Source organism: Eucyclogobius newberryi, unplaced genomic scaffold, assembly GCF_026437365.1.
Source record: "Eucyclogobius newberryi isolate DKJ021-1_F unplaced genomic scaffold, fEucNew1.0.hap1 SCAF_20, whole genome shotgun sequence".
Lineage (NCBI taxonomy): Eukaryota > Metazoa > Chordata > Actinopteri > Gobiiformes > Gobiidae > Eucyclogobius > Eucyclogobius newberryi.
In genome coordinates, this window is record NW_027315835.1 from 6133300 (window position 1) to 6200861 (window position 67562).

Here is a 67562-nt window from a genome sequence, read left to right on the forward strand (position 1 = left end):
GGAGGAGTTTGTCAAAGTTTGACGTGAACAAAATGGCTAACACAGCGTGTTTTCATTTTCAAAGGAAGATGGTGGCCATAGGGTAAGTCTGGGGGCGTGGCCACAATGACTTTTTTTGTTTGTCCTCACGAGAGGAATGCGTGTCCCGAATTTCGTAGCTTTACGCCAAAGTTGACCTCGGGGCGTCTCCCATAGGCGCAATGTATTTTGACTTTTGTCGGTGGCGCTGTCGCGCCATTTTTTAACGAAAAAAAAAATGGCCCAGAAAAAATAAAAATTTTCGCCGATTCTGAATTTTGGGCAAAGTTTGGTGAGTTTTTAAGCATGTTCAGGGGGTAAAATTAGAGTTCAAAGCGCTGAAGAAGAACAAGAAAAATAATAAAAATAATTAAAGCCGCAAGCGGCATCCAACGGCCCTCGCGGGCCGCCGGCCTTCCGACTCTGCTCTCTGCATTTTACAGAGTTGGCGCTAACGCAATTGTCTAAGAACTAAGACAGTGACACATTGGACATGTACAATGCTGTGCTTAACCAGTGCAAATGAACACAAATGTCGGTCAAATGTGCAGCTCCAGCGCACAGAGACCGTGACACTTGGAATAAAAATATGGATAACTTTTGATGCTCCGCTTGTGTAGATTATTCTCCCCAAATATCAACTTGATCGGGTAATCGCCCTAGGAGGAGTTCGTTAAAGTGTGAAGTGTAAAAATGTGGTCATTTTAGAGATTTTGCGGTTTCCCCATAGGGATAACATGGGATGTTTCTGTCATCGCTACGGCTACGCTTTACCAAATATGACTTTGGCTCCCATACTTTTATTTTGGGGATGGCAAATGAGAATTGTGTGCAAAATGTCATGTCATTTGGAAAAACTCTTGTTTGTAGGCCACTCTGAAGGCCAAATAGTCCAAATTCTGCGAAAAGTTTGCGGCTCCGTCGCACAGAGACCGTAAATGTTATCCATAAAATTTGAATAACTTTAGATGCCCCACTTGTCTAGAGGACGTACACCGATTTTGAGATCGGTGGGCCAAACGCACTAGGAGGAGGAGTTAAAGTGTGAAGCGTGAAAATGTGGTCATTTTAGAGATTTCGCTGTTTTTCCATTTGTGACATATATTTGCGGGTCCGCCACACAGAGACCGTAGCACTTAGAATCAAAATATGGATAACTTTTGATGCCCCGCTTGTGTAGATGATATTCTCCAAATATGAACTTGATCGGACAATCGCCCTAGGAGGAGTTTGTTAAAGTGTGAAGCGTAAAAATGTGGTGATTTGAGCAATTCTACGAAGGATAACATGGGATGTTTCTGTCATCGCTACGGTTACGCCGTACAAAATATGACTTTGGCTCTCATACTTGTATGATCAGGATGGCAAATTAGAATTTAGTGCAAAATGTCATGTCATTTGGAAAAACTCTATTGTTTATAGGCCACTCTGAAGGCCAAATAGTCCGAATTCTGGGAAACGTTTGCGGCTCCGTCGCACAGAGACCGTAAAAGTTATCCTTAAAATTTGGATAACTTTAGATCCACCACTTGTCTAGAGGACGTACACCGATTTTGAGGTTGTTGGGCAAAACGCACTAGGAGGAGTTCGTTAAAGTGTAAAACATAAAAATGTGGTAATTTGAGAGATTTAGCGGTTTTCCCATGGGGATAACATGGGAGGTTTATGTCATCGCTACGACTACGCCGTAAAAATTAAGGCATTTGTCTGATTGGCTTTTTTGATCGGGACGCCAAAATAGAATTTTGGGTAAAGTTTAGAACATTTTGGTAAAACAAATTTTTGACCTTCAATGTTAATTTAAAGGTCACTCTGTAGGGGGCGCTATCGCGCCCATTTAAATTTTGTCATCATAAACTGGTCCAAACTAGAAAGTTGAACAACTGATTCAAATTTGGTCCTAATCGGACTTGTTTTGATCAAATGGGAGCAATTTTTAGACCTGCAATATTCCAAAAGAAGTTGTCCAACTTTGCGGCTGCGCCGCACACAGACCGTTAAAGGTATCTCAAAAAATTGAATAACTTTAGATGCCCCACTTGTCCAGAGGACGTCCGCCGATTTTGAAGTCGGTGGGCAAAACGCCCTAGGAGGAGTTCGTCAAAGTTTGACGTAAACAAAATGGCTAACTCAGCTTGTTTTCATTTTCAAAGGAAGATGGCGGCCATAGGGTAAGTTTGGGGGCATGGCCACAATGATTTTTTTTGTTTATCCTCACGAGAGGAATGCGTGTCCCGAATTTCGTAGCTTTACGCCAAAGTTGACCTCGGGGCGTCTCCCATAGGCGCAATGTATTTTGACTTTTGTCGGTGGCGCTGTCGCGCCATTTTTTAACGAAAAAAAAAATGGCCCAGAAAAAATAAAAATTTCCGCCGATTCTGAATTTTGGGCAAAGTTTGGTGAGTTTTTGAGCATGTTCAGGGGGTCAAATTAGAGATCAAAGCGCTGAAGAAGAACAAGAAAAATAATAATAATAATATTTTTAGCAAAAACAATATAGCCGTTTTTACTATAACAACAAATGATACATCGTTTGAAAGCTCTAAGCCTTCCCGATGCCGCCATGGGGTGGAATCATCATTACGAGCGCTTACGCGCTCGTCACTCCCTATTCCGTCGGGATGCCCCGCCCACTCCCCATAGACTTCCATTGATTTGAGCAGATACAAGCATGGCCCATGCCTGCGGCATGGATTCTCGCATACGGGACGATGCCAGGAGGGTTTTTGGAGGAATGCAGCGCTTCGCGCTGCTGTTGTCAACAATTAGTGAATGGGCTACGCCCATTCACTAATTGTTGACTATTTCTGTCATAGCAGGAGTAAGTATGCATGATCCATGCCTTCGGCATGGGCTAGTTCACTGTACTTGCCAGGGGCGACGGGGTACCAAACATGCGGGCTGCGCCCGCATGTTTGGTCAGACAGTTGCAACGCTGCCTTCGGCAGCGTTGCGGGAGCAATAGGCCCTCCGCCCTGCTGGGGCTCGGGCCTAATTATATATTATAATAATCATATTAACAATCATAATAATCATAAAAAGCAATACATTCTAATAAAATACAACATAGACCATGATCCTTTGCTCCATTTCAGTGCAGACAACATGAGGAATGAACAGTTTTTAATCACTTTTATGTCTTAGGTCTTTGGAATTTGACAGTGATGATTCGCTTGTCGAGGCATTTTAAAAGGAAACAGTGTTATTTCTACAGTTCTTTTCTCCTCTGAACATTGTGATAATGTCGAACCCTGAGGTTTGCATATCAAGGGAGAAAACTTTATAAGTAACTGTGGCGATAGAGCTCCCCCTGCAGCCCTCTGGTTAAAATCAGTCAGAAAACAGACTCAAAGGCTTATTTTCTTTGTTTTTTTTCTTTCTATCTTTATCAAAATAAGTATAATCACATTGTAACATTTCACTTTGCCACAATGTAAAAAAAAAAGAGGCAGGGTTTCTCAGGAGAGTTTGTCTTCAGGTGGTTGATTCTTCTGGTTGTGGTCGATTCTCCTGATTGTGGTCGATTCTCCTGGTTGTGGTCGATTCTCCTGATTGTGGTCGATTCTCCTGATTGTGGTCGATTCTCCTGGTTGTGGTCGATTCTCCTAATTGTGGTCGATTCTTCTGATTGTGGTCGATTCTCCTGGTTGTGGTCGATTCTTCTGGTTGTGGTCGATTCTTCTGGTTGTGGTCGATTCTCCTGTAAAAATTACACAGTGCACCTTTAAGAGTTCTGTGGTTGCCATGGTCGTGGTTACACTGAGCAGTTTTTACAGTGTGCAGCTCGTGCGGTTCAAGGGAATGAAGTTAAAGACTGTTTAAAGCGGTTTGTTTTCCCTCGTATCCATGGCGATATGGCAAGGCCCTCTGAAACGCTGTTGACTTTGTACACAACAACAACAGAGCGGTCTCAGGAGCAGAATGACTTGGATTCTGTTGTCGCTTTAAACCCGTTGTAACGGCACTGGTTTTAGGGACTGATTTGACTGTTTATTGTTGTATACGTTTATTATGCACTGTAAGTTATGTGCTTTTATTGTTTTATTCTGTGTTTTAATTGTTTTTTGTAAAGTACTGCGTGACTTGTGTCTGTGAAAAGTGCTCTACAAATAAAATGTACTTACTTTTATTCATCCCAAGGTCTAAAAATAAGAAAGCGACAGAATAAAAATGGATAAAATACTATAGATCTGTCATCTAAACCTCCCAGTATGAACAAACTATTTAAATTTAACTCAAAATTTAAATAGAACCTGACCAAACCTGATGAGCTTTTCTATTATTATGGTCGTGAGCTGCTCAGTGTTCTTATCGTGACGTGACATCGATCGATTTAAGAGCCTGGACTTGCTTCTAAGGTCGTTAAGGGAAAATGCAAATGGAAAAACAGATATCGTAAGCACAAGTCACTTTCTTCTTCTTCTTGAAAAACTGTCTTTTTCTCAGGCTAAATATATCCGTAAAGTCCCTCTGAGTCGGACCGGTTTCCTTGGAGATGCCTGGTTGGTTCAGCAGCAGGAGCAGATCATGTGTGTGGGGATTTTGACATTTCTCTGAAGCCTGCGGTGCTGCGTGAGTCACGTGTGGAGGAGAGACCCAGACGTGGGACAAAAGACCAACCCACGAATGAAACGCGGAGAGTTCAGGCTCCAGCGACGGAACGCCACGAGCGCCACGACCGCGAGCGCCACGACCATGAAATTTCATCTAATTTAAGCCATAAAAACACCTGGAAATGACAAAATGTTGAAGAGCAGCTAAAATGTTACTCAAATAAGAATAACTTTATAACCTTCGAGCAAAATTAAACAACACAAGTAAAAGTACAAAGTGGAGTCCAAAAAATTACTCAAGAAAGACTAAAACAGTATCATCAACTATCAGTGATACTTGATACTGAACCAAAACTTTTACTCAAGTTTTACAATAACCAAGAGTACATTTACTATATGTATATGTACAATAAAGTAAAAGTATAAAACAACACAAGATGGTGCTGCAGATGGATGCCCTGGTGTTTCTGTGCTTCATTATCATTATTATTATTATTATTATTTCTTTTTTTATTGTTATATTTTTAATTAATTTTTTTTTTCATTTAATTATTATTATTAGTTTACTTATGAAAAAAAAATAAAGAAAATACAATAAAATAAAATGAAGGGAAATGAAATGAAAACAATTTAATGAATTGAAAATAATATAAATATAAAAGAATATTTAATTTGACTTTAATCGTTATGGCGACGGTTTCCATTTCACAATCTGAAATCCATAGATAATAAAGCATTTCCTGATCTGGTGAGAAAGAGTGACATTTAGAGGTTTGCGCTGACAGTTTTACACGTTAAGTATAAAAGTACATTTGCCGTGTATCACAACACTTCTAACCATCGAGTACTGCGTTTCCTCTGGTCCGTCATAAAGTACAGTAGCAGTCTCTTCACTCATTGTTCCAGCGCTGCCGACCTCTTTGTCCGCCCGAACACTTCCTGTTTATGTCTGCTCCGAGTGCGAATAAAGCTCTGATTGAATCCACAGCTGCAGCCTCGTTTCCTCCTCTCCTACATCCTAGGTCCTGCATCCTTCCTTCCTCGTGCCCTTCAGCCACTCTCAGCCACTCTCAGCCACTCTCAGCCGCTCGGTGCCACGTCAGATCAGATCGCATCCTCATTCTTTGCGCTTTTGCGGTTAAACGTTGTTCATCGCCCCAAACAGCTGCAGATTATGGATGTATTTTTACCGAGCGGCGTTGAGGTCGTGTACAGTTTCTCCACGAGCGATTCTCCCCACAACGTACCAGCGATGTATGCGATTTCAACTAGGACTGCGCAGAAATAACAAAATATCGATATGTCGCGATACTGAATGTGGTGATACAGTATCGATATCGTGGGCTGTCGTATCGATACTTCGCCATGAGGTGTTTTAAGTAGTATTTTCCCCTTTTCTCTCTCGTTGCATGTCTACAGCGTTTGACTTTTGTCTACTGTTTTCTCTCATTGTTCCTTTTAACATTTATTTGATATACTTTATGTTTAAAATTTTTACACGTAATAATTTAGCGCTTTTATTTTGTGATGACCACTTTTTGTTGCTTGTTTTTTCACTGTTTTGAGGATTAAAATGAGTGTATTTCCTTTTAAGTTTGTGCAGGTCGTGATTTAACAAAGAAAATGTTAAAAGAAATAGTGATGTATTGTAGAATATCTGCAGCAATATATATCGATTATCGCCTGTATCGCAGTATCGTGACGTCATGGTATCGTTAGCCGTGTATCGTGTGGAGGGACCCAGCGATTCAAACATATCACGTTGGGTTAGGACCGTAAAGTTTATCTGTCTCTAAAGCATTATGAGCATCAGGACTCTTAATAATAACTTAAGGCATAAATGACCCGCAAAACCTCACGTCTGGAGGAATGTGTTTCATGCCCCGTGTCAAAGTGCTCATTATCCACAGGGAAACGCTAGTACATGGAGAGATCGGGTTGCACATAGTAGTGTAGTACTGTTTGTATACTCATAAATATTGAACTGTGCTTTGGATTCATAAAGCACTGTGAATTATTCTCAACATTAATGATGCATCTGGGGCATAAAACACCCGCAATGGAAACAAGAGATGGATACTTTAGGAACGTTTTGGCAGCGAAAATAAATTTGTATTCTCAAAGATACAACTTAGATGACACAAACTGAACTAAATATGAAAGACTGAGCTGAAAAAATTATTTAAATTTAGACAAATGGAAGAAATAACGTTTAAAATGCCTTTGAAAATGGACATATTTACCGGGCATTGGGACTGAAAATAATATATATATATTTTTTTTAACTACATTTTTTTTAATATAAATATATCAAATATCAAATGTAAAAAAAAAAGTGTAATTATGGGCTGATTACTATATGATGAAACATTCTCATTCAGTTACATTAGTCTGTTGTTTTAGCTTATTTTATATTTTTCTGAACTATTTCAATAAACTAAACATTTATAATCAAAACATTCACAAAATCTCACGATCAAACGTTTTGTTGTTTTGTAGAAGAACCTTTTTAATTCATTAATAAAAATTCAGTCGACAAAGTTCATACAGTAGCCCGTTTGTGAAATCCTGTCTCCCGATTGGCCGATCCCGCTGTCAGTTTGGGTTTCTTCTCCTCCTTATTGGCTCCTTGTCCGTTAGTCCCCGCCTCCTCACGCGGGGCTCGCTGCCGCTGACAAACAGATGTCAGTTGGCCGAAAAACTCCGCAAAACATCGCACTTTTGTACAACTTTGAGCCACTTTTACGTCGCTAAACCCGCGTTGTTTGGAGCGCCGAGCTGCGGCAGGAGCTTAAACATGGTGCTGAAGTCTGAAGACGGCGTCGGTGAGTTAAAAACGAGCTGCAAATGTGATTAAAAAAGCTGAAAACGCGCGTAATGTCAATGTAACTGAAATGCCTGGTTAGCAACAGCTGTGCTAAACATGCTAAACTTTAACAATACGTGCGAGGACAACATATAAAACACAATTATTAAGACAATTTAATGCTCTGTAGAAGGATTAAAAGTTATTAAAATACAGCCTAAACTCACATAACATTAATAACCTTGCAACAATAATATAAATGTGTTGTAAGAACTAATTCAAGTGGAAACTAGAACATTGTCAGTTATATTTAAGTTAAGATAAAAGTCACAAAAGCTTAAAAAATGACCTAGAAATTCCAAGAAAAAGGCTTTTGTAAAAAACTTTTTATATTAGCCATTGTAACTTTTAATTATTACGTTTTCATATACATATAGACGAAATGTAATTTGAGCGTCACAAAAGTATAATTTTGTGATAAACGCTGTAGTATATCAGTACTTAAATTAAAACTTGGATCAATCGTGACTAATCGACTCCAAACCAGTGTCATTTTATTGTTATCACGTTTCGGACCAAACGGACACGAAAAGACCTTTTTAAAACAATAACAGCCACAATATTACATCAAACTGTCCAAAAAGAATAACACATTTCTGGTTTTAACAAATAATACACTCTATTCGTAGATATTCTCTGTCTAAAAGCTTTCAGTTGCCACTTTACAACATTCATTTTGAGAGTTTTTCCGTCAAAATTGCTGTGTTTCTGTCATAATCTCGCAAACAATGTAAATAACAATAGTAAATATGTTTCAAACTGGGCTTGATTTTTCATATTTCTTTCCGTTTCGCTGACATTTCGTGCTTTGTGTCGCTTGTCAGTCGTTTGTTGTGTGATTACGTTTGGTTTTTGAGGTCAGAAATGCCTCGCGGAAAATGTTTCCCGCCGTCTAAATGTCGTTTTTTATGATTATGATGATTATTGCAGTGTATTTCTGCACCGTACTGCGCGGGCTAAAGGGGATTTCACAGTTCTCAGTTCTAACTCGTGACTTAAAGTGGAAAATGCGTTTGACACTTTGACAAACGTTGGGTTAAAGTCATAAACACGCGCTGTTTAATGTTAGAAATGTGTTCCAGAGCGGTCAGAATCAGAACCAGGACCGAGTTTTGACAAGAACAAGACGTTTAACCGCACGACTTTGGTGAATATTTGTACGATCTTGGTTTGGACTGGTTAAAACGTACGAGAAAAATTGATCAAACTGTAAATAAATCGGACCTTTGCTTAACTTAAACCAGGACCAAACAGAAGTAACACACTTTATTCTTAAATATTCTCTGTCTAGAATCCTTCAATCACCACATTTCAACTTTTATTTAGTTCATAATTTATTGAAAAGTCTCAAATGTACAAGAGGAATAATCGTTTGAAAGATAAATGTTCTGATGATGCTGTTGTTGGAGGTTATTCATTTAAACGTAGACTAAAAAAAACAAGCCTCAATATAATACCAGACCAAATGTGAGGAATAAAACAGGAATTAAACTTTAAAATGCTAATTGTAATCGCTAACGTCGCTGCAGAATATAAAAAGGAAGTATCAGAAGAAGAGTCTGCTTGACTTGTCGGAAACTCATAAAATTCATTCAAATCCATTTACCGTATTGTCCGGAGTATAAGTCGAACCAGCCAAAAAATGCATAATAGAGAAGAAAAAAAACGGTGCGACTTATAGTCCGGAAAATACGGTAAAATTATTTTCATGTTCTGGGTTAAGTTCGATTCTCACTCTTCCACAAACGACGTCGAGCCTATAACGCGGACAAGCACGGCCGCACGATACCTCCCAATATGGTATTAAGATCACAGCACGAGCGAAAAGTACTACGGCGCTCGCACGGCGATATCCCATTAAGATCACTCTTTTCATACCTGAATATTACCTGTAGGAGCTTGGTCAATTGAATTAAAACGGGATAGTGACAATTGACGTTCAACACAACATAAATTGTCACTATCCCGTTTGTGTGTGAGAAAATAGGTCCCACGCGGTGCAGCACGCGGATGTTTTTTCATTCTGGTGGTATCCTTGCACTGCAGAATTACCACAAAGAAACAACTTTTTTGACTCTCTAAACATCAATGCAACAAAATAAAGTCGCTTTCTTATATTTTTAATTGTCGTATAAAAAAAATGGTGACATTAGATGAGTTTTGGCCCAGTGTTTGCTGGGTAATTTCCTAGTGTGATGTCATCAATTACAAACAGGGAGTAAAATTTTAAACCTAGAAAATGAGCTATTCTGTGATTAAAAAAAAATCGGTGATTTTTAGCAACATTTCAATGAGTCGTCCGACCTGTAGGGGGCGCTTTAATCGATTAGACGTGAACACCCCTAGTGGCGATATATGGATACAGCAGCCCATGATGTGGCACGGATGGTAATAATCTCTGCTCTTTGTATTGATTATATTGATTATCGTCCGTCTTGTGGTTGAGCCGCTGCAGGATCAACAGTTCAGACGCAGCTGGAGGGCGCCGAATGATATATTTAGACAAACGAGATCGCGGACAAGCGTTAAGACCATCGTGATCCGTTCCCATCTTAATTTAATCAAACTTCGTTCTGTGCAGTTTCGCATCTGATTTTTCCTTTCTCCCACGTTGTCCTCTCGCCGCTCGCCGGACCCCGGAGGCGGTTCGGGCGTCTGGGCGTCGTCCTCGGGCGCTGAACGCTCTGAACACAAGGCCCGTGTTCAGAGCGGAGCCTCGTGGACGGGGCCGAAATGTTCAGCCCCGAGGCTCCGAGTCAGCCGCTTCCTCTGCTGTTTGTGTTTGTGCTGAGGATGTAGCAAGAGACACTCTAAACCTGGCTCTAAAGCGCCCCCTCCAGGCCGGACCACTCATTGAACTAAAATGTAGTTAAGATGAATATATTTTGAGTGAGTGTCCCTGCTGTGATGTCACTTCCTGTCATTTTCTACAAATTTTTCAACGTTTTCTCCACAAATACCTGCTCGATAAGTGTGAAACTATAATTTATTTGTACGACAGGTATAAACACACCAGATAAAGTCAACATTAGAAAATCATAAAAACCTATCATACGTCACTTTAATGTCTTTTATAAACTCACACATTATAACTTACAGGACACACAAAAGGCTAAATTGATGTTTTGCTGAGCCCTTTGCTGTTCTAACGTGGAATTCAGTTAGTTTGTTTTTACATAATAAAGTCAGTTTAGATCAAAATTTCCATTTAAAATTAAGTAAGAGAATGTTCTACTTGTGGTAAAAATGCATAACAAAATCAAAATGGAAGCTAAAAAACAGAAGGGGGAAAATGTCTATGCTATAGTATCGAAACTAGAGACTCATTTGAACATGTATCGATACCACAAGACTCCCAAATGTAACTTTACTTGAACAGTTTTAGAGCCATCTTGAGCTTTATCAGAACTAGCTTTAAAGTCGCGCCGCTGCATGTTCAGGGACCCTCACACCGGACGGCCAGCACGGGGCGATGCAGCTCGATCGCTTCATTTTAAACCAGTGTCTGTGGCGCGGACCTCCCGAACAGTTTAAAGCTGTCGCGTTTTATGAGCTGTGGAAAGCTTGAAGCGCCAGACGCACTTTTGAAGATGACATAAAGAAGTAGAATAAAGTGTAATAAACTGGGCCTGATGTGTAGAAGTGTAATAAAAGTGTAATAAACTCAATAAAATAAAAGTAAATGGCTTATAATGATGGAAAACAGGCTGATACGTGCCTAATTAGAAGTATATTATTTTGTGCCGGCTAAACGCTGTGCTCTTGCTGTCCACTAGGGGGAGCTGTACATGTGGGAGGAGCTGTACATGTGGGAGGAGCTGTACATGTGGGAGGAGCTGGGACGTCCAGATTGAGGCAGAGAGAGAGAGAGAGGGAGGGTTTCCCCAGAGCTCATGGGCCACATTTAGACACAGGACAGTCCCGTCTGAGGCTCCGAGAGAGACCGGGGAATACCACTGACCTGGACTGGACTACTACTACTACTACTACTACTACCACTGCTACTGCTACTACTACTGCAGGAAGTACTACCACTGGAGAACTGCTGGATGAATGGTCATTTCGCCAAAGGTCTGTTTATTGTCATTGTTTGGCAGATTCTTACGTCTTTTAGTTATTGGTTCATTTGTCTCATACCGTCGTCGTGGAGACCAGGTTATCGGTGGCGTATCGGTCTTAAATCGCCAGCTTGGGCCGATATTTGGTTGGGACAGACTTTAGGGAAGGAAATTGTGCTTTGTTTTAGATTTACGTGTGAAAAGAGTGTTAAGAGTGTTCAAACCGTGCTGTGGATTATGACACGGGTTATTATCATGATTTATGTTTTTGCTCATAATTTAAATCCCGGGAGTTTCAAAAATTGGGACACTTCTTTGGAAATAGCGCACGGAAAACCTCCTTAAATCATTAATTGTGAATTATTATGTTAGTATTTATTTATTTAGTTTTTATTATTGTTTTATTATTTTTTTGTTTTCAGGCTAACCCAAATAAATTGTCCCGACCCACCATTTTCAAGTGGGTAGGTAAATTCTTTTTTTTTTTTACTTTGAAGGCAAAAAACAAATCTAAAATGAATTGTATGTTTGGTGTAACCCTACCAAACTTTTTCAAGTGGGTAGGTAGGAAGGTAAAAAAATTTTTTTTACTTTAAAGCATAAAAAATTCCAAATTTGTATATAGAATTTAATGATAATTTGCCTATGAAATTAAGTTAATATTATCATTTATCAAAAGAGATGCTACCGTAAATGTACAAAAAAAAATGAATAAGTCCAGCCAATAAACTATTTTTGTACAGGACAAATTATTTTATTTTTTGGCCATTTTCACAGTAAATTAACTTTACATCCACGGAACAATAAAACAAAATACACTGCAAATACACATGGGTGTATGTAAAAATAGAACTTTTTGAACATTTTAAAGAACGGAATAATAGGTCTCCTGGAATGAGACCATGGGGTTCAATAAACAGGAAATTTGTCTTTCGAGGATTTCTCTTTGGAGTTGGGTTTTGTCTACATGATTCACTCGCATATGTAGGCAATACAACTTTGTAAATTCTGCATATTTCAGCCCACTGTCAAATCCCGTTGCGATCAGTATTTCTTGGTTCAAGTCACTTCATTTGGATGTTCGGATGCTCGGTTGGAACTCAGTGTCAGAGAATAACGATCAATATCGTCTTTTTCACCAACCAAGTCCACAAGCACATTACGCCACTTATCAGTCTTTCTTAACACCATCAATTTATTTTGAATTCTAACTCTTTTCACTCGCTTCGTCCGGTCTGACACTGACACACTGAACACACATGTTGCCGTCGCCATTTCTTTTATTCTGCCAGTGACATGCAGGGACCACCAGGGGTCAGGCTTCAACAGACAATGAGTTGAACGTTCTCCGCTCGTGTTAAGTTTCATTTTCATTTCTTTTCCGGCTTCGTAATATTTTTAGTGAGTTCCAGTGATACAAAATGATTCACAACGACGTTTGTTTTTTTTTAAACGGTCGGTGAGTCAGCGAAATATAATAAAAATAAAAGAATTTGGCATAATTTTGACAAAATGCTGGGGGGGGGTTCAGGCGGCTATAATTATGACGGCTCGGTCGGGTTACGGCAAACAGACATATTATTTTCCTCTGCCTCATTTGTATTATTTTATTATCATGTATTAGAAAAGTGTCTTTGCTCCAGGTTTTGAGGTGGAAACATCACACATGAAGGCAGTTCATTGTATTTTATTATTACAACATTTTTGTAATTGAAAAGTGTCATTGAAATCACGGTAATAAAGTTGATTAATTGCACAGCCCTAATTAAAGTATTTTTTTTAACACGTCGACATCCATCACGTTTGCCATTTCAACTACTGTATTTTGTCGATTATTACGTATCGTTCCAAAAATATGGGCGGAGTTTAAGGGGTCATCGGCGGCAGATTCAAATATGACGCTATTTGTTACTGAAATTCGATGCATGGAGACGGAGAAGAAACGATCTTTTACCGTGACTCGTATGACGTAGCGGGCGTCAGTTCGATCACGCTCCGACCGCTCGTCGTTGTCGTCGACGTCATCGGGATGGACGCTCTTCCACCTGCGAACGAACGGCGACGTCGGAGAAGCCTCGCCACCTAAACCTAGCATTTCCTCGAACCCGCACCGGAGTTTGACGGATGCGGGACGATGGCGGGGTCAAAGCGCAGACGTTTATTCTTCGTTTCACGTGAACGGATTGTGCGATAACCCTTTGAACTCGGGGCATTGTGAAACCACCGACTCCACAAAGTCGGGACAAACAACTGTATTTTGGTCCATTGTATTGTTCTTTTTTTTTTTATAGCAAAGACTCAGCAGTTTTTGAAAGGATTTCCACATCGTTTATTAATTTTTTTTCTGTTCTTTTTGGCTTTTAACGTTTTGATTTATCTTGAATAGTTGTATTATTATGATAAAACACAAAATAAAAAGCACTTACAGTATATTAAAAAGACATAACATAGACAGAATACTTTTTTAAACCAATTTATGTAGTAAATGTGTAAGTTTTTTAAATAATCAACAGTTCATATGATAAACTGCACAAAATAAATGTATTACACCAACATCAAGGTTCTCAATCACAAATAAATGACATTTAGTCTAAATTTAGTCGGATTTTGTCTCTTAAGTTTTAATTTCGACAAAGTTTCACTGATACATTACTGCATCAGCAGATTTGTCATCGTGTCAAAAATGTTCTTTCAAATTTTGACATAATATCGATATCGCAGCACACTTTGTGGAATTGACAAGACAAACTTTCTGTGATCCGACGGTGTGTAGTGCGCCGACAACACCAGGAAAGTACTTTAAACTGTGTATTTGTCTTGAAAAATCCATAATTCATTCACGCATTCTATTTTGGTCGAAGTAAATCATTTCTAATCCCAAAAATAAAAACGATTCAACTTAGGAACCATCGACTGGCCCTCACAAAAAATGGATGACACAAAAACGCATTGACAATCAAAATTGGACAGAAATTATAATGGATATTACAAAAATTGAAACAAAATCACGTTCAGACTTAAATTTAAAATGAGCGGATTTGATATTTTTTGGGGTCATTTGTGTGTTCTAGTTTTCTTTGTTTTACTTTCTCTGGTCCTGTTCTGTTTTTAATGTTCTTTAAAGTCTTTGAAAAATGTAAAAAAAAAATATGAAAAAACCCCTGAAAAAAAGAAACCATCAACTGACGCAGTGTTTTTCAATATTTGTTTGATTCATTACACAGGCTTTTCTGGTTTAAAAAAATATTCCACTACAATTTTATCAAATAAAAAACATTTTAGTGAAAAATTTTGTCAGTTTTTTTTTAAATTTTGGCCAATGGTGATTGTTTTTGTTTCCTTTTTTATCTCTGGGATGTTACAAAATCACAAGTTGTTCAATTATATCCATAAATCAGATGTTCTTTGACTTTGTTATTGACACAAGAGAGTTGAGCAAAAAAATGTGCGATTTAAGTGTGTTTTGAGTGGAGTGTTGTTGCCGTGGCGATCCTTCTGTCGGCAGCACGTTTACAATTGATGTTATAAAAGGTTTTGACGTCGTTTTGGACCAAATAACGGCTTGAATCGAGGACAAAGTCAAAAGTGTGATGCGATTTTCTTGACGTATCGTGTGTTAAAAGTGTCATTCAAGAGTTTGTGCAAAAAGTGTCATTTTTGTTGCGTTGACGCGTGTATGTAGGAGCGGAGAAGCTTTAAACAGGCCAGCTGTTAAAGTAGAAGTAACGTAGAGACTATTTTAGCGCTGAAATGATCAAAATGCGGCTTATAAATTAAATAAAATGGATGATATAGCGATTGTTGTTTTTGAATATGGAGTGTATTTTCTATCACCAAAATGATTAAAATGAGCCCAAAGAGTTCGAAACGTCTATTTTAATGTCTTAAACAAGAGTATGAAGTAATATTTCTGCCCTCTTGTGTTTTAATGACTTGTTTTGTGCCTTATATGAATCTGGACTGAGACATTTTAAGCACCTTCTTGATTCTGTGTCAAGACTTACATGTATTTAATGTTAGTTTTGTGTTTTTACCGAAGTACTTTCTGTTGCTCTTGGCATTGAAATCCATCATCTGTGACTGAACGGCGTCGCTTCATTCAGTTTGTGGTTTGTAGCTTATCGTCGGTCTGCAGACGCACTCCGCCCCGGTCCAGGAGACTCTGTCGTGTTTCTGGAGCGACCAAACTCGGATATGGCACGAGAGCTGTCGTAAAATCCACCGACGAATTATGCTAAATGTCCTTTTTCTCCCCCTTTAACCCTGTTCTCGCCCTGTTCTCACATTGTTCCTCGTCACAAACTCAGCTGGAGTCACGTTTAGCTTCATTCACAGTTTGATGAATCCCGGTGATAAAGTCCTCTCCCCTCCGAGCCTCAGAAACACTCCGTTCTGAATCTCCTCGATCTGTGATGTCATGTTCTACCTGTGACGCAGCTCTGAGACTCTTCTGCTGGTTTTAACTCCATAAATTATCTCCAGATTCATTCTGAGGCGTTTCTCCCGTCTAATCACGATCTGTCCAACTGCATGGCCTTCTCAGTCTTCAGTTGTTTGTCATTAACCTGTGTAATTCCCTCTGCAGCCAGTAGAGGGCGCAAAAACTCACTCAGTGCAGTGGGAAACGGCAGATTCAGATGTCATTTAATTTTGTTCTAAAACATGAGATGCCAAACTAAAGGTCCTCAAGAGCATGTTTAAATATAACGATACAAATAATGCATAGTTTTTGTCCTTTAACAATGTTTTAATTATAGTCTGACCGTTTGCTATGTAAGAGTCTGACCGTTAGCTGCAGTCTGACCGTTTGCTGTGGTAAGAGTCTGACCGTTAGCTGCAGTCTGACCGTTTGCTGTGGTAAGAGTCTGACCGTTAGCTGCAGTCTGACCGTTTGCTGTGGTAAGAGTCTGACCGTTAGCTGCAGTCTGACCGTTAGCCACAGTCTGACCGTTAGCCGCGGTAAGATTCTGGGGCCAAACTGAAATTACACACTGCAGAGTTTTAGCTGGAATTATGGTTCAGAAATGAATGTGTAACGACAAAGAAAGTCGATTTTTCTCTTTCCAAACTGGTGAACGTTATGGCAAATTAGTGGGTGTGTCGCTATGGAGACGGAGTGTTATTGTAAATGTATTTTTATGTTTCTGAGGCTTCACAACATCATCAAAGAATCAGTCCCGAAGCTTCACAAAATCAAGGCTTAGTGAGGACGACTTTGAGTTCATTCGGTTCTAGTTGCAGTAGTAGTAGTATTCTGTATATATAAAGTAGTAGTAGTTGTGTTTTTGTGTCCTCCAGTTCCTGCTGACCTGAGTCCAGAGGAGAAGGAGGAGCTGGAGACCATCCGCAGACGTAAACAGGAGCTGCTGCAGGACATTCAGGTAATATTCAAATCATGTGAAACTTTATTCATGTGAAACAAGAACAACAGTAACAGCTGACTTTGCTTTGATCTTATGAATGAAAGTGTCACGTTTATAGACGGCACCGAATTACCGTATTGTCCGGACTATAAGTGGCACCTTTCTTTTGGTCTTCTTCTTTTGGCCGGGGAGCAACTCATACTTGTATTTATACTTATACTCCGGCGCGTCTTATATGTGATATTATTTGTTATTTTCACACTTGCAACCACATTTCATATTCCACTGCAACTTATATATGTTTTTTTCTTCTCTATTATGCATTTTTTGTAGGTGCGACTTATATGTGATATTATTTGTTATTTTCACACTTTCATACTCCAGTGAGACTTATATATGTTTTTTTCTTCTCTATAATGCATTTTTTGGCTGGTGCGACTTATACTCTGGTGCGACTTATAGTCCAGAAAATACGGTATTTGTCGCTGTCAAATTTAAAGAGTCGGTCTCTAACTTCCAGCTCTATTTTCTAAACTGTTAAGTAAGCATTTGTTTTTGATCAGACATGAGTTTATCTGTTTGTTTGTTTGTTTACCTGCTTTACATGTTTGAGGCACTTCCTGTTGTCTTCCTGTTGTCTTCCTGTTGTTGCGTGGTGGTTTTTTTGACGCTGCTCTGGCGTTTTTGAGTGCGTTTCAGGCCCTGGTTTTGTGGTAGTCCGTGATGTTTCGGAGGCTAACGCTAACCCTGCCGTCGGCGCTAACGCAAGGGACGGTCCCAGACTTTAGAAACGCAGGCGCTCTGCAAAGACGGAGCGCGTTTGTTTTCCTTTCATTTCGTTCTTTCGGGCCTCTCTCCGTCCTTGACCCACGTCCCACGTCGAGGCCGGATCTGGGTCAGGGCTGAGCGGAGGAGAGGGGGGGGGGCCCTCTTTGGTCCGACGTGACCCCAGAACAGGTGCTCGGGCCTGGGCAGGATTTGAGCGGTGGGAGGGTCTGCCCCACATACCTCCAGGGTTGAATCATGCGGTCCCTGTCGGAGGGTTCAGTAGGAAAGGCCAAAAGGCTGTGTTTGTACGACCACGAATAACTTCAAAGTCGAGGGCAGATGGAGTTAAACTAATTTAAATGTTTTGGTTTTGAGTTCTTCTCTGACCTCTAATGTTCCAGATCCGGACGTCACTAGTGTCGGACACATAAACGGCACAGAAATATAAAAGTGTGTTCATTCTGTTTCATTCTGTGTCATGTGTGTGCTCGTTTTTCCAGAGGCTGAAGGATGAGATCGCCGAGGTGACGAGCGAGATTGAAAACCTGGGTCAGTCTGAAGAACGGTGAGGAATGACCTCTGACACATGTCTGTGTAAAGGACTTTAAACATGGACTAAAACATCTCATATCTGTGGTAAACACAAGTTCAAATCAAATAATAATACAATTATAGTAATTGTAATGTTGTTATTTATAATTACAAACATATTTTATATAATGGATCACGCAGATGCTTTATACATTATAATACAATATGCAAAATGTACTTTTCATCCCTGTTCTAACATTGTCCCTCATCTAAAACACACCTTTATTTAGCTTCATTCACTTGTCAGTGTAATACCTCGTTTGTCCAGCAGTCGTCCATCGTAGAAAAAGATGCAGTTGTATCATCTGGACTCACAAGAGTCATTCTCAATCTGAGAATTGAGTCTGGGAACTCAGATATTTATCCTACTCTGAGTAGGCCCCGCCCTGATACTAGTAGTATCAGATAGTAGATAGTATCTATACTAGATAGTATCTGGTTTCACTTGAAAAATACCCTCTTTGTATCCTAACAGCCCTGTAATGGGCTATTGGCCTCCTATTGTAACCTGGCTTCCGCTCCCTCCTCACTGAGTACCTGATTAGCATCAGAATGCCCCGAGCGTCGAACACTCCAGGGATTAAAGACACTATTATATTATATACGACCAGAAGGTTGAATCTTAAACCATTTCGGTTTCAGGACGGATTCTCTTTGACAAATATTGCCTCTTTCAAACCATCTTTTCTCCTGCTTAGATTCTTCACCTCATTGTCTTCATTCAATTGTTTTTTAGCTTCATTCAGTTGTGTTTAGCTTCATTTTGTTGTATTTAGCTTCATTCAGTTGTTTTTAGCTTCACTTATGCTAGTTTAATTCATCCCGTTTACAGGCTCGTCTTCTCTGAGCCTCACAAAAACACTCGCTCACAGATTTCTCACATTCGTGCGGTCGAAGGTGAACGATGTGCCGTTTTTAAGCCTCTACGACACGCGTCCTCGGTGTACGACTCATGTTCTTACACAAGCGTTCCGACGTGACGAGACCGACCGTGACGGCGTTGTGTGATGAAGAGCGCTCGTGACGGCTCGTGGTGAAGCTGCACTCGACCTTCAGCGACGGTGGCGTTACATAACGTGCTCCGCCTCGTGTGTTTCAGGAAGAGCATGCAGAGGAACAAGCAGATGGCAGTGGGCCGCAAGAAGTTCAACATGGACCCCAAGAAGGTGACGGCTCACGACTGCGGGCCCTCGCCGTTATAATGAGCACAAACTTAAAGTGACGTGTGACGGGTTTTTACCATGTTCTAATTCTGACTTTATCTGGTGTGTTTATACTTGTTGTATGTATAAATGATAGTTTTACTAAAATCGAGCAGGTATTTGTGGAGGAAACGTTGAAAAATCTGTAGAAAATGACAGGAAGTGACATCACACCAGGGACACTCATTTCGGACAAAGTTTATGCAGAATTTACACAAAAGAAACAACTTTTTTGACTCTAAACATGAATTCAACAAAATAAAGTCGCTCTCACACATTTTTATTTGTCAAATAAAGTAATTGTGACATTAGATGAGTTTTGGCCCAGTGTTTTGCTGGGTAATTTCCTACTGTGATGTCATCGATTACAAACAGGAAGTGAAATTCTAAAACTAAAAAATGTGCAATTCTGTGATAAATAGAATTTTTTTAGCAAAATTCAAAATATATTTATCGTATTGCATTTTAGTTAGCATGTTTTGCGCTAACTTTTACATTATTAAAGTTAGCGTGTTTTGCGCTAACACTTTAAACAATACATTTGCTTCGTCTGATGTACTTCCTTTGTCAATAAAGAAAAAAAATATAGACGGTAGCTATAGAAGATATTTGTGTAAATCTATATATTTCCACGCGCGATAAAACCCAAACTAATCCTGTTTTTTGCCTTGTTCAGGGGATCTGTTTTTTGATTGACAGCGGCTTGTTGAAAAACACCAGTGATGACATCGCCCGGTTTCTCTACAAAGGGGAGGGGCTAAACAAGACCGCCATCGGGGATTATCTGGGAGAGAGGCGAGTGCTACTGCCTCCTCTTCATCATCTTCATCCTCTGCTCCTCTGAACCTCTCCTCTTCATCCTCTGACCCTCTCCTCTTCATCCTCTGCTCCTCTGACCCTCTCCTCTTCATCCTCTGACCCTCTCCTCTTCATCCTCTGCTCCTCTGACCCTCTCCTCTTCATCCTCTTCATCCTCTCCTCCTCTGACCCTCTCCTCCTCTTCATCCTCTGCTCCTCTGACCCTCTCCTCTTCATCCTCTGACCCTCTCCTCTTCATCCTCTGCTCCTCTGACCCTCTCCTCTTCATCCTCTTCATCCTCTCCTCCTCTGACCCTCTCCTCCTCTTCATCCTCTGCTCCTCTGACCCTCTCCTCTTCATCCTCTTCATCCCCTGCTCCTCTGACCCTCTCCTCTTCATCCTCTGCTCCTCTGACCCTCTCCTCTTCATCCCCTGCTCCTCTGACCCTCTCCTCTTCATCCTCTGCTCCTCTGACCCTCTGCTCCTCTGACCCTCTCCTCTTCATCCTCTTCATCCCCTGCTCCTCTGACCCTCTCCTCTTCATCCTCTTCATCCCCTGCTCCTCTGACCCTCTCCTCCTCTTCATCCTCTGACCCTCTCCTCCTCTTCATCCTCTGCTCCTCTGACCCTCTCCTCCTCTTCATCCTCTGCTCCTCTGACCCTCTCCTCTTCATCCTCTGCTCCTGACCCTCTCCTCTTCATCCTCTGCTCCTCTGACCCTCTCCTCTTCATCCTCTGCTCCTCTGACCCTCTGCTCCTCTGACCCTCTCCTCTTCATCCTCTTCATCCCCTGCTCCTCTGACCCTCTCCTCTTCATCCTCTGCTCCTGACCCTCTCCTCTTCATCCTCTTCATCCCCTGCTCCTCTGACCCTCTCCTCTTCATCCTCTGACCCTCTCCTCTTCATCCTCTGCTCCTGACCCTCTCCTCTTCATCCTCTGCTCCTCTGACCCTCTCCTCTTCATCCTCTGCTCCTCTGACCCTCTCCTCTTCATCCTCTGCTCCTCTGACCCTCTCCTCTTCATCCTCTGCTCCTCTGACCCTCTCCTCTTCATCCTCTTCATCCCCTGCTCCTCTGACCCTCTCCTCTTCATCCTCTGCTCCTCTGACCCTCTCCTCTTCATCCCCTGCTCCTGACCCTCTCCTCTTCATCCTCTGACCCTCTCCTCTTCATCCTCTGCTCCTCTGACCCTCTCCTCTTCATCCTCTGCTCCTCTGACCCTCTCCTCTTCATCCCCTGCTCCTCTGACCCTCTCCTCTTCATCCTCTGCTCCTCTGACCCTCTCCTCTTCATCCCCTGCTCCTCTCCTCTTCATCCTCTTCATCCCCTGCTCCTGACCCTCTCCTCTTCATCCTCTGACCCTCTCCTCTTCATCCTCTGCTCCTCTGACCCTCTCCTCTTCATCCTCTGCTCCTCTGACCCTCTCCTCTTCATCCTCTGACCCTCTCCTCTTCATCCTCTGCTCCTCTGACCCTCTCCTCTTCATCCTCTGCTCCTCTGACCCTCTTCTCTTCATCCTCTGCTCCTCTGACCCTCTCCTCTTCATCCTCTGACCCTCTCCTCTTCATCCTCTGCTCCTCTGACCCTCTCCTCTTCATCCTCTGCTCCTCTGACCCTCTTCTCTTCATCCTCTCCTCCTCTGACCCTCTCCTCCTCTTCATCCTCTGCTCCTCTGACCCTCTCCTCTTCATCCTCTGACCCTCTCCTCTTCATCCTCTGCTCCTCTGACCCTCTCCTCTTCATCCTCTTCATCCTCTCCTCCTCTGACCCTCTCCTCCTCTTCATCCTCTGCTCCTCTGACCCTCTCCTCTTCATCCTCTTCATCCCCTGCTCCTCTGACCCTCTCCTCTTCATCCTCTGCTCCTCTGACCCTCTCCTCTTCATCCCCTGCTCCTCTGACCCTCTCCTCTTCATCCTCTGCTCCTCTGACCCTCTGCTCCTCTGACCCTCTCCTCTTCATCCTCTTCATCCCCTGCTCCTCTGACCCTCTCCTCTTCATCCTCTTCATCCCCTGCTCCTCTGACCCTCTCCTCCTCTTCATCCTCTGACCCTCTCCTCCTCTTCATCCTCTGCTCCTCTGACCCTCTCCTCCTCTTCATCCTCTGCTCCTCTGACCCTCTCCTCTTCATCCTCTGCTCCTGACCCTCTCCTTCATCCTCTGCTCCTCTGACCCTCTCCTCTTCATCCTCTGCTCCTCTGACCCTCTGCTCCTCTGACCCTCTCCTCTTCATCCTCTTCATCCCCTGCTCCTCTGACCCTCTCCTCTTCATCCTCTGCTCCTGACCCTCTCCTCTTCATCCTCTTCATCCCCTGCTCCTCTGACCCTCTCCTCTTCATCCTCTGACCCTCTCCTCTTCATCCTCTGCTCCTGACCCTCTCCTCTTCATCCTCTGCTCCTCTGACCCTCTCCTCTTCATCCTCTGCTCCTCTGACCCTCTCCTCTTCATCCTCTGCTCCTCTGACCCTCTCCTCTTCATCCTCTGCTCCTCTGACCCTCTCCTCTTCATCCTCTTCATCCCCTGCTCCTCTGACCCTCTCCTCTTCATCCTCTGCTCCTCTGACCCTCTCCTCTTCATCCCCTGCTCCTGACCCTCTCCTCTTCATCCTCTGACCCTCTCCTCTTCATCCTCTGCTCCTCTGACCCTCTCCTCTTCATCCTCTGCTCCTCTGACCCTCTCCTCTTCATCCCCTGCTCCTCTGACCCTCTCCTCTTCATCCTCTGCTCCTCTGACCCTCTCCTCTTCATCCCCTGCTCCTCTCCTCTTCATCCTCTTCATCCCCTGCTCCTGACCCTCTCCTCTTCATCCTCTGACCCTCTCCTCTTCATCCTCTGCTCCTCTGACCCTCTCCTCTGCTCCTCTGACCCTCTCCTCTTCATCCTCTGACCCTCTCCTCTTCATCCTCTGCTCCTCTGACCCTCTCCTCTTCATCCTCTGCTCCTCTGACCCTCTCCTCTTCATCCTCTGCTCCTCTGACCCTCTCCTCTTCATCCTCTGCTCCACTGACCCTCTCCTCCTCTTCTTCTGCTCCTCCAGAGACGACTTGAACCTCTTGGTGCTGAAGTCTTTCGTGGCTTTACACGAGTTCTCGGACTTGAACCTGGTCCAGGCTCTGAGGCAGTTCCTCTGGAGCTTCAGACTTCCTGGAGAGGCTCAGAAGATCGACCGCATGATGGAGGCCTTCGCTCGGAGATACTGCGGCTGCAACGCCGGCGTGTTCCAGAGCACCGGTGAGTGTTCCAGAGGTGTTCCAGAGCGCCGTGAGTGTTCCAGAGCACTGTGAACACTCACAGTGCTCTGGAACACTCCAGAGCACTGCGAGTGTTCCAGAGCACCGGTGAGTGTTCCAGAGCGAGTGAGTGAGTGGTAGCGCGAGGCTGAGCACGCCGGTTGCAGCAGAAACGCCACGACGTTTGGCCCTCTTCTGCTTCCAGACACGTGTTACGTGCTGTCGTTCGCCGTCATCATGCTCAACACCAGTTTGCACAACCCCAACGTCAAAGACAAGCCGTCCGTGCAGAGGTTCACGTCCATGAACCGAGGGATCAACGACGGCGGCGACCTGCCCTACGACCTGCTGCGGGTCAGACGCACCATTCACGCAACCACACCCGCTTTCACAGGGGGGAACTAAAGGCTTTAGTGCAGTTAGCGCAGCGTATATTATGATGCACGGATTGACTTTTCCCGGTTCTAACGTTGTTCCCTCGTCAAAAACAAACAGGAGTTGCATTTAGCTTCATTTACACTCGTTTCATTCATCTGGTCTTCGAGCTCCTCTTCGCCGCTCTGAGCCTCACAAAAACACTCAGGTTTAAGTTTCCACCGATTTGTGACGTCAAAGGTAGAAATGCCATTTTTAAGTCCATGAATCCTGTTTGTTAAACCGGCGTTGTGTGCGTCGCTCATTTGTTGTACTAAAAGCTTCAAATGTCGTTTTTCAGTACAGTTCATGGCATTGAGTTGTAAAACGTAACATGTCAACAAGAACAAGAGCAGGTTTTAAGGCCGAGAACGAAACAAATGAAACAGATTGTGTCGTTTAAGAAATGTAAACAGTTGATTATATTTGACACGTTTCTAAAGCTCCGAAGTGTAACTCTTCTGGCACAAAGGTCGTCCGAGGTAAGAATGAATCAGAAAGTGGATCATCTCCTGCTGCGAACAAGACCAAATCCATACACATGTCATTACCGGCTAAATTTAGGATATTCCTCCAGATTAATACGGTTTAAATGGATTTTTTCATGACCCAGAATCAGTTTCCGAGCAACAGTTTAGAGCCCAGAACTGGAGGGGATTTACATCTGATTCATTAAGTTATAACACAATCTGGGCTTTTGACAAATCTGATCTATTATGGCTTTGTAGTAAGTAAAGGTGACGGTACAAAAATCCTGAAAAATATCACTTTTCAATCTTTTATTTGAAAAAAGTGTGAAAAAGTCGGTGCATTTGTCTGTTTTTTGTCCCCGTTTTCACACAAAGTTTAAACACTACTTTGATCTAATGCTGTTTTTAGTTTGTCACAGATTTAGAAACTATAATGGCCACAAATGTATTAAATCGTCACATAATCTAAACACGTCTTTTATTCTCGTTTTGTGCAGAATCTGTACAAAAGCATCAAGAACGAGCCGTTTAAAAAAATAAAATAATGATAATAATAAAGATAATAATTAAAATAAATAAATAAAATAAAGATAATAATGATTTTAAATAAATAAAAGAAAGCTCCACAGGAAGGTCAGATTTTCAAGTTTTCATTTTTTTTTTTTCAATTTTTAGTTTTTCACAAATTTAGAAACTATAATGGCCACAAATTAAATCGTCACATAATCTAAACGTGTCTTTTATTCTCATTTTGTGCAGAATCTGTACGAAAGCATCAAGAACGAGCCATTTAAAATCCCCGAGGACGACGGCAACGACCTGACGCACACGTTTTTCAACCCCGACCGAGAAGGCTGGCTCCTCAAACTCGGTACGGAAAGATCCACTTCACACCATCAGGGAAACGTTTTTATTTATAATATCATGTCATAAAAAGAGACATAAGTTTTACTTTGCGTCGTAGCTGACATTATATATACTGTTTTTGTATTTTTTACTAATTACCAGTGGTAGAAAGTAACAGTACAGCACTTAAGTAACATGTTTCTGTAGTTAAAGTCCATATTAAAGGTTCTGCTGTTTTTATCATTCTGACTTAGTTTAATGGAGTAGAACCTGTGGTCAATATTTTTCATAGTTTTACTTCTGTTAAGTTCCAGTTTGTGAAAAATGCGAGTTTAAAATGACAGGAAGTGGAGCTGAATCCCTCTGTGATGTCATCAGTGTGCGACACAGAGACAGTCTAAACCCTGGTTGGACTAAATAAAGGTGTTTTATGGTCTTATTGTGTCAGATCAGAACTGTTGTCATTTATGTGGAGTTTGGCTCTTGTTTACAGTCTGGTTGCTATGGTAACAGCTGTGGAATCACCTCTACTTATGTCCAAACAGGAAGTACAATTATAAACTTTACACAAATGGTCAAACTGGGACGAGCAAAGTGTTTAGTCAAATCTGAAATATGATAATGTGTTTTAGTGAAATGTGAAGTTTAATGTGTTGTTTAAACTTTAAAGTAGTTTTTACGGTAGATAACTTTTAAACAAACTAAAATATCCACTGTAAAAATTGAAGACATTTATTTGAATTGACCTTTGCCGACAGAAAGATGCAAAAAAAAACACGTATAACGATTCTCAAAATCTGTGAAATTTTACTCAAACAGGTTTTACTTCAGTAGATTTTCTAATGTGAAACTTTTACTCGAGTCACTTTGAAATTAAAAATCTTGAGTTCATCATTTTTGTGCTAAACTTAAATATTGTCCATCATTTTGGTTGAAAACGTTTGAATTTTAAAAAACTCCAAAAACTCATATTTTTTTCCGTTTATTGAACAATTCCTCTACAACATTGAAGCTTTAACCCACTATTTGGAGAAAAACGTTGCATTTTCTTGTACAAAGCGTCTTCATAACGTGTTCTTCTGTGTTTGTTTCCCGCCTCATCTGCAGGAGGTAAGTTTATTGATTATTCTTAAACTCATAACCGCTCGGCCTTTAACCTGACGTTTGTTTGCTTTGCGTCTCCAACTTCTGCTTCGTTTGTGACACTGTTGAGCTTAACTAGCTGCTAATGAGCGTGGGCGTGGCTTTAACATCATTTAGACTTGGCTGGCTAAAAACGCAGATTAACCCGCTTCGTTTATCGCAAGCGTTTTTAACTTCTGGAGAGTTTATCGCCAGGAGGTCGAGTGAAAACCTGGAAGCGACGCTGGTTCATCCTCACGGACAACTGCCTCTACTACTTCGAGTACACGACGGTGAGTTCAGGGGCTTTGGGTCGTTGTCTTTTAAAAACGCGGTGGTTTTGAATGTTTGTGGTGCGTTTTGTGTCAGGACAAGGAGCCCAGAGGAATCATCCCGCTGGAAAACCTCAGCATCAGAGAAGTGGACGACTCCAAGAAACCGGTAAATGACACAGTTTCAGAGCTGAACCCGGGCAAAATAAGGGCTAAATCGGGTCTAAAATGAGACTAGACTGGTTATCAGAATCATTTAAGAGCTAAACCTGGGCAAAATAAGGGCTAAATCAGGTTTAAAATGACATTGAAGCAGGACTAAACTCCCTCCCTTGTCATGACCCGTACAACTGCATGGCTTCATTAGCAAGTCGAAGAGCAAACCAGTATTTATGCATTTTTCCTCTCAAATGTGTAATTCCCTCTGCCGCCAGTAGGTGGAGCCCTAAACTAAAGTTCCTCGTGTGTGTAAAGCCAGAGACATGGAACTGCTTTTGCTTTTTTATTAAACTGTTAAAGGACAATAACAACACCAATAACGCAGAGTCCTTTAAATTAGATGGAAAAAAGGCCAAACAAAGTCAAAATGAGTGTTTTCCCTGTGTCAGAACTGTTTCGAGCTGTTCATCCCGGAGCACAAGGACCAGGTGATCAAAGCCTGTAAGACGGAGGCGGACGGACGAGTGGTGGAGGGAAACCACACCTTCTACAGGATCTCAGCGCCGACGCCCGAAGAGAAAGACCAGTGGATCGACTGCATCAAGTACGACGCGGCCCCCCCAGAGCTCAGAGGAGCAGTGCAGCGTTCACATGGCAACGGCCGCAACAAAACCCTTCTCATCCTGCTCATCCCCCTACTTCTCATTCTCCTCCTTATCATCCTCCATCTTTTGCATGAGATTCTTGTAGTAGTTTAGCCGTTCAGACTTGGTTTAAAGTCTAATCCTGATTTGAAAACATGAATTGCAAATCTAATCTCAGAACTCTGTTATCAACAACAAGAACAATATAAAAGAGGTTTCCACAGCGACAACAACAGCCTCAAAAAATACTGTAGTTAAACTGTACTTTTAATGATCCTGAATTAGAGCTTCCCCAGATCAGAATGAGCCAGTTCAAGCGCGGGCCGATTCCAGTTCAGACGCGGGCCGAATCCGGTTTGAATCCGGTTCAGACGCGGGCCGAATCCGGTCTGAATCCGGTTTAAACGCGGGCCAAATCCGGTGGCTCATCAGAGATTATTTTGTAAAGCAGATCAACCATTTTATCCGCCGTAAACCCGGAAGAAGAGTCTAACATGTGGCTAAAGCGCACACTGGGACAATAGCGTTGTCGGCAGGATCTGTGCGCGCTAGAAACGACCCACACGTTAAAAGTTGTTCAGTTTGACAGAACCTGGAGCTTCTGCTGGTAACGACCGGTTCTGTTTCCTCCTCAGAGCCGCCATCAGCAAAGACCCGTTCTACGAGATGCTCGCGGCGCGGAAGAAGAAGGTGTCGGCTCATAAAGGATCGTAAACCGCGCCGCAAACGAGCGCCGCGGTTTGAAACGAGAGCTTTCCGAGACTGAAAACACACGAGTCGTTTCACTTCTGGTCAGAATCGTGTCCAAACTGTTGAACTGTTTATACGAAAAAGATATTTATACAGACGTTTGGACAGAGTTGATGTTTTCTTTGTTGTTTCTGTACTTTTGTTGTCCCTCTGTTAAAGCACTGTTTAAAACTTTATTTATCCAGATTTGTAGTAATTTATTTGAGTTTATTAAACGTTTGATATATTTACAAACTGGTCCATTCTTAATTGTTTTCATACTTTTGACGACAACAAGAAGAAAATGATGTAAAAGTTATTTTCTTTATTGCAAACAACATAAGTTACATAAAAAAAAGAATCTTAAAAGGCTGAATGTGCGTTTGATAATTAATACTATTGTGAACATAAATGAGTTTTACACCAGTCGAGCAGCAGTTTGTGAAAAATGTGTTTGAAATGACAGAAATAAATCAAACAAACTCAAAGTGTGACACCCATTTACAACAAACATTTTTCTGACTTTTTAACAACCAGGAAGTACAGTTCTAAACCTGCAAATGTCATGTTTTAGTGAAAGTTGTCGTCCGCCTCGTCGCAGGCACTTTAAACTCTCATAGTTCCACCTCTTGCACTTTAAACTCTCATAGTTCCACCTCTTGCACTTTAAACTCTCATAGTTCCACCTCTTGCACTTTAAACTCTCATAGTTCCACCTCTTGCACTTTAAACTCTCATAGTTCCACCTCTTGCACTTTAAACTCTCATAGTTCCACCTCTTGCACTTTAAACTCTCATAGTTCCACCTCTTGCACTTTAAACTCTCATAGTTCCACCTCTTGCACTTTAAACTCTCATAGTTCCACCTCTTGCACTTTAAACTCTCATAGTTCCACCTCTTGCACTTTAAACTCTCATAGTTCCACCTCTTGCACTTTAAACTCTCATAGTTCCACCTCTTGCACTTTAAACTCTCATAGTTCCACCTCTTGCACTTTAAACTCTCATAGTTCCACCTCTTGCACTTTAAACTCTCATAGTTCCACCTCTTGCACTTTAAACTCTCATAGTTCCACTTCTTGCACTTTAAACTCTCATAGTTCCACCTCTTGCACTTTAAACTCTCATAGTTCCACTTCTTGCCCTCGTTTTGGTTTAAAATCATTCACATCTTGAAATGTTGTTAACACTTTTTAGGTTCGACATTTTGATCCGACAAGAAAAAATAACAGCAAACAAAACCAGAACTTTAACACGGAATCAAAATGAGCTTCTGTATCATCTGCATAGGCCTGGTTCAAAAGGACTAAACCAGGACTAAACCAGGTCTAAAGCGGGCCTAAACCGGGTCTAAACCGGGTCTAAAGCGGGCCTAAACCAGGACTAAACCAGGACTAAACCAGGTCTAAAGCGGGCCTAAACCAGGTCTAAACCGGGTCTAAAGCGGGCCTAAACCGGGACTAAAGGGAGTCTAAAGCAGGGCTAAACCAGGTCCAAAGCGGGCCAAAAGGGAGTCTAAAGCGGGGCTAAACCGGGTCCAAAGCGGGCCAAAAGGGAGTCTAAAGCGGGGCTAAACCGGGTCCAAAGCGGGCCAAAAGGGAGTCTAAAGCGGGGCTAAACCGGGTCCAAACCAGGCCTAAACCGGGCTTAAACCTGGCCTAAAGGGAGTATAAAGCGGGCCTAAACCAGGTCCAAAGCGGGTCTAAACCAGGCCTAAACTGGGACTAAAGCTCATCTGATCCTGATCCCAGAGTGATCTTCTGTCACTCTAAACTTTGAGGTCTAAATGTTCCTTCTGGCGACAGTTAAACCAGGTCTTTGTTGTTTTAAAAGTAAAAACCCACAAATAAAAATCTCTTCACAAACACAATCCCACACGTTACACGATTAAGGCCTTTTCAAGTTGATCTTTCTTACACAAATTCAGCCAAAACCTTTGAAATGTTTGGCGTCGACAATAGAAATGATGAGGACGAGTCTCTGCGCGTCAAATGTTCCCTTAAAACATCGAGACTCTGAGAAACCGGCAGCGTCTGCAACGAGAGCGACACGTTAAAGTTATAATCAGACTTATTACACGCCACAGGAAAAGTTACGAAGGGGAAAAATCTACAAATATTTTTAATGTGGCTGCAACTAACGATTATTTCAGTGGTCGACAAGTTTAAATATACTTTTAACTGAATAAAAGTTTGAAAATGCCCTGCGACAAGTTGGCCACTGTCCAGGGTGTACTCCGCCTAAGGCCCGAAGTCACTGGGATAGGCTCCAGTCACCCGCGACCCCGAAAGGGAACAAGCGGTAGAAAATGGATGGATGGATGGGAAGTTTGAAAATGACACCTGAAGGATTCTAGATTAGACTATTTACACAGAAAGATAATTGTTTATTTTTTATTTTTTGTATTGACTGTAAAAAACTAATATTTTTGGTTCATTGTGCGCTAATGATGGTTTTCTGTTAAAATATTTAGTTTGAAGTTGTTAGTCACTATGGCAACAGTCCTTTCTCTTCATGCTGAACCCGTGGACACGTTTACACTTTGGCCACTAGAGGGAGACACGGACTGTAAATGACAGCGCAAGAGCATCGGTTTTCACACAGATTACAGACATTTAGAAGTGTATTCATAAAACTTTTGAATAAGTAAATGAAGCATGTGTTTGTACAAAAATACACTTAATAATAAAGTTGAGGATTATTCAGGGTTTTATAAAGCGACTTTCAGACATTTTGTGTTTCATGTTTAACACTTTAAAGGACTTTGTTCATTTGCAGCTTTGTGCTCGAAAAATGTTTCTCCAGCTGTTTCTGAGGAGAACGTTTCATTAGAACTTTGATAAACACTCAACATATTAGTACTTTAAAGGACACATATTATACTAAATTAACCCTGTTCTCACACACTCGCATTGTTCTCGTCACGTTCCCGTATCGTATTGTCCACGCATCGTTCCCACATCGTTCACGCATCGTTCCCACATCGTTCACGCATCGTTCCCGCATCGTTCACGCATCGTTCCCGCATCGTTCACGCATCGTTCACGCATCGTTCCCGCATCGTTCACGCATCGTTCTCGCATCGTTCCCGCATCGTTCCCGCATCGTTCCCGCATCGTTCCCGCATTGTTCCCGCATCGTTCTCGCATCGTCCACGCATCGTTCCCGCATCGTTCACGCATCGTTCCCGCATCGTTCACGCATCGTTCACGCATCGTTCCCACATCGTTCCCGCATCGTTCCCGCATCGTTCACGCATCGTTCACGCATCGTTCCCGCATCGTTCACGCATCGTTCTCGCATCGTTCCCGCATCGTTCACGCATCGTTCCCGCATCGTTCCCGCATCGTTCCCGCATCGTTCCCGCATTGTTCCCGCATCGTTCTCGCATCGTTCACGCATCGTTCCCACATCGTTCACGCATCGTTCCCGCATCGTTCACGCATCGTTCCCGCATCGTTCCCGCATCGTTCTCGCATCGTTCATGCATCGTTCCCACATCGTTCACGCATCGTTCCCTTCCCATTTTGTTCCCGCATCGTCCTCACATCGTTCCGTTCCCGCAACGTTCTCTCGCCCTGTTCCTCGTCACAAACTCAGCTGGAGTCACGTTCAGCTTCATTCACAGTTTGATGAATCCCGGTGATAAAGTCCTCTCCCCTCCGAGCCTCAGAAACACTCCGTTCTGAATCTCCTCCATCTGTGATGTCATATTCTACCTGTGACTGAGACTTTTCTGCTGTTTTTAACTCCATAAATCACCTCCAGACTCGTTCTCGAGCGTTTCTCCCGTCTAAACACGATCAGAACAACTGCGCGGCTCAAACCAGGAATAGAGAGATCTTAAACGTTGTGTAATTCCCTCTTTATTTCGGTCACATATGTTGAAACTTTAGTACAACATTCGCCGTAAAAAGACGGTTTCCACCTCAGCTTCTTTTAAAACCTTTACTATTCCACCTGGCTCTGTTTTGCATATCACTTTTAGAACTGTATCTTTTTCTCACGCTTCCCTCTGGCGCGGTTAAAAAAAACAAACGTCCCGAGCTAAAAAAATAGTCGCCGACCTTTGTTCAGCGCGTTTTGAATCTCTTTATCACATCTTTTGTTGTCCACGATACAAACAACATCCTTTCTTTTCCTTTTGGCAAAAAGACAAAAGTCAAATGTCAGAGTGGCTCCGCCCCCTTACAGTAAATGTGCCGCTGTGTTTCCTGCAAGTGTCAGAAATGCTGCAGGGCCAGTGTCATCGAGGGTGAGGGTTCAACATTTAATCTGACACAAATGTGCACTTACCTAACCTGGGACAATGAACTTAAAGCTGAAGAAAGAAATTAATAAATAAATGGCAGAATTAAGAATGTTTTGTTTCAATAATCTAAAAATCATTTACTCCACTTAAAAAAAATGTAAACGCGATAAACGAAGAACCAAAGAACGAGAAGTCGATGTAGTAATTATTGTGACAGACTTGTCTTGGTGTTGTCTTGGTTGAGACCCGGTTTAGACCCTTTTTTTTAGACCCGGTTTAGACCCTTTTTTTTAGACCCGGTTTAGACCCTTTTTTTTAGACCCGGTTTAGTCCAGGTTTAGTCCAGGTTTAGTCCAGGTTTAGTCCAGGTTTAGTCCAGGTTTAGACCTGGTTTAGACCTGGTTTAGACCTGGTTCAGACCTGGTTCAGACCTGGTTTAGTCCTGGTTTAGTCCTGGTTCAGACCCTCTTAGCTCCTGGTCTCGTGTCTCGTCCATAGTTTACTCTAAACCACGTTCTCCTCATCATTATTGACTCATGGTTTCGACCCTGGTCCAGAGTTTGAGGATCTTTAGGTGGTTTTTGGGACTTGACCACAGTGATCCAGTGTTTCTGTAAATCCTCTGTTTGTGTCTGAGGTCAGTTCTCTTCAGACTCACGAAGGAAAACCAGCCTCAGAGTTCAGACTTTAAAAACGCCAGATTCACTTAGAACGCGAACCAGACCGCCGGGATTCGAACCAGACCGCCGGGATTCAAACCAGACCACCGGGATTCGAACCAGACCGCCGGGATTCGATCGAACCAGAGCGCCGGGAATCGAACCAGACCCCCGGGACGCGAACCAGACCGCCGGGACGCGAACCAGACCGCCGGGACGCGAACCAGACCGCAGGGACGCGAACCAGACCGCAGGGACGCGAACCAGACCGCCGGGACGCGAACCAGACCGCCGGGACCAGACCGCCGGGACTCGAACCAGACCGCCGGGACCAGACCGCCGGGACTCGAACCAGACCGCCGGGACCAGACCGCCAGGACTCAAACCAGACCGCCGGGACCAGACCGCCGGGACTCGAACCAGATCCCTTCAGTCGAGGGCTAAACGCTCGGGCAATAGAGAAACTAAACCCTTGATGTTCTTTGGCTCCGTCCCAAGCGTTCTCAGCAGAGTAAATAAACACCTGCAGCGATTATCGTGCTCTCAATAGGTCGCGGTCGAAAGTGAAAACGCTGCGTTCTCGTTGTGGAAATACCCGATCATTAATGGTTTGCGATTGGCCCATTTATGTCAACAGTCTCTGGGGTTGAACAATGTCACCACTTTCTGAACATTTCAAACAATTACACTATAGTTCATTTATGTCAACGGTGAAAATCAAAGATCGAGCTTTCGTTTCACGTAGATATGTTTTCCTGAGCATTAAAAACATCCGGAATGATACAAAACGCCTCGTATTTTAGTCCGAACCGTTACGCCGAGCGGTTTTGACTTAGCGGTCTCGTTCAAACTGGCGTGAAACATGAAAGGTGCGACGCGGCGGTGGAAAGTGGGCGTCACCTGCGGGGGCGGGGTCAGAAGAAGTTCTTGATGAGCGGCGTGACCAGTTTGACCCAGAGCTTGACGTGCCGGTCGGGGCGCTCGAACGTGGCGCTGGAGACTTCGGACGAGCGGCGGTACAGCCTCTCCTGCTCCTGTAGGGGGCGCAAGACAGTTAGCAATCGCTGTAGCCGCGCCCGGTTCAGACCCTCTGGACACGGGAGGGACATTAAACAGACCTAACTGTAAATAACCCTTTTCATTCAAGTTTGTTTTTCAGAGAGTTACTTTTTTTCGTAAAGTCGATCACAGACTTGAACAGTCACACGTCAGAACACGAGAATGAACGAAAATGTAAGATTTCACTGTCGTTTAGTCACAGGCTCAATAATCGTGAATTTGTCATGTTTTTTCCTCTATAACCGTAACTCTAGTTTAAGCAGCTGCAGATTCAAGAGAGTTCATCTTGGCGTTGACAGTTGAGAGTTCATCTTGGCGTTGACAGTTCATCTTGACGTTGAGAGTTCATCTTGACGTTGACAGTTCATCTTGACGTTGAGAGTTCATCTTGGCGTTGACAGTTCATCTTGGCGTGTAAGGTAAATGTGACTTTCAGACCGTTGCGTGTTAAAGGATCTGCCCACAGGTCAGACGTTATGACCTCGCGTGTGGCTCACCTCCTGCAGTTGCGTCTGCAGCTCCTCGTTGTCCGTGACGATGGCGATCTGAGCCTCCAGGTCCCTGTGCACCGACCGATACCCGAAGTTTGGCGAGCCTATCAGAGTGAGGCAGGGGCGGGGCTGTCCGCTCAGGTAATACCACAGACCTGGAACACGTTTAAAACACTGTTACACGTTACACACGCCACACACGCCACGTACACGCCACGCACACGCCACATACACGCCACGCACACGCCACACACACGCCACGCACACGCCACGCACACGCCACGCACACGCCACATACACGCCACGCACACGCCACGCACACGCCACGTACACCCCACGCACACGCCACGCACACGCCACATACACGCCACGCACACGCCACGCACACGCCACGTACACCCCACGCACACGCCACGTACACCCCACGCACACGCCACGCACACGCCACGTACACCCCACACACACGCCACGTACACCCCACGCACACGCCACGTACACGCCACATACACGCCCCACACACGTCACGTACACGCCAGGCACACGCCACGTACACCCCACGCACACATCACGTACACGCCACGCACACGTCACGTACAACAAGTTCTATCCACTCTGAGCAGTTGGAACATCACATTCTTTTTGACAATAATCGTACTCTGTTTTTAATGAGGAAGCAATATTAAAGCGCCCCCTACAGGTCAAACGACTCATTGAACTAAAATGCAGTCAAGTTAAAACATATTTTGAATTTTGCTAAAAAAAAAAATTAAAAAGCTAATTTTTAAGGTTTATACTTTCACTTCCTGTTTATTATTGATGACGTCACAAATTAACCAGCAAACACTGGCCCAAAACTCATCTAATGTCACAATTTATTGAATTTGACAAATAAAAATATACAAGAGCGACTTTATTGTGTTGAATTAATGTTTATGCAGAATTAACTTTTTTGACTCTTTAAACTTTGACTGTATGAGTACCTCTCCTTGAACCGACACCTTAACGTGGTGGAGGGGTTTGAGTGCCCGAATGATCCCGGGAGCTATGTTGTCGGGGGCTTCATGCCCCTGGTAGGGTCTCCCAAGGCAAACAGGTCCTAGGTGACGGGTCAGACAAAGATCGGTTCAGAAGCCCTCTATGATGACAACAAAAACAAGGCAGTTTACGTCGCCCGGATCGGCGTCACCGGGGCCCCATCCTGGAGCCAGGCCTGGGATGGGTGCTCCATGGCGAGCGCCTGGTGGCCGGGTCTTACCCCACGGGGCCCGGCCGGGCACAGCCCGAAAGAGCGACGTGGGGCCGCCCTCCCGTGGGCCCACCACCCGCAGGAGGATCCATAAGGGGCCGGTGCAGAGAGATCTGGGCGGCAGTCGACGGCAGGGGCCTCGGCGACCAGATCTCCAGACACAGAGACTAACTCTGGGGACATGGAATGTCACCTCGCTGGGGGGGAAAGAGCCTGAGCTTGTGCGGGAGGTTGAGCGCTACCGACTAGATATAGTCGGCCTCACCTCCACTCACAGTTTGGGCTCTGGAACCCATCTCCTCGAGAGGGGCTGGACGCTCCACTTCTCTGGTGTTGCCCGCGGGGAGAGGCGGCGGGCTGGTGTGGGCTTGCTGATAGCCCCTCAGCTCAGCCGCCACGTGTTGGAGTTTACCCCGGTGAACGAGAGGGTCGCGTCCCTCCGCCTTCGGGTGGGGGACAGGTCTCTCACTGTTGTGGCAGCCTACGGGCCGAACAGTAGTGCAGAGTACCCGGCCTTCTTGGAGTCTTTGGGAGGGGTACTGGACAGTGCACCAACCGGGGACTCCGTTGTTCTACTGGGGGACTTCAACGCCCACGTGGGCAATGACAGTGACACCTGGAGAGGGGTGATCGGGAAGAACGGCTTCCCCGATCTGAACCCGAGCGGTGTTCAGTTATTGGACTTCTGTGCTAGCCACGGATTGTCCATAACGAACACCATGTTCAAGCACAAGGGTGTTCATCAGTGCACATGGCACCAGGACACCCTAGGCCGGAGGTTAATGATAGACTTTGTTGTCGTGTCATCAGACCTCCGGCCACGTGTCTTGGACACTCGGGTGAAGAGAGGGTCAGAGCTGTCAACCGATCACCACCTGGTGGTGAGTTGGATCCGCTGGCGGAGGAGGAAGCCGGACAGACTTGGCAGACCCAAGCGCATTGTGAGGGTCTGTTGGGAACGTCTAGTGGAGCCCTCTGTCAGTAGGGTATTCAACTCGCACCTCCGGGAGAGCTTCTCCCATGTCCCGGGGGAGGCTGGGGACATTGAGTCCGAGTGGACCATGTTCTCCGCCTCCATTGTTGATGCGGCTGCTCGGAGCTGTGGTCGCAAGGTCTCCGGTGCCTGTCGTGGAGGCAACCCCCGAACCCGGTGGTGGACACCGGAAGTAAGGGATGCCGTCAGACTGAAGAAGGAGGCCTATCAGGCCACTCTGGCTTGTAGGTCTCCGGAGGTCATCGACGGGTATCGGCAGGCCAAGCGAGCCGCGGCTCGTGCTGTTGCAGAGGCAAAAACCCGGGCCTGGGAGGAGTTCGGGGAGGCCATGGAGGAGGACTATCGGTCGGCACCAAAGAAATTCTGGCAAACCGTCCGGCGCCTCAGGAGGGGGAAGCAGTGTCTCACCAACACCGTTTACGGTGCGGTTGGAGGCCTGCTGACCTCGACTGGGGATGTCGTCGGACGGTGGAAGGAATACTTTGAGGATCTCCTTAATCCCTCAGTTACGTCTTCCGAAGAGGAAGTAGAGACCGGGGACTCGGAGGCTGGCTCATCCATCACCCAAGCTGAAGTCACTGAGGTTGTTCGTAAACTCCTCGGTGGCAGGGCTCCGGGGGTGGATGAGATCCGCCCTGAGTACCTAAAGTATCTGGATGTTGTAGGACTGTCTTGGTTGACACGTCTCTGCAACATCGCGTGGCGTTCGGGGACCGTGCCTCTGGACTGGCAGACCGGGGTGGTGGTCCCTCTGTTCAAGAAGGGGGACCGGAGGGTGTGTTACAACTACAGAGGGATCACACTCCTCAGCCTCCCGGATAAGGTCTATTCCAAGGTACTGGAGAGGAGAATCCGACCGATAGTCGAACTTCGGATTCAGGAGGAGCAGAGTGGTTTTCATCCCGGTCGTGGAACACTGGACCAGCTCTATACTCTCCATCGGGTGCTCGAGGGTTCATGGGAGTTTGCCCAACCAGTCCACATGTGCTTTGTGGATCTGGAGAAGGCTTTCGACCGTGTCCCTCGGGGTGTCCTTTGGGGTGCTCCGGGAGTACGGGGTCCGGGGCCCTTTGCTCAGGGCTGTCCGGTCCCTGTATGACCGGAGCAGGAGCTGTGTTCGCATTGCCGGCAGTAAGTCAGACTTGTTCCCAGTGCATGTTGGACTCCGCCAGGGCTGCCCTTTGTCACCGGTTCTGTTCATAATTTTTATGGACAGAATTTCTAGGCGCAGTCAGGGGTCGGAGGGTGTCCGGTTTGGGGACCACAGGATCTCATCTCTGCTGTTTGCAGACGATGTTGTCCTGATGGCTCCATCAAACCCGGACCTGCAACATGCACTGGGACGGTTTACAGCCGAGTGTTAAGCGGCTGGGATGAGAATCAGCACCTCCAAATCCGAGGCCATGGTTCTCGACCGGAAAAGGGTGGCTTGCCTTCTTCAGGTGGGTGGGGTGTCCTTGCCCCAAGTGGAGGAGTTCAAGTATCTCGGGGTCTTGTTCACGAGTGAGGGAAGGATGGAGCGTGAGATCGACAGGCGGATCGGTGCAGCGGCTGCAGTGATGCAGTCGCTGCATCGGACTGTTGTGGTGAAGAGGGAGCTGAGCCGAAAGGCAAAGCTCTCTATTTACCGGTCGGTCTACGTTCCTACCCTCACCTATGGTAATGAGCTTTGGGTAGTGACCGAAAGAACAAGATCGCGGATACAAGCGGTCGAAATGAGTTTCCTCCGCCGTGTGGCTGGGCGCTCCCTTAGAGATGAGGTGAGGAGCTCGGCCACACGGGGGGGGGCTCGGAGTAGAGCCGCTGCTCCTCCACGTCGAGAGGAGCCAGCTGAGGTGGCTCGGGCATCTGTTCCGGATGCCTCCTGGGCGCCTCCCTCGGGAGGTGTTTCAGGCATGTCCCACCAGGAAGAGGCCCCGGGGAAGACCCAGGACACGCTGGAGAGACTATGTCTCTCGGCTGGCCTGGGAACGCCTCGGGATCCCCCCGGAGGAGTTAGAGGAAGTGTCTGGGGAGAAGGAAGTCTGGGAGTCCCTGCTCAGACTGCTGCCCCCGCGACCCGGCCCCGTGAAACATCTCCAACTGGACCCAGATGACCTCATGGTTTCATATGATGTTGTGTCCCTGTTCACCTGCATCCCGACCTCTGATGCAGTAGCAGCAGTGAGGATCAGACTGCAGGAAGACACCACCCTACAGGAAAGGACCAAACTGACACCTGAACACATACGTAAACTGTTGGACATCTGTCTGAACACCACTTTCTTTCAATTCCGGGGACAATTTTACAGACAGATTCATGGCTGTGCCATGGGCTCGCCCGTCTCTCCCATAGTGGCCAACCTGTACATGGAGCACTTTGAGAAGAAGGCACTGGCCTCTTTCTCAGGCATAGCCCCAAAACTGTGGCTCCGCTATGTCGATGATACTTTTGTACCAATCAAGAAACTAGAGCTGGAAACCTTCTCTGATCACTGCTGTGGACCCACATATCAGGTTTACAAGAGAAGACGCTAAGGAGAATCGCTTGGCCTTTCTTGATTGTGCCACGATCAGAGGAGAGGACGGGAAACTCCAAATAGAAGTATATAGGAAACCTACACACACGGACCAGTATATGCTCTTTGGTTCCAACCACCCACTACAGCACAAGCTGGGAGTGATCAGAACCTTACAACACAGAGCTCAAGGTGTGCCCACCAGCTCAGAGGGCAAGAAGAAAGAGGAAAAACATGTCCGAAATGCCCTCTCAGCCTGTGGTTACCCCGCTTGGGCTCTCAACAGAGTGAAGAGAACCAAGAAGCAGGACAAAAGGGAAACTGAACAGAGAAGGAAGGGTGTTTCTATCCCTTATGTGTCTGGCCTGTCGGAAAAACTGCAGAGAATTTTTAGACAACACGAAGTCCCTGTTTATTTTAAACCAGGAAACACTTTAAGACAAAAACTGGTTCACCCTAAGGACAAGTTGCCGACTCAAAAACAGAGCAATGTAGTATTCGATCCAATGCAGTGAAGAAAGCTGTAAAGAACGTTACATAGGTGAGACTAAACAGCCTCTACAGAGGCTTTATCAGCACAGAAGAAATACTAGTTCAGGACCTCAGAGTGCCGTGCATCTCCATCTTGAAGCCTCTAATCACTCGTTTGAAGACGGTGAGGTGAAGGTTTTAAGCAGGGAGAAAAGATGGTTTGAAAGAGGAGTCAAGGAAGCTATTTTTGTTAAAAAAGAAAGACCTTCTTTAAACAGAAATGGAGGGCTAAGATTCAATCTTCCTGTTATTTATAATGGGTTACTGAACCCCTGGAAAGGTAGAGGACCAGGACCAGGCCATTTAGATGCTAATCAGGTACTCAGGGTGGTTGAGCCAGGGTCTCACAAAGACAAAGAGGATTCTAATAGCCCATTAAAATTCTGAATAGGCTAGCTCGGTAGATACAAGGGGGGAGTTTCTGTTGAAACAAACAACTCTTTCTACTTCAGGAAGGCTCCTCCCAATGGGTGGGTCTTACCAAAGAACAGTATTAATATCGGAGTTCTCGATCTAAATTTTTGTATTGACAATGACTCTTGGATGAGAGTCGAAACGTCTACTTTTTCAAACTGAGTCCAGATGACTACAACTGAAGCTTTTTCTACTCCTTTAATTGTTGTGGATCTTGGTGTATTATTGAGAATTACTGAGTCTCCAAGTCTCGAGCCTGAGCCTTTGAGTCCAAGTCCAGTCTATCAAGTCAAGTCTCAAGAGAGTCCTAACGAGTCCTAAATGAGTCCTAAACGAGTACTAACAAGTCCTAATGAGTCCTAAACGAGTACTAACAAGTTCTGAGTCCTAAACGAGTACTAACAAGTTCTAATGAGTCCTAAACGAGTCTTAACAAGTTCTAATGAGTCCTAAACGAGTCCTAAACGAGTACTAACAAGTTCTAATGAGTCCTAAAACAGTCCTAAACGAGTCCTTACAAGTTCTAATGAGTCCTAAACGAGTTCTAAACAAGTCCTAATGAGTTCTAAACGAGTCCTATAGAGTTCTAACGAGTTCTAACGAGTCCTAACAATATCTAAACGAGTCCTAATGAGTACTAACAAGTCCTACACAAGTCCTAAATGAGCCCTAAACGAGTCCGAACGAGTCCACGAGGCAGAACACACTGGACATAACCCCATTCTAATGAACTAAGAGTAACGAGGGGAACTTCCACACCAGTTATAGAAAGCACGAGACGTGACGAGGAAAGTGATAATGAGAGGACTCAGTTGGACGACGCCCCCAGACAGAGCTGACCACACGCACACATACACACATCAACAGAGGCGTGTCCTGGCCTCGTCACGTGACCCGGACTCGCTCACCTTTAGCGTGAAACGTCCACTCGTCCCGGTGGTACTCGTGCAGGTGGACGCGCTCCTCCTGGCCGAGCCGCAGCACCCGCTCGTAGAACTGCCGCGCAATGTGGACGTACGCGGCGGGAATGGCGCCGGCCACGCCCTTGGCCCCGAAGAAGCCGTTGACCTCGGGGGAGGCGGTGAGGATGCGGTACGCGGCTCCGGGCCCCAGCACCAGCCGCATGTACGCGCGCGTCAGGTTGAAGTATCCCGAGGTGAGGAAGACGGTGGAGTCGACGCCGGCGTCGGTCAGCAGCCTCTGGACACACCAACGCACGCCGTATTTAAGTCACAAAGAAGTCATTTAAGTTCAAAGTTTGAGTTTAAAGGCGCTATATCCTTAAAGCGCCCCCTATAGGTCGGACGACTCACTGAACTAAAATGCAGTTAAGTTTTATATATTTAACGTTTTACTAAAAAATGTAAGATTTTAGGGCCAAAACTCATCTAATGTCACTTTTTTTTATCTGAAAAATAAAAATATATGAGAGCGACTTTATTTTGTTGAATTAATGTTTAGAGAGTCAAAAAAAAGTTGTTTCTTTGTGTAAATTCTGCATAAACTGTCTGGAATGTCCCTGGTGTGATGTCACTTCCTGTATGAGTGTCCCTGGTGTGATGTCACTTCCTGTATGAGGGTGTGATTTCACTTCCTGTATGAGTGTCCCTGGTGTGATGTCACTTCCTGTATCAGTGTCCCTGGTGTGATGTCACTTCCTGTATCAGTGTTCCTGCTGTGATGTCACTTCCTGTCATAATTTTCTAGATTTTCAACGTTTTCTCCACAAATACCTGCTCGATCGGTGTAAAACTATCATTTACATGTACGACAGGTATAAACACACCAGATAGAGTCAGAATCAGAACACGTATAAACCTGTCACGGGCCCTTTAACCTTCTCTCACACTAAACTCAGGGTGAATGATCTGTGCCTCTGACCTGAGTGACCTGTTCGTCCAGACTGATGCCCAAAGGCTTCATCTGTACCAGAGGAAACACCCACGTGTCGTCCTCCTCCTCTTCCTCCTTCTCTTCCTCTTCCTCCCTCTCTTCCTGCAGCCGCTGTCGGAGCTGAGCCTCGTGCATCACATCCATGATCCTCGTCTGCGCCGCTTTGGAGAACTCCTGTCTGTTTCCTGAACACACGGAACACGACTTTACGCGAGTGTTCAGCCTCATGAAGGCGACGAGGGCTCAGAGAAGAGGATGGAACAGATATTCTCACAATTATCAACGTTTCTCATATATTTATCTGAACTGTTTTAAACATTTTAGTTCATTTTAGTTCACATTTGCATAATATGTGTCATTAAAGTCGACAGGTTTTATCGTAAAACTTTATTTCAGGACGATCAGAATCAGAAAGAGCAACAGACGTTTACTCTCTCCCTCCCTCTCTCTCTTCTCCCTCTCTCCCCTCCTCTCTTCCTCTCTCTCGCTCTCCTCTCTCTCTCCCACCCGTCCCTCCCTCCTTCCCTCTCTCTCCCTCCACCCCTCCCTCTCTCTCCCTCCACCCCTCCCTCCCTCCACCCTTCCCTCTCTTCCTCCACCCCTCCCTCTCTCTCCCCCCCTCCACCCCTCCCCCTCTCTCTCCCTCCCACTCCTCCCTCTCCCTCCCTCCCTCTCTCTCTCCCTCCACCCCTCCCTCTCTCTCTCACTCCACCTCTCCCACCCCTCCCTCCCTCCACCCACCCTTCCCTCTCTCTCCCTCCCACTCCTCCCTCTCTCTCTCACTCCACCCCTCCCTCTCTCTCTCCCTCCACCCCTTCCTCTCTCTCTCTCTCTCTCTCTCCCTCTCTGTGGATGATGTAATGCCGTATGTTCCTGAAAGCCTGACATCAGAGCCTTATTCCTGGAGCAGGTCTAAACAGCGGTCCACTTTCCTGCACTCGTCCGGTCAGCGAACGCACCTCCCGGCAGCGACGGCGTTTCGCATCGACATTACAGTAACGCGGGGGTCAAGCGGACGCCGGCCCCCGAGGAGAGACGGGGAAATGGATGTGTCGGACGGAGGAGAAGCGAAGAACAATCCAATCAGAAAACAATCGCAGAAAACGCGGTTGCTATTTTAGAACGAGCGTTTCGGAATATTGTTTGACCAGAAGAGATGTTTATCAACACCGAGCTGCAGAGGTGGAAAGAGTACTGAACATTTGTACTCGAGTAAAACTAATACCATGGCCAAAAATGTACTCAATTACAAATACTGCTGCCTAAATGTTACTTAAGTAGAAGTAAAAAGTACACGCTCACAGAACTAGTTGCCTTTTGATGAATTAAGTTGCAACCAGACGATGCGGTGACAATTGATACTTGAGTGACGTCTACGATTTTACCACATTTGAAGACTTTTTGTCCAAATACTTTTCCTTGTTTAGCGAGTCAGACGATGTGCGGGAAGCGCCTCTTTTGATGCGTCATTTCTACAATTCGGGAAAAGCAATTTATGGACCGGGGATGTCACAATTTCAAATGTTAGCTTAGTAATTATTGTGAGAGTAAACGCCGCCATTTAACGATTATTAACATCATGACCAAAACGACAATAAAATCCAACATTTTCTTTCTGTTTTCTTCACACATTTACCCTCTTCAACATGTGACCGGCTTTATCAAAATCACACTTTATGAATGATCAATTTAACACAAACAGTAAGATAAAAAAAAGTACTTTTTTGAGGAAAAGCTGAGCAAAAATGACTTCACTTAAAAGAAATTTGACACTTTCAAAAGCATAATGAACTAGAAAAAATAAAAAATATGTATTGTATTTAAATTTAGTTTGGAAAAAAATATCACTTTTCTAAAACAAGAATCAAAAAATAAAATTGCTTCTAAAATTGTTAAAAAATAAAACATTGAACGAAGAAAAATACCAAATTTAATTTGTTTACTTTTCTAAAACTAGAATAAATAATAAGATAAAAAAAATCTAAATCTTCTAAAAATGTCCAAAATAATCACGTTTATGGATTAACCTCATAATCTCGACATCCTATTATGGACTGTTAGGAAACTGAGTGTTTTCTGAAGCCGACAGAAGCCGTAAACAGGACGAATGAAAACAGCGAGTTGTGTTTTGGAAGCGTTGTAGCCCGGGTAAAAGTGGGCGCGGTGCCGTACCTTTATACGGGTGCACCATGCCGTCCACCACCGACACGGAGTCGTCGGGCTGAAGCTGCAGAGACACGTCGCCCACGGCAGCCACAAGATCTGAGAAGAAGTCTGCCACTTGAGAGCAGTCCTCCAGCAGAACGTAGCGGTCCTGACGGTTTGTGAAGTACGACTCGCTCAGGTTGGCTCTGCGGCGCAGGAAGGGAGAGGTCAGGAGAGGTCAGGAGAAGTCAGGAAAGGTCAGGTCACTGAGGTACACGCCGTAGTTGTAGGAGCAGTAGTACAAGTACAAGTACAAGCAGTAGGAGTAATTTTAACATGATTTAGTTTGGTTTGTACTGGGATTTGAATGCAACTTTTCCTGTTCAGTAAAGTACCTTGAATGTACGAACTGTGTACTATAAATACTCTTGCCTTGTAGTGGTAGTAGTAGCAGTAGTAGTAGATGTAATAGTAGTAGTAATGTTGTAGAAGCAGTAATAGTAGTAGCAGCAGTAGTATCAGTAGATGTTGTAGTAACAGTAGTAGTAGTAGATGTTGTTGTTGTAGTAGTAGTAGATGTTGTTGTAGTAGTAGTTGTAGTAACAGTAGTAGTAGTAGTAGTACCAGTAATAGTAGATGTTGTAGTAGTAGTAATGTTGTAGAAGCAGTAATAGTAGTAACAGTTGTAGTAGTAGCAGCAGAAATAGTAGTAGTTATAACAGTAGTAGTAGTAGTAGTAGTTATAACAGTAGTAGTAGTAGTAGTAGTAGTAATAGTAATAGTAATAGTAATAGTAATAGTAATAGTAATAGTAATAGTAATAGTAATAGTAATAGTAATAGTAATAGTAATAGTAATAGTAGTAGTAGTAGTAGTAGTAGTAGTAGTAGTAGTAGTAGTAGTAGTAGTAGTAGTAGTAGTAGTAGTAGTAGTAGTAGTAGTAGTAGTAGTAGTAGTAGTAGTAGTAGTAGTAGTAGTAGTAGTAGTAATAGTAATAGTAATAGTAATAGTAATAGTAATAGTAATAGTAATAGTAATAGTAATAGTAATAGTAATAGTAATAGTAGTAGTAGTAGTAGTAGTAGTAGTAGTAGTAGTAGTAGTAGTAGTAGTAGTAGTAGTAGTAGTAGTAGTAGTAGTAGTAGTAGTAGTAGTAGATGTTGTAGTAACAGTAGTAGTAGTAGTGTTTGAAATGAAAATGTGGCAGGCGCGGTCAGAGCGCTGCGGTCAGAGCGCTGCGGTCAGAGGCGCTGCGGTCAGGGCGCTGCAGTCAGAGCGCTGCGGTCAGAGCACTGCGGTCAGAGCACTGCGGTCAGAGGCGCTGCAGTCAGAGCACTGCGGTCAGAGCACTGCAGTCAGAGCGCTGCGGTCAGAGCGCTGCGGTCAGAGCACTGCGGTCAGAGCACTGCGGTCAGAGCGCTGCGGTCAGAGCACTGTGGTCAGAGCACTGCAGTCAGAGCGCTGCGGTCAGAGCACTGCGGTCAGAGGCGCTGCGGTCAGAGCGCTGCAGTCAGAGCACTGCGGTCAGAGCGCTGCGGTCAGAGCGCTGCGGTCAGAGCGCTGCGGTCAGAGGCGCTGCAGTCAGAGCGCTGCGGTCAGAGCACTGTGGTCAGAGCGCTGCAGTCAGAGCGCTGCGGTCAGAGCACTGTGGTCAGAGCACTGCGGTCAGAGCACTGTGGTCCGGCGCATCGTACCCGCTGATGATGAGGCTGTCGTCGAACAGATAGACCTTGATGTGCTGGACGCCGATGGTCTCGTTGAACCTCTGTGGGACGAGGAGGCGCAGGAGCCCCCGGAGGTCCGGCGTGTGGTACAGGGACACCCGCATCTGAGAGGTGAAGCGGGCGAGCAGCGGCAGCAGCATGGTCCGAGAGTTCTCCGGGCCTGGCCAAAGAAACACGACACTCTCAAGTACAGGTGGGGGGGACGCGGCGAATTACGGACGGCGGCGCAAACATGCAAAATGAAAGAAACGACCGCAAAACGAATGGAAACGTCGAGTGTCGTCTACTGAACAACGTGATATTTTTGCACTTTTGTGGTTACCGTATTTTCTGGAATATAAGTTGTACCTTTTTTCATAGTTTTGGCCAAGGCGTGACCTATATTTATACTTATATAGTTATGATCCGGAGCGACTTATATGTGATATTATTTGTTATTTTCACACTTGCAACCGCATTTCATACTCCAGTGCAACTTATATATTTTTTTTTCTTATTATTATGCTTTTTTTGGCTGGTGCGACTTATAGTCCAGAAAATACGGTAATTTGACGGTGCATTTTAGTTTCGAGTGTCGCCTAGTCTATTTCAGCAAGGATATACAAATTAATCGCATTTTCAGTGTCGTAATCATTAACCGGACGATACAGACTCTAAAACACGTACGAAAATATCTGTTAAAACAAAGACGGCCGCATTATTAAGACAATATAGAATAAACGACTTCGGATTTTCATCACTTTTTGTCGTAAATGTTCTCGCTCTAGAAGCAACATATTTACACTTCTAAAGAACAATATAAATACCGTATTTTCCGGACTTCCAGAGCGACTTATATTATTTGTTATTTTCACACTGACAACCACAAGAGGACGCTCTAGGCTCTAAGCACCGCATAAGAAGAATCTGCACTTCCTCTTCCTCTGGAGTTTGTGGAGTTGTTTAGAAGTGACACAGAGGAAGAAGAATTCAATGGATTTAGTGATTTGGGGTAAAACTGATGCTTTGCTAAACTTGTTAGCATGTTCTTTATGCTATAGTTATCTGAATAACTGTTAATGTGTTCCGCTTATACTCAGGTGCAACTTATAGTCTGGAAAATGCGGTAATCCGACTGCAATCATCAGAATGCAACTGCGGACATTATCTTTGTAAGTTGACTATCCACGTCGTCGGAAAACAAAAAACCTCCTTCTCGAGGTGAATCCGGGCGCGGCGCGAACCATCGGGACCCACCTCTGGAGCCCCGCGTGTAGTCGAGCAGCACCGACACGCTGAGCCTCGAGCCGTCGTCGCGGGAACGCTCCAGCGCCTCCTCCATGCAGTCCACCTACAGTGAAACAACAGGGGGGAAAAACATAAACGATCAACTTCACATCCGGCTTTTCCAATCGCGACGTCAGATTTGAGAAACGTCCCGTGAAACGATGACTCGCGAATCACGGTTACCGATGCCACGATCGGCGTTTTTGTTACTTTCCTTCACATCGTGCACTATTATCGACGAACTGAACGATCCCCGGCATCTCCAAATGACGGAACCGGAGCATTTACCCCTTAACTAGTCAAGTATTCTCGGCGAAGAGCAGGCGAAAGGACGGCGAATCACAAACGTTTACGCGCACTTTGAACGGAAAACCGGACAACGACGACAAAATTACGCAATTACCATATTTTCCGGACTATAAGTTGCACCTTTTTTAATCACCGGGATACGACTTATAGTCCGGAAAATATGGTAATATTTTTCTATTCAAATCACTGCAACGAAACAGAACGCGGCTTTCGGGTTTCGATTTGCAAATCCCGCGGCTTCGACCGGGCGTTCTTTCTCCGATCGAGCGCGGCGTATGAGCTAGCACAAACCGCTAACACGACCCGTGGCATCGCCTCGTGTTGCTCTCGGACCGTTAGCTTTAGCACGTAGCACGTTAGCCGCACACCTGCCGCGCTTTTCCCTCTCCTCCAGAGCAAACGCGTATTATAGTATCGCATTTCGGCGCGTGTAGTTAAAAAAATCCGAGCTATGTTGACTCTGCACGTCGGGCAATCCATCATCCTGCGATAATCGAGCGCGTCAACATTTTACCGCCGCTTTTTTACGGTAGAAAGCGCTGAATTTCAGGTTTAAAGGTCGTTTTGTCGTGGTTTTTCCAGGTTTAAAAAGGAGTAATAAGGCTGCGGTCAAGGCGAGCCGTGTGTTCTTCGACCGCAGAGGCGTTTGTTTGGGAACAGAAGCGTGACTCAAGAGTTTCTGGCACGTTCACGCTGTTATTTTGGGCGAAATTTGAGAGATATTTTTACTCACACCTGCCCAGAACTAAACATGATTAATGAAGCTTCGACGTTATGATTTAAAGAACTGGCATTTAAAAACGACTTTTACACCGTGAAAACACCAAAAGTGATTTAAAACTAGGGCTGAACGATTCGGGGGAAATCGTACTGCGGTTGGAATTAGATTTGCAGTTGGATTTTTCAATGACATTTGCTCCAAGTGGACAGTTTAGGTATTTTACGTGTTGGAAAATTGAAGCTTGAAAAATCACAAAAGCTCATTAGTGTGAAGTAAAACATGAATTGAAAAAAATAAAAATATTTACAAAAAATATAAATAAAATGTAATAAAAATAGATTGAAAAAATATGATAATATAATATAAACAAAATATAATAAGAGAAAAAACCCCAAAAAAACAACTTGAACTGACAAACTACAAGAATCACATTTCAGAACATATTTGTGCAGATATAAACGAGAGAGTTTGCCATTTTTTGTGCAAAATTACCGTATTATCCGGCCTATAAGTCGCACCTTTCTTCATAGTTTTGACCGGGGTGCAACTTATACTTATATTTATACTTATACTCCTGAGCGACTTATATGTGATATTGTTTGTTATTTTCACACTTGCAACCGCATTTCATACTCCAGTGCACCTTATATATGTTTTTATCTTCTCTATTATGCATTTTTTGGCTGGTGCAACTTATAGTCCGGAAAATACGGTAGACTCAGCACTTCCAGGCCTGCCACCTAATGATGTCACAAGGTAGAACTGAGCATTTTCAGGCCCCGGAGAGAGAGAGACTCGAGGCTGAACATGCAGGAATAACCTCCATTACCTCTAGAGCTACTGTAACCCTTCTTTTACTGAAACTGTGTGTAAACTGTGTGAATTGTATTACAGATGTTTTTTTGTGTATTACTGATCTATAATTGTACTACAGATGTATAATTGTATCACTGGATAAACTGGGATTAACCTCAGATTATCACAAAGTACCAAAAATCCAGATGGTTTTGTTAAATAAACACATTTGCTATTGAGTTTTTGGTGAAGATTCGGTGTGTGATTGCAACGTTTGTGAATTCTAATGACCCCCGTTGCCTAGCGACAGGCCGTCACGGGGCTCGGGTTGCGGGGATAGTGCCTCTCACCAGCTCCTGCTCCAGTCGTCCCGTCCCGAGGTAAAGCGAGGCCATGACCACTCGCTTCTGAGCCGCTCTGATCCGCACCTGCAACAGGAAACACACGTGTGAGTTCAGCATGGAGAGAATGACGGGAGAATGAATGAAAGAACGACAGGAAGAACAACGGAAGAACGACAGCAAGAACGACCGAAGGACGAGGGGAGAACGACGGGAGAACGACAGCAAGAACGACCGTTTTACACAAACCGAGTAGAACTTTTGTATTTTCATTCCTTTTTTAGCGCGTTCCAAGTTTACCAAAGCATCAGTTTTACCCCAAATCACTAAATCCATTGAATTCTTCTTCCTCTGTGTCACTTCTAAACAACTCCACAAACTCCAGAGGAAGAGGAAGTGCAGCTTCTTTTTCTGCCTCGATTAGAGCCTTGAGCGCCCTCTTGTGGCTGTCAGTGTGAAAATAATGAATAATATCACATAAGTCGCACCCCGGCCAGAACTATGACTGTGTGTGACTCATAGTCCGGAAAATACAGTAGTTTTCGGTGTAAAACGGTGTTGCTGCTTGGACTCCAGGGTTCAGAATAAGCGGTATTGCATCGCAAAATGCGACGCAATTTCTCTCAAATGCGATGCATTCGTCAGAAAAAAAGTGTATTTGGATTGCAGCTTTTGCGATACAAAAATGTGTGTTCAATTGTATAACCAAAGCGCCTAAAAGTACTGATCACTCGTCAATCAATCGTCAATAACGGCATAACACAATGTAGGACGCTGTGTTGACTTGACGAGTCTGAAAGTGGGAGGAGCCACGTGCGGTAAAGTTAGCGTCACAGATTCGGACTTCCGAGGTCAATAGCTCCTAAACGCAAAAGTCTTTGCAGATCATACACCTGCCATAATATTCATATTTACACTGCCAAGCTACTACAACCTCGTTTTTAACAATCAGATGCGTATTTTGGGCGCAGCGAATTACACGGCTCCGAATATGCAGCCGGAGCTGAGACGAGTGCTTAGGGACCGTCATAAAATGTGCAGCCGGAGCAGAGACGAGAGTACTTGGGGACCGTCATCAAACAGCAATAAGAAAAATGGAATGGAACGTCAAATAGAGCGGTATAATTTGAATAACACATAAAATACACCATGATGGACGCCACAGCAACCTTTATTTTTCCATCAGAAGCTTAATACATATTTATTATGAGTCTAAAAAGACAATTAATATGTAAATGAGACTCCTGCAAATAATCTGATTGATGATGATATGGAAGAAAGTTGTAAATAAGGCCATCTGACTTTGTGTTGATTAATTTGTTCAAGTTTTCTGTTTCATTTATTTTTCTAAATGTTTAAAAATGTTTAAAAGTGAATTTGTTAAGAGTTTTTTTTTTAAATAGAATCTTTACAAATACAATTTAAATAAATAATCGTGTTATATCAATGGAAAATATTTATTGTTAGTCACTTTCATGTTTTGCTATGCAATTATCAAATTGCTATACAAATTTGAAAAAAATAACAGATTGTTTAGCAGCTGCTGCTATGTACGAGAAAATCATTAATCTGAGCCCGGGACTCTCTGTAAATCTGACTATTTGTTGTGGTTTTAATGAGCCAAACGTACTGTATGGTCCCGCCGTTCACAGAGGAAATGGGTGTGAGGTAAATGCTTTTTCACGCCCGCCGAGTGTGAACAAGGCTCCAGTGACTGTTACATGAGGAAAGGAGACGAGTGCCAAGAATAGCAGTTTAGAACAACAAAAGGAGACGCGCCGACTTTACAACGTTTGATTGTGGCTCATGTCAGAAGAAGCAGAAGAACTGGGAGAGGTTCAGCGCCGGTGCCAATGAACAAAACGTGCAAAAACAATGAACAATGATAAAACAGCCAAAATAACGTCAAGAAGAGATCTAAATCTTCTATAGGATCAAAATAAAAATGGGCTTTCTACAGTTAAATTGCTGGGACAGGGCCTTGAATCACGAGTTGAATAAGGACTAAATAAGGACTAAACTAGGACTAATCTAGGACTAATCCAGGACTAAACCAGGACTAAACCAGGACTAAATCAGGACAAAACCTGGACTAAACCTGGACTAAACCAGGACAGAAAAGGGACAAAACCAGGACTAAACCAAGACAGAAAAGGGACTAAACCAGGACTAAACCAGCCTTAGATCAGGACTAGACCTGGAGCAAACCAGGACTAAACCATGACTAAACCAGGTCTAAACCAGGACTAAACCAGGTCTAAACCAGGTCTAAACCAGGAGCAAACCAGGAGCAAACCAGGAGCAAACCAAGACTAAACCAGGACTAAACCAAGACTAAACCAAGACTAAGCCAGACCAAGAACAGACATTTGATCTTGAAATGTAGTTTGAAATAATAACAGATGAGAGAACATGGTGAATAGGTGTATGTATGCTAACGCTAACATCTTCAGCTACATGATGTATGCTAACGCTAACACCTTCAGCTACATGAGGCACAGACAGAACTGTGGTAAGTGTCTGGTATGTTAGCGTAACATATGAACAGTTATTCAGATAACTATAGCATAAAGAACATGCTAACAAGTTTAGCAAAGCATCAGTTTTACCCCAAATCACTAAATCCACTGAATTCTTCTTCCTCTGTGTCACTTCTAAACAACTCCACAAACTCCAGAGGAAGAGGAAGTGCAGATTCTTCTTCTGCGTCGCTTAGAGCCTAGAGCGCCTTCTTGTGGTTGTCAGTGTGAAAATAACAAATAATATCACATATAAGTCGCTCTGGAGTATAAGTCGCACCCCGGCCAGAACTATGAAAAAAGATGCGACTTAAAGACTGGAAAATACGGTATGTTGTGAATGAATAAGTTTTTATTCTAGTGTTTTCTTCAGGGGATACTTTACTTCATAGTATAGTAACGCGAGGTACTGTAACCGTGACTGGCTTCGGGGAAAGGCGTCGCATCGTGTCGCACCCTCATCATAATAATACATAATTGTGTCATGACTCAGTGTGACCTAAACCCCTGAATGAAGCCATTATTTTAAACGCCGCGGCAACAGAAGAACCTGTCCTACATTTATACCATTTTATTTTTGTGGTCAAGTAAAAAGGACAACAGTTTTAAAGGATAAACCTTTGCGATACAGCCTGAAACTAACAATTATTTACTTAAAATGATCACTTTTTATACACAGCTAAATAAAGATTAACATATGTTAGACTGGAGACTTCAGGAAAGACAATACTTCCAAATAAAGTGCAGGTTTGGAACTGCCATGACAAGCTGCACCTGGGTCAAGCGAGTCGATTAAACGCAACTCGCTGATTAATCGCAACTCGTGGATTGTTGAAATAACGGTCAGCTAATTTAGTGATCGAATAATCGTTAACTTTGTCCAAACGCAGCTTCCAGAACACGCCACGAGCTGAGAAAAAAAAACAGTTTTATGACGCAAACTGAGCCGTGATTCTGTAAAAATGAGGCGGGAAATGTGAAAATGATGTGTATTTGACTTCACTTCAGCTTCATCTGATCAAATGTAGGAAAAGTCTGCTCATCACGTCACTTTGGTGTTAAATAAGACTTAACTCTTAACCTTTATTGATACAAGGAGGGCGGTGGAGAGAGCAAGATTGCATTATCCAAGACCGTTAACACAACAACATTTACCGATATACACAACAACAATTACATTTACTAAGCATAAATGGTACTTTTTGTAGCATTGTTGTACTTTGAGGGTTTCAAAAATGAGTTAAAGAGACGGAAAGTTAGCCAGTTTGCAGATGTTTGCGTTTCGTCCGTAGAAACACCTTTAGTAAGAAATCCACGTACATCTTTATGAGCGAGACCCCCGAGAGCAGGGAAAGACGCCGTGCCGTGGCCTCGTACCCACCTTCATGGTCTGGTAGAACTGGTCGGGGGAGGTGAGGATGTGGATGCTCGTTCCCGGCACTCGGAAGGCGGGAACGTGCTGGGACATCCACCTGAAGTGCGGGCAGGGGCCGTCGCTGGAGCCGTGAGCCCCGGCCGAGCCCTGCATTCTGGTGACGCGGCGGGGGGCCGGGTCCGCCTCGGCCAGGAGCGGGGCCAGGAGCAGCACGGACGACCTGCAGACGCCGCGGGAAACAAACAAGGGTCAAACATGTCACGATAAAAGACCTGCAGACGCCGCGGGAAACAAACAAGGGTCAAACATGTCACGATAAAAGACCTGCCGACGCCACGGGAAACAAACAAGGGTCAAACATGTCACGATAAAAGACCTGCAGACGCCGCGGGAAACAAACAAGGGTCAAACATGTCACGATAAAAGACCTGCAGACGCCGCGGGAAACAAACAAGGGTCAAACATGTCACGATAAAAGACCTGCCGACGCCACGGGAAACAAACAAGGGTCAAACATGTCACGATAAAAGACCTGCAGACGCCGCGGGAAACAAACAAGGGTCAAACATGTCACGATAAAAGACCTGCCGACGCCGCGGGAAACAAACAAGGGTCAAACATGTCACGATAAAAGACCTGCCGACGCCGCGGGAAACAAACAAGGGTCAAACATGTCACGATAAAAGACCTGCAGACGCCGCGGGAAACAAACAAGGGTCAAACATGTCACGATAAAAGACCTGCAGACGCCACGGGAAACAAACAAGGGTCAAACATGTCACGATAAAAGACCTGCCGACGCCGCGGGAAACAAACAAGGGTCAAACATGTCACGATAAAAGACCTGCAGACGCCGCGGGAAACAAACAAGGGTCAAACATGTCACGATAAAAGACCTGCCGACGCCACGGGAAACAAACAAGGGTCAAACATGTCACGATAAAAGACCTGCAGACGCCGCGGGAAACAAACAAGGGTCAAACATGTCACGATAAAAGACCTGCCGACGCCGCGGGAAACAAACAAGGGTCAAACATGTCACGATAAAAGACCTGCCGACGCCACGGGAAACAAACAAGGGTCAAATATGTCACAATAAGAGACCTGCAGACGCCGCAGGAAACAAACAAGGGTCAAACATGTCACAATAAGAGACCTGCAGACGCCGCAGGAAACAAACAAGGGTCAAACATGTCACGATAAAAGACCTGCAGACGCCACGGGAAACAAACAAGGGTCAAACATGTCACAATAAGAGACCTGCAGACGCCGCAGGAAACAAACAAGGGTCAAACATGTCACAATAAGAGACCTGCAGACGCCGCAGGAAACAAACAAGGGTCAAATATCGGCACTTGTTTTTGGCACTAGTGGTGAATCTTTTCTTATTTCTTTTTTGTCCCATTGGCGTTGCAGAAGGAACAATAATGATGCATCTATGACTATGGCAGCGTTTCATTCCACTAAAGGATTCTTTTTCACTTTCACTGTGCCGTTTTATTATTACAGATCAGCTCTAATCTGTAGGAATGAATCCACTAGTAAACAGTCCACTATAAAAAAATAATCTTATGTTCATGATTGTTATTGTTATTTAGACTATACAGACTCTAAAAACATACAAAAGGACAGAAGCACACCCTTTAGTAGTAGAAGCCTTCAGTCGCCACGTTTCAGCCTTTATTTGGTTAATAATGTCTAATGTCAAGATGGTGGAGCTTTAAAGTTTCCATTGTTTTTGACACTAAGCTTTACATCCTTGTTCTCCTCCTCCCTTCGCATCTTTGTTTTAGGCTTTTACAAAAAGGCTTAAACTGGTTCTATCAATAACAGACGTGTCCCGACTGTCACGGGACAAAAAGACTTTAATTGCGTCGCTTTCGTTTGAATTCCTGCCAACGTGTCGAGCGAGTGATTCAACACCAACTTCTGTCACGAGTCGTAAATCACCACCATCGCTTTTCAAAAGGTAGGGATTCCTGGTTTAGTCCCCGGTTTAGTCCCGAGTTTAGTCTCTGGTTTAGTCCCCGGTTTAGTCACGGTTTAGTCCTGGTTTAGTCCCGGTTTTAGTCCCGGTTTTAGTCCGGTTTTGTCCCAGGTTAGTCCTAGTTTAGTCCTAGGTTAGTCCCGGTTTAGTCCTGCTCTTCTCCATGGAGATGTTATTGCTTTGCCTGGAATGTTCCACAGTCTGACATTAGACGCTTCGATCTCCATGGAGGTAAAGCGGAGGTAAAGTTACCAGTCAGATCTGGGCAGGGATTAAGAATTTTTGTTTTACCAATGTATTTTTTTTTTATTATTATTATTATTATTATTATTATTATTATTATTATTAATATTAATATTAATATTAATATTAATATTAATATTAATATTAATATTAATATTAATATTAATATTATTATTATTATTATTAATATTAATATTAATATTAATATTAATATTAATATTAATATTAATATTAATAATAATAATAATAATAATAATAATAATAATAATAATATTATGTATTTGATGTTACTGGCAATAAACTCCTGTAACTGAAGCTCAAGTCTTGTAACTGGAACGATGCGCTGAAAAGGACACGTCTACTTTCCGATCGAAAGGGATTTTCATGTTTTTTGAAAAGACGGATTAAAAACCGTGTCCTGCAAACTGAAACCGCAGACCAACGCGGTTGTTTGTTTTGTGTGAATGGATTTGGGACACGTGACACCTTATGATACATAAGGTTATGAATGAAGACGTTTCCCACAATCCATCGCGTCAAGAGTCCCAGATCCAGCCTTTGTCCCTGCTGCTCAAGAACAGAAGGCAGCAGAGTGTGCAGACAGGGCGGAGTCTGCGACAGGGCGGAGTCTGCGGACAGGGCGGAGTCTGCGGACAGGGCGGAGTGTGCGGACAGGTCTGGCCCCAGGTCTGGCCCCAGGTCTGGCCCCAGGTCTGGCCCCAGGTCTGGCCCTAAACTCTTATAAAAAAAAAAACCTCTTATCCTCTTATTCACAGCCGTTATATGGACAGAAAATATTGCACCAGGATGATTGACATGTCACAGTATTGCTCATGATTATGAAAACTCTTGCTTCTGGCCCTTGCTTCTGGCCCTTGCTTCTGGCCCTTGCTTCTGGCCCTTGCTTCTGGCCCTTGCTTCTGGCCCTTGCTTCTGGCCCTTGCTTCTGGCCCTTGCTTCTGGACCTTGCTTCTGGACCTTGCTTCTGGACCTTGCTTCTGGACCTTGCTTCTGGACCTTGCTTCTGGACCTTGCTTCTGGACCTTGCTTCTGGCCCTTGCTTCTGGACCTTGCTTCTGGACCTTGCTTCTGGACCTTGCTTCTGGACCTTGCTTCTGGACCTTGCTTCTGGACCTTGCTTCTGGACCTTGCTTTCGGACCTTGCTTTCGGACCTTGCTTTGGACTAGTTGAGCCCTGGTTAGGTCCTGGGTCTGTCCCTGGTTTGGTCCCTGGTTTGGTCCCTGGTTTGGTCCCTGGTTTGGTCCCTGGTTTGAAAAACACTCAATCCAAATGTCAGGACCTGATCACCCTTTGGGGTCCTATTGCCCCGCCTCAGTTTCAAAGTCCAATTCATATTGACAAAAAACCTTTCGCGGCACCAGAATTAACCAAAGATTGTTGGGTTCAGTCGACCAGAATGTCTAAAGACGTGTTACAAATGAAAACACGCGTCCAAAGCCAGAGTGCTGAACCCAGAACAACAATCCAATGGGGAATTCCCCGCTCGTCCCACGAAACACTTTCCACCGGCTTCATAACACCAGAACTGCTCGTCAAACATTGGCCTGAGCTCTGTTTTGGTCGCACAGTTATGCAACGCGCCGTGGAAAATAGTTATGACTTTATTACTGCGACTGTGGTAAACAAGAGATAAGGGCGTGTAATATACAGCAGGTTTTAAGTCTAAAATGGTGTTGGGGTTAGGCGCGTTATGTGGTTTTGGATGGACGGAAAGTGCAAACGTCCGGATCGGCGTCTGTTGAACCTTGACGTTACGGGGAAACCATGGCAACCTGTCGCACTCACGGGTTTGAAATAATGAGCGCTGGACGGAAAGGGTTCGTGGGGCTGTGCCCTTTCCCGTTGGCATGTCCTCGAGGCTTTTCATTCACATCATGTGATACTTTTAATTATATGATCTTCCTCGTTCTCCGAACTAATTCGATTTACCGGAAAAAGACAATGGCCTCATTCAAGAATTCGCTCTTGAACAGACTGAACAGACCTGTAACAGACAGAGAATGGACCAAAACAAATACTTTGGAAACACTGGGAAATGTACAAAGAGTGACGTAGAATAACTGATCAATCTGAAAGTTTATCGGGGAAATGTGCGTTTAAATTAGGGCTGAACAATTTGGAGAAATAATCTAATTGCGATTTTTCCCCCCAATATTGCGATTTTTTTTTGTTTTGTATCTTCTTTTTTTTTCGTAAGAAAACTTAATGAATGACTTAAATAAGACCAACACAATATTAGATACATTTAGTGTAAAATATTCTTTCCCACATTTTACATTTTGTATACATGCTGTCAGAATGACAGAAGAGATTCTCACTGAGACCAAAGAACGTGTACTGCTTCTGTGATTGGCCGAAACCCCATGCGGGTTGGGTTTGTTTTGGTCCTACTTTTGGGTAGCGCTAGCTCCGCCGGGGGCTAGCTCCGCCGGGGGCTTGATAATATAATACATCCATGGGCTAGCTCCGCGCTAGCTGCCCCGCGGGGCTAGCTCCGCCGGGGGCTTGATAATATAATACATCCATGGGCTAGCTCCGCGCTAGCTGCCCCGCGGGGCTAGCTCCGCGCTAGCTGCCATGGGGAGAAATACACCATGTAATAGTGTGTTTAGGCTTATACACCATGTAATAGTATGTTTAGGCCTATACACCATGTAATAGTGTGTTTAGGCTTATACACCATGTAATAGTATGTTTAGGCCTATACACCATGTAATAGTGTGTTTAGGCTTATACACCATGTAATAGTATGTTTATGGTGCGTGGTACGTTAAACCATCCTTAGCGGAAAATGCGACCGCGTATGAGACATATTTACCATCCCTTAAAAAATCATGGGGAGAGCACTGCTCCAGTGCTACTTATACTCCGGTGCCACTTGTACTCCGGTGCCACTTATACTCCGGTGCCACTTATACTCCGGTGCCACTTATACTCCGGTGCCACTTATACTCCGGTGCCACTTATACTCCGGTGCCACTTATACTCCGGTGCCACTTATTGTCCAGAAAATACGGTATGTCTGGCCTTTGTACGGTAGATCTAAATGGACTTGGACTTTCGGACGAAATGGGACACATACGCTGGACAATTAGTGCCACTATTGTCCATTTTCTTCCCTCTCTGGGTCACGTTGTGCGTTTTGTTTTCAGTTTTGTATTAAAAATGTAAAAGAAAATGAAGAGTTTTAGCAAATTCCACTCCTTTTAATGGACTAATCGCACAGGGAGCGTCTTCGTTTGACCCAGAATGTCTTACAAAAGGCATTGTATGCACAGAAATGACCTGGCGTGGCTCCCTGGTCACGCCTTCCATTTCTCGGCATCGCTTGGCACCGTTTCGTTTATTTCTTGGCACAAACCTTTTAATAGACCCGAGACGCATCGTATGTGTCGTTTTGCCCTTATCTCCGATTAAGGAACAATAGAAAAGGGTGGGGATAATAGTGATTATCTACCTAATAATTGTTAAAAACTAAAATAGTTTAATCTTTCCAAATCAATCTATACCCCAAAAACATAAAGCTATATGTAAAAAGCTTTTATATTGTGACATTTCTATAATTCCATTACCATCCAATTCGATTAAATTCAGTTCGACTAAGGCCAAGTTTACGCCTAATTTAAACAACAAACAGTGCTTTAGCACAGAAATGTAAGAGCAGAGGAGCGCCACACTTTAAACATTTCACCGAAATGTAACGTGCAAAGACGTTACATTATTCATAAGGAACATTGTCCATAGACAGAGTTGAGCTCGAGATGGGGGCGGGGCTACAGTCTGTGCTCTGACAGTGTATTCTCACAGGAGAGCTGCAGGGGGAGCTCTATCATCACAGCTTCCGTAGTTCTGCTTTAACTTAACGCGCTAATTTATTGAAATGTGTCTTTATTATCGTCTGCGTGCTCGTACCGCGACATATGAGCAAGACAAAGGCACATTTAAACCATCTTTGCCCAGGACTATGATTAATATTGTTAAAATGCAGACGTTAATGAGTCTGGTCACTCATAGAAATCGTCATTTTGTTCATTTTTTTAGACATTTCGTGGTAAAGTCCAGTGTAATCAATCATCGGAGAGCATGACATCAAACTAGCAAGTTGACACCTCCACAAAGTTCAAGTATGTTAGCCTGCTAGCTAGCTGAGGCTACATGTTCATCATAATACATGCATTTAAAAACGTACAGTCAGAAATAACACACATTTTGTCCAGCGTAATTGCAGTTTCTCACAGTTACGTCATAAACATCTCCAGAACATCTCCAGCTCCGTGTGGGAGTTTGTTATGGGACATGCCCGGGGACCCGCTCTCGGTCAAACCCCCGCGCTGTCCGGCCCGGTTCGGTTCTTACCCGCCGCGCCGGTCCTTGGCCCTGAAGAGACGGTCCGTGATCCGGCTGAAGACCCCCGCCACGGCCGGGGAGGACGCGGAGTACACGGCGTTCAGCAGCCGCCTCCAGGACACGGGCGCCGCCATTACTGCGCCTCCTCTGACGCGTCACGTGACCAACGCTTTCAAGGGAACTTTATTGACAACGCGTGACACGACACAACCAAAAAACACAGCGACTTTTAGAGCGCGAGTAGTTCTAGTGTTTGGAGTGTGTGCAGTGTTTTTGTCTTTCAATGTTCATTTTGTAGCTGTCACTTGTTGTTGTTGTTGTTGTTGTTGTTGTTGTTGTTGTTGTTGTTGTTGTTGTCGTTGTCGTTGTCGTTGTTGTTGTTGTTGTTGTGTTTGTTGTTGTTGTTGTTGTTGTTGTTGTCGTTGTTGTTGTTGTTGTTGTGTTTGTTGTTGTTGTTGTTGTTGTTGCATTTTAATGGCAGCTGTCAGCAAACTTGTCTGATGGCATTGGATTCGTTGTCAAAGTCGCATTTTTTCCTCCTCCTTAGAGAGGCGGAATGTCAGCGCTTTGTGACGTTATTGTCCACCACATAGTCACACACAAAATACTTAAACATTCCATCTTCACTACATATTTACACACAAAAAACTAAAAAAAGAACAAAAAAATTCCACCTTCACCACATATTTACACACAAAAAACTAAAAACAAACTAAAATATTGCACCTTCACCACATATTTACACACAAAAAACTAAAAACAAACTAAAATATTCCACCTTCACCACATATTCACACCCAAAAAACTTTTTGTGAGCGGCGGAATGTTGGAGATGTTGCGGAATGTCGGCGCTTTGTGACGTTATTGCCATGGCAACTGTGCGGTATATGGCCGTGCATTACGCGCTCTCACTTCGTGCTGTTGCGCAGAATCTAAGTTAGATCGATTTGACTGGTTTATGGCGTAATACAAACCGACGCAATGGGACTCCTGGTGGTGGACGTTGTCATTGCAGGACCAGTTGCTCGCCAGAACAGAACGTGCTGAGGGCGTAAAATGGCGAGATATTCAGACTAGATCTAATATGAAGATGATAATATAATATGATGATGATTACGTTTTTATAAAAGCAAATATGCAACAACAAAAAAGCCAAAGCCACAAGTTTGTGTCATGATGAAATTTGAAAAAATCCACTTTTTTGTCTTTTTGCAGAAATTCGACTTCTCGGAGTGTTTTATCGCACCACGAATTGTACAGCTATAAATAATATTAGCTGCACTTTCCCACTAGTGAAAGTGCCAATGATTACAAAGGAATGTTTGAGGGGAATTTTTCTTCCATGGATTTGTAATAAAATATGCAAAGGAATACTAAGAATTTTCCCATTGCCTCTATTATTTACATCATCAGATAAGTATTTAAAAAGTAGGCTTAATAAATACATATACTGAAGGCGTAGGATCATTCCTAAACATCCTAATTCAGTAATTAGATAAGATAATATAACCTTTATTTGTCCCAGAATGGGGAAATTTCACAGAAGTATAATTTAAAAAACAGATAACTTAAAAAAAACAGATAACGTTATAAAAAACTCTTATAAAAAACCTCTTATACTCTTAATAAAAAAATGAAAATAACACTTAATATAACACTTTACAGCTGTTATATTTTGGAACGTAGACAATCCATTGAAGAATTTAATGAAATCATTTGTATTTGGTTATACTGCAATAAAAGAGGCTCTGAAAACCTAGTGACTCATAACTCTAATATTGTCCAGTTGCATCCACAGTTTAAAGTCTCGTAGGCTGTAAAATCGACACAAATGTGATGTGCGACGCAGTATTTCACACGCTCGCGACACAAATGCTTCGCGGTCGCGCCCCAGTCTTTCCTTGAACGCGGGACAGTCGTTGCCTTTATCGTTTCCTTTCGCCGCGTGTCGTCCTTTATCTTATCTCGTGCCTTCGATGTGTCATTCAGGACGTGTTTGCATTTCCCGTCAGGGTTTGCTGTTTTGAAATGCCATCGGTGTGCGACGCGCCCACGATGGCATTTTAAAAAACAACGATATCGCAAAATCAAAAGTGAGTTCAAAGAAGAAGGAACTACACACTCCATTGGGTCCTTGTTGTTATCCTGTTATCTGTACTCGTAGATGGACAAAAGTAAAAAAAACAATATTCAGAAAGTTGTTAAAAAAAGAATTTAAAAAAAAAACCAAGCGCAGACAAATGTATTGATTATATCTCCATTTATTTAGATGTAGATTTAGATGTATGTAGATATCATCAAAATAATTTTACAGATTCATTCATGAAATAGTGGCTGGAACAACGCTTTTATTTTGTTTTACATTTTGTGAGTAAAAAACCTTTGTGCAGAAGGAAGTAGCTTAAAGTGACGTATGACAGGTTTTTACCATGTACTCATTTTTTACTTTATCCGGTGTATTTGCACCTGTCGTACATATAAATGATAGTTTTACACCGATCAAGCAAATATTTGTGGAGAAAATTAAGAAAAATCTGTAGAAAATGACAGGAAGTGACATCACACCAGGGACACTCATACAGGAAGTGACATCACACCAGGGACACTCACACAGGAAGTGACATCACACCAGGGACACTCATACAGGAAGTGACATCACACCAGGGACACTCATACAGGAAGTGACATGACACCAGGGACACTCATACAGGAAGTGACATCACACCAGGAACACTCATACAGGAAGTGACATCACACCAGGGACACTCATACCAGTCATAGTTTATGCAGAACTTACACAAAGAAATAACTGTTTTAACTCAATAGCGACACAGCTTCTTACGATTATGTAAATTTCGCTAAAATTCGTTCCGTGGCAGTTGACGCAGAGGCAGTGTTTTGGCCTCGTCTGCCTCGCACGTGCTCGTCCTTATCGCGCCTCGTAGCGCACTGCGGCGAGGGCGGGAAGGGTTAATCATCACTCCGGTCTCGGGAGCTGCGGGAAACGCTGCGAGCAAATCTCATCTTGAGCATTTCCGAGCTCGTAAAAGGCCATAAACGGCCTTTGAGGTGTCGTTAAACCGATAACGGAACGAATGATCGCTCCGAAAAGTGCCCGTTTGCTCTGACGCAACTCAAAAACGACAGGCGCGAGTTGTAGTGTAGTTCCTTACAAAAGCGTAGCAGCAAGTTCAATGACAAACGCTTACTGTCGACGATATGTAACTTGTGTTTTTCTTTTCTTTAACGGTCTGTTTGCTCATCGCTTTGCCAGTAATGTTCCACAGTGCGGCATTAAAGTGGCAGATGTGCCGTGAAAGCCGCTCTCAGGGACCAAAATGAGACCGTCGCGCGCTTTCTGTCTAGCCACTGTACTTAAAGAGTGGATATTTTGAGCGTCCGAGAACCAGGAAGTACATGGAGCGCTAGCGTGCTAATTGTTGCTAGCTTTAGCGCGAAGCCGACACAGGTCTAAACCAGGTCTAAACCATGTGTAAACCAGGACTAAACCAGGTCTAAACCAGGACTAAACCATGTGTAAACCAGGACTAAACCATGTGTAAACCAGGACTAAACCATGTGTAAACCAGGTCTAAACCATGTGTAAACCAGGACTAAACCGGGTCCAAACCAGGTCTAAACCAGGTTTAAACCATGTGTAAACCAGGACTAAACCAGGTCTAAACCAGGACTAAACCAGGACTAAACCATGTGTAAAGAAGGACTAAACCAGGACTAAACCGAGTCTAAAACAGGACTAAACCAGGACTAAACCGCTGTTTGTCTATCCGCTGTACTTAAAGAGCGCTTATTTTGAGTGTCTGAGAACCAGGAAGTGCATGAAGCGCTAGCGTGCTAATTGTTGCTAGCTTTAGCGCGAAGCCGGCAAAAACTCCGCTCTGCTCACTGAAAGTTGAATGAGTTTATGTCACCTCCAAATGTCCTCTTCCACGTTTATAAGACCGTAAAAATCAGAAACGGCGACGCTTAACTCGAACGGGCCAGGTTACGTGTCGGATCCGCGGCGAGGCGAGCCCACTCGGACTTGAAATTTGTGTACCGCACGAGCAAATTAATAGATGGCAAAGAAGTGGCTATATCATGCTCCTTATTAATATTTAATAACGTAGCCATTGCTCCTAGCGGCAATTAGCGTTATTAAATTAGACGGCAATTACTTTAACATGCAATTATGGTCAATAAAACAAACATCATACTAAATATACGATCGGACGCTGCTGTTTATTCAATCACATTCAAACCCATTGGTCCTGCAGAACTATAATAAATACTATTATTACTGCTGCTAGTACAATATAAGGTATTAGTTATTATAAGGTAGTATAAGTAGAAATAATATATAGTAGTAGCAGTAAATAACAGCGGTAGTATTGTATAAATGTGTGAGTCATTATAATAACAATAATAATCATAATAAAAAACTACTACTAAAATACTACCACTACTTCTACTATGTTTAAGCTGTATTTACACTTTTATGTAGTAGTATTACAGTTATAGCTAATACTACTTCTGCAATTTCTACTATTACTTCTGCTGCTACTACAAAACAACTATTTCTACTACTAATGCAATACTTTCTATCCTCTTTACTACATTTATGCAATACTTTTAACTTGTACTGTTACGGCCAGCTATCTTTATACAACCACTTACTGTGCAGGCTGTATACTGTGCTATATGCAATACTTCTGCTATGCACTATAAACTACTACTGCAACTACTATTTCTTCTATTATTGCTACTATCTACTAATAATACGAATATTTTTACCAACACTAATAGGACAATATTCTGTACACTGTAAATGCAGCTATATAAAGGTCAAAATAGACTTAAAACAGTTGTATTTTCATCACAGACTTGACTTTATTTGTATATCTTCTCGTTCTCTCAGCATGTTTTTGTATTACTTTTAACTACTATTGTTATCTATAACTCTCACTAGAGAGTTATGCGCTTACGCACCACGTCTGCGCGGAAGGCCACGACCATGCTGTTATTATTATGATCATCACTATTGTTCCTGCTGATACTACAATACTCTATGTTTACTACAGTAGGTTAAGTACATGAATGTAGTGTACTGTTGACTGTGTACTACAACAACAACAACAACAACAACAACAACCGCTTACTGTCTAGTACCACCAGGTCTAAATCAGGTCCAAACCAGGTCTAAACCAGGTCTAAAAACCAGGACTAAACCAGGACTAAACCAGGACTAAACCAGGTCTGAACCAGGTCTAAACCAGGTCTAAACCAAGACTAAAACAGGTCTAAACCAGGTCTAAACCAGGACTAAACCAGGACTAAACCAGGTCTAAACCAGGTCTAAACCAGAACTAAACCAGGACTAAACCAGGTCTAAACCTGGACTAAACCAGGACTAAACCAGGTCTAAACCAGGACTAAACCAGGTCTAAACCAGGTCCAAACAGGGTCTAAAACAGGATTAAACCAGGACTAAACCAGGACTAAAACAGGTCTTAAACAGGACTAAACCAGGTCTAAACCTGGACTAAACCAGGACTAAACCAGGTCTAAACCTGGACTAAACCAGGACTAAACCAGGTCTAAACCAGGACTAAACCAGGTCTAAACCAGGTCCAAACAGGGTCTAAAACAGGTTTTAAACAGGACTAAACCAGGTCTAAAACAGGTCCAAATAGGGTCTAAAACAGGACTAAATCAGGTCTAAACCAGGTCTAAAACAGGAATAAACCAGGACTAATTATGTGTCTATAATCATCACTCCGGTCTCGGGAGCTGCGGGAAACGCTGCGAGCAAATCTCATCTTGAGCATTTCCGAGCTCGTAAAAGGCCATAAACGGCCTTTGAGGTGTCGTTAAACCGATAACGGAACGAATGATCGCTCCGAAAAGTGCCCGTTTGCTCTGACGCAACTCAAAAACGACAGGCGCGAGTTGTAGTGTAGTTCCTTACAAAAGCGTAGCAGCAAGTTCAATGACAAACGCTTACTGTCGACGATATGTAACTTGTGTTTTTCTTTTCTTTAACGGTCTGTTTGCTCATTGCTTTGCCAGTAATGTTCCACAGTGCGGCATTAAAGTGGCAGATGTGCCGTGAAAGCCGCTCTCAGGGACCAAAATGAGACCGTCGCGCGCTTTCTGTCTAGCCACTGTACTTAAAGAGTGGATATTTTGAGCGTCCGAGAACCAGGAAGTACATGGAGCGCTAGCGTGCTAATTGTTGCTAGCTTTAGCGCGAAGCCGACACAAAAACTCCGCTCTGCTCACTGGAAGTTGAATGAGTTTATGTCACAGGTCTAAACCAGGTCTAAACCATGTGTAAACCAGGACTAAACCAGGTCTAAACCAGGACTAAACCATGTGTAAACCAGGACTAAACCATGTGTAAACCAGGACTAAACCATGTGTAAACCAGGTCTAAACCATGTGTAAACCAGGACTAAACCGGGTCCAAACCAGGTCTAAACCAGGTTTAAACCATGTGTAAATCAGGACTAAACCAGGTCTAAACCAGGACTAAACCAGGACTAAACCATGTGTAAAGAAGGACTAAACCAGGACTAAACCGAGTCTAAAACAGGACTAAACCAGGACTAAACCGCTGTTTGTCTATCCGCTGTACTTAAAGAGCGCTTATTTTGAGTGTCTGAGAACCAGGAAGTGCATGAAGCGCTAGCGTGCTAATTGTTGCTAGCTTTAGCGCGAAGCCGGCAAAAACTCCGCTCTGCTCACTGAAAGTTGAATGAGTTTATGTCACCTCCAAATGTCCTCTTCCACGTTTATAAGACCGTAAAAATCAGAAACGGCGACGCTTAACTCGAACGGGCCAGGTTACGTGTCGGATCCGCGGCGAGGCGAGCCCACTCGGACTTGAAATTTGTGTACCGCACGAGCAAATTAATAGATGGCAAAGAAGTGGCTATATCATGCTCCTTATTAATATTTAATAACGTAGCCATTGCTCCTAGCGGCAATTAGCGTTATTAAATTAGACGGCAATTACTTTAACATGCAATTATGGTCAATAAAACAAACATCATACTAAATATACGATCGGACGCTGCTGTTTATTCAATCACATTCAAACCCATTGGTCCTGCAGAACTATAATAAATACTATTATTACTGCTGCTAGTACAATATAAGGTATTAGTTATTATAAGGTAGTATAAGTAGAAATAATATATAGTAGTAGCAGTAAATAACAGCGGTAGTATTGTATAAATGTGTGAGTCATTATAATAACAATAATAATCATAATAAAAAACTACTACTAAAATACTACTACTACTTCTACTATGTTTAAGCTGTATTTACACTTTTATGTATTACTATTACAGTTATAGCTAATACTACTTCTGCAATTTCTACTATTACTTCTGCTGCTACTACAAAACAACTATTTCTACTACTAATGCAATACTTTCTATCCTCTTTACTACATTTATGCAATACTTTTAACTTGTACTGTTACGGCCAGCTATCTTTATACAACCACTTACTGTGCAGGCTGTATACTGTGCTATATGCAATACTTCTGCTATGCACTATAAACTACTACTGCAACTACTATTTCTTCTATTATTGCTACTATCTACTAATAATACGAATATT

At 43.7% G+C, this 67562-nt stretch overlaps 2 protein-coding genes across 2 annotated transcripts; one reads left to right on the forward strand and one right to left on the reverse strand.

Annotated features, from left to right (window-relative positions):
* The first annotated feature begins 7232 nt into the window (after positions 1 to 7232).
* On the forward strand, positions 7233 to 28251 carry LOC140368659 (cytohesin-1-like). The gene is made up of 12 exons (XM_072455655.1): positions 7233 to 7396; positions 16794 to 16876; positions 18127 to 18191; positions 19317 to 19383; positions 20096 to 20214; positions 23254 to 23447; positions 23652 to 23800; positions 25090 to 25201; positions 26515 to 26591; positions 26668 to 26739; positions 27179 to 27333; positions 28009 to 28251. The coding sequence occupies exons 1-12, from the start codon at positions 7369 to 7371 to the stop codon at positions 28085 to 28087; spliced, it is 1200 nt and encodes a 399-aa protein (XP_072311756.1). The 5' UTR covers positions 7233 to 7368; the 3' UTR covers positions 28088 to 28251.
* A 1868-nt stretch (positions 28252 to 30119) lies between these two features.
* Positions 30120 to 60103, reverse strand: pgs1 (phosphatidylglycerophosphate synthase 1). Its single transcript, XM_072455652.1, has 11 exons — positions 59943 to 60103; positions 53341 to 53554; positions 49450 to 49527; positions 47245 to 47338; positions 45979 to 46168; positions 44312 to 44490; positions 42128 to 42324; positions 41155 to 41446; positions 34570 to 34718; positions 33914 to 34047; positions 30120 to 30135 (listed from the first exon to the last, which is right to left on the reverse strand). The coding sequence occupies exons 1-10, from the start codon at positions 60065 to 60067 to the stop codon at positions 33928 to 33930; spliced, it is 1638 nt and encodes a 545-aa protein (XP_072311753.1). The 5' UTR covers positions 60068 to 60103; the 3' UTR covers positions 30120 to 30135; positions 33914 to 33927.
* Positions 60104 to 67562: the final 7459 nt, after the last annotated feature.

What these genes read in the sequence shown, in the direction of transcription:
- LOC140368659 (XM_072455655.1), top strand. Translation starts at nt 7,369, where the DNA reads ATGGTGCTGAAGTCTGAAGACGGCGTCG. An exon ending in CGGCGTGTTCCAGAGCACCG is followed by an intron (nt 23,448 to 23,651) that starts GTGAGTGTTCCA and finishes TTCTGCTTCCAG; the next exon opens with ACACGTGTTACGTGCTGTCG. An exon ending in CAGTGGATCGACTGCATCAA is followed by an intron (nt 27,334 to 28,008) that starts GTACGACGCGGC and finishes TTTCCTCCTCAG; the next exon opens with AGCCGCCATCAGCAAAGACC.
- pgs1 (XM_072455652.1), bottom strand. Translation starts at nt 60,067, where the DNA reads ATGGCGGCGCCCGTGTCCTGGAGGCGGCTGCTGAACGCCGTGTACTCC. An exon ending in GACAGCCTCATCATCAGCGG is followed by an intron (nt 44,491 to 45,978) that starts GTACGATGCGCC and finishes CCTGCGCCGCAG; the next exon opens with AGCCAACCTGAGCGAGTCGT. An exon ending in TGCAGACGCAACTGCAGGAG is followed by an intron (nt 34,048 to 34,569) that starts GTGAGCCACACG and finishes CGCCCCCTACAG; the next exon opens with GAGCAGGAGAGGCTGTACCG.